This window comes from Rattus norvegicus, chromosome 12 (assembly GCF_036323735.1).
Source record: "Rattus norvegicus strain BN/NHsdMcwi chromosome 12, GRCr8, whole genome shotgun sequence".
NCBI classification, from domain to species: Eukaryota; Metazoa; Chordata; class Mammalia; order Rodentia; family Muridae; genus Rattus; species Rattus norvegicus.
The window spans coordinates 26,699,742-26,770,130 of NC_086030.1; the positions used below are offsets into that span (position 1 = coordinate 26,699,742).

General features: G+C 47.9%; 3 protein-coding genes and 1 pseudogene across 6 annotated transcripts in view; all 4 read left to right on the forward strand.

Annotated features, from left to right (window-relative positions):
* Window positions 1-37,681: 37,681 nt before the first annotated feature.
* Window positions 37,682-41,679, forward strand: Ccl24 (C-C motif chemokine ligand 24). The gene is made up of 3 exons (NM_001013045.1): window positions 37,682-37,804; window positions 38,012-38,129; window positions 40,460-41,679. Exons 1-3 carry the CDS (start codon window positions 37,732-37,734, stop codon window positions 40,626-40,628), a joined length of 360 nt encoding a protein of 119 aa, NP_001013063.1. The 5' UTR covers window positions 37,682-37,731; the 3' UTR covers window positions 40,629-41,679.
* A 4,551-nt stretch (window positions 41,680-46,230) lies between these two features.
* Window positions 46,231-51,183, forward strand: Ccl26 (C-C motif chemokine ligand 26). The gene is made up of 4 exons (NM_001109488.2): window positions 46,231-46,375; window positions 47,810-47,957; window positions 48,043-48,157; window positions 50,926-51,183. The coding sequence occupies exons 2-4, from the start codon at window positions 47,885-47,887 to the stop codon at window positions 51,020-51,022; spliced, it is 285 nt and encodes a 94-aa protein (NP_001102958.1). The 5' UTR covers window positions 46,231-46,375; window positions 47,810-47,884; the 3' UTR covers window positions 51,023-51,183.
* A 10,969-nt stretch (window positions 51,184-62,152) lies between these two features.
* Window positions 62,153-62,607, forward strand: Rps13-ps4 (ribosomal protein S13, pseudogene 4; annotated as a pseudogene).
* A 7,519-nt stretch (window positions 62,608-70,126) lies between these two features.
* Hip1 (huntingtin interacting protein 1) overlaps window positions 70,127-70,389 on the forward strand; it is a 134,500-nt gene continuing 134,237 nt past the window's right edge. For 2 of the 4 annotated variants that reach the window (XM_063271032.1, XM_063271033.1), the window contains exon 1: window positions 70,127-70,389. This exon is cut by the window's right edge and continues 44 nt beyond it. In XM_063271032.1, the coding sequence (XP_063127102.1) occupies window positions 70,314-70,389 (76 nt within the window). In that variant the 5' untranslated portion in view covers window positions 70,127-70,313. The other 2 variants (NM_001415756.1, NM_001100475.1) reach the window with 2 other exon arrangements.

Sequence of the window (70,389 nt, forward strand, 5' to 3'; positions counted from 1 at the left end):
CATTCACACTAGTGTGCATGCACACACACACTCTCACACACATGTGTGCACGAGCACACACACACACACACACACTCAAATTTGGTATTGTGTTTTTGTTTTTCAAGAGAGAGTTTCTTTATGTATCCCTCAATGTCCTGGAACTAGCTCTATAGACCAGGCTAGTCCTGAACTCCCAGAAATCCACCTGCTTCTGCCTTTCTAATGCTGGGATTAAAGTGCACCACTGCTGCCCCATGGGTCTTCTTACTGTCAAAAAACCACTTTATCAGCTGAGTTATCTCCCTAGTTCATTTTCAGACAAAATTCTTTTGTGTATCTCTGGCTGGCTAGCCTCAGACTTGTGGCAGTCCTCCTGCCTCTGCCCCCAGGGCTGCTGGGCTTACAGACGTGCCTATGGAGGTTAGAGAACAACTTGCAGGAGGCAGTGCTATCCTGGTGTGGGTCTCCAGAATGGCTTGGCGGCAAGCCCCTTTACCCAATAAGCCATCTCACCGGCCCATTGAACATAGTTTTATTATTTATATGTATAGGTGTTTTGCCTGCATATATGTCTGTGCGCCTTGTGCTTTTGGGGTCCAGAAGAGAATGTTGGATTCCTTGGAACTGAAGTTTTATATACAGTGTGAGTCCATCATGTGGGTGCTGGGAATTGAACTTGGGTCCTCTGAAAGAGGAGCCAGGGCTCCTAAACACTGAGCCACAGTTCATATTTGTGTCATGATGGCTTTAAGTTTACTTCCTGGAGAGTTGAAGTTCACCCCCCCTGCCCTCCCCCACCCTCCACCCTATCCCCATCCCTCCATGCTCCCCCATCCCCCATCCCCTAGCCCCCAACCCCCCACCCCCACCTCTTTGTATCCTAGGTTTGGTTTGAACTCACTGTGTTGCCAAAGATGGCTTTGAACTCCTGATCCTCCTGCCTCAACCTCCCAAGTGCTGGAATTGTAGGTGTGTGCCACCATGCCTGGCTTCTGAAACAACTTAAAAAACTTTTTTTTTTTTTTTGAGACAGTGTCCCACTCCGTAGCTCTTGTTGGCCTGTGAGTCACTATGTAGCCCAGACTGGCTTCAAACTCAGAGGGATCCACCTGGTTCTGCTGCCTCTTGAAATGTTTTGAAATTGTTAACCTTTTAAATTTTGTTTGACTCTCTCTCTCTCTCTCTCTCTCTCTCTCTCTCTCTCTCTGTGTGTGTGTGTGTGTGTGTGTGTGTGTGTGTGTGTGTGTACCACAGCAAGTACATGGCAGTCAAAAGGCAGCTTGAGGGAGTCACCTTTCTCCTTCCCTCACGAGGGTCCCAGGGGTCAAACTCAGGTCATCAGGCTTGACAGCAGATGTTTTTACCCACCGATTCATTTCACTGTCCCCCGAACGAATGACTTTTGACAAAAAGAGGGTTCTGTATGAATTGTCACAATTGCAGAGAGGGCCAAGCTAGCCGTCCACTCCCAACTAAATCATCAGACAGGCACATAAACAGCAAACTGTAATAAACGAAACAAAATACAGCACGGCTAGCACCACAGCTAGCTGCTGGTGGTGGCAGTGCAGACTGGTAATCCCAGCACTTGGGAAGCCGAGGCAGGAGGATCTAGAGTTCAAGGCCAGCCTGGACAGTGAGAGCCTGTCTAAAAAGAAACATGAATAAACACCCAGTCACAACAAAACCCATCCAAACAAAAGGCGTGGGAGGGGGCTGGGAATGGACTGGGTTGGCAAAGTGTTCACCTAGTCTGTAGAAAGCTCTAGGTTCCATTCCCAGCACCATATAAACTGGGCCCAGTGATGGAACTTTGTAAGCTCAGAACTCTGGAGGTAGAGACAGCGGGAGATCTCTGTAAATTCAAAGCCGCTTTGGAGTACATAGAGAGTTCCAGGCCAGCAAGGGGCTTCATAGCCAGACCCTGTCTTATTAAATTACTACATCAGTAAATCAATAAAACAAAGCCGTTTTTGGTGGTTTTATAGTGCTCTATTTGAGATGGGGAAGAGGGCGGTGGGATGTGAGTTGTACCAGAGGATCTGCGGCTGTAACTAATGACCACCAGATGTCACACTTCACATAGCCTGCGCTGGTTTCTCAGTTGATCCACTTTGACCCCTCACTGCATGTCTCTGGGTCCTCAGGGAAGTCACGGAATGACTACCAGGCCTGAGAGAATATGGAGGACAGTAGGGCTTAGATTTCTTCACTTTACTGTGGATGCCCGGGGTGCACAAGCTATCAGGACACTATGGCGCCCCCTGGTGGTCGCAGTCTCTCCAGCCCCGGCTCCTGGAGATAAATCTTGGACCGTTGCTGGGTCTTTACTGCCACCTAGCGGCTAACTCCTTGAGGCTCTCCCAGGCTAGAAGGACAAATGGTCCAGCCCTTCCCTGGCCCTCCAGGCCCGTGTCCAGGGATCTGCAGTGATCTTGGAACTGCTCAACGCTTGATTCCAGGGAAGCAGCAGAAAGCAGACAAGAGCACAAGAGAACAATGTGTGGTTATTCCTAAGAACCCCAGGAAACCGAGGTTAGGGGTCAGTTCCTGTGGCGTCAGGACCTATTGATGGTTTAGAAAGTGTGGGGGAAACAAATCCAACCAGATGTTGCTGACAGGGCTGAAATTCCATTCTTGTCTTTCCCTTCCCTGCACTTCCCCTGATGTTGCTCCTCTTTCTTTCCCTCTCCCTTTCCCTCTCCTTTTCCCTCTCCCTCTCCCTCTCCCTTTCTCTCTTTTCTCAATTTCTTTCCTTTCTCCTTTCCTTAAACTTGCTGAGGCAAATAAACTGAGGGTGACCTTGAACTCCTAGTCTTCTTGCTTCTGCGTCCCCAGTGCGTGCACCATCATGTCCAACTGAGACAGTCTTGTTTTATAGCTGGAGTTACACGCTCTGCTTGCTATGTGGGTGCAGGGATCTGAACTCTGGTCCTCATGGTTATTCAGTCTTAACCACTGAGCCATCTCCCCATGAAGACATCTTTTATGATGCAGTTAACTGAGGAGTAAGTGGTAACGTGTGTGTGTGTGTGTGTGTGTGTGTGTGTGTGTGTGTATGCACACGCTTGCATGTAGGAATTGTCAGGAGGTTGGAAGATAACTTTAGGAAACCATCAACTTGGCCTTTTCTCTCCCTCTCTCTTTCTGTCTCTGTCTGTCTCTGTCTCTGTCTCTCTGTCTCTGTCTCTCTCTGTCTCTCTCTCTGTCTCTCTCTCTTCAATAATGTCTCACTATTTATTCCTGGCTAACCTAGAACTCAAAATGTAGGCCAGGCTCACAGAGAGCCGCTGGCTCTGCTCCCAGATGCTAGGATTAAAGATGTATGCAGGCCTTGCGCTCTGAGATAAGATCTCTCACTTTGACCTGGGACAGCAGTCAGGTGACGCTGCCTGACCAGTGAACCCAGGGATTTTCCCTACACACACACCCAGTGCTGACATTATAACTGCATGTCACTATGCCAGAGCCTTTTTACGTGGGTTCTGGGGGTCAGACCCAGGTCGCCATGTGGCTTGGCAAGCACTTTACCCTCTGAGCTTTCTCTGTAGCTGACACTTTTTTTCTGAGTCACAGGAATTGCGTTTTCCTTCCTGTCCTAAGTGAGAATGTTTGTGGAGTAGCTAGGTTCATCTAAAGTTGACCAAATCTTGCCCAGAATGGAGTCTTTCAAATAGAAAATGGGGGCCTGGAAGTCACTTGCAGGACGCCCTTGCCAACAAGAGAAGACCGTGTGGGTTTCCCAAGGGCCCATGGGATATTCTCCAGGATAGACAGGACACATACCAACCGATGGGGAAGGATGAACATCCAAGTGTGGGCTCTGACCACAGTGGATTAGAAATTAATAACAAGAACCTTGGGGGAATTTGTAGGTATATGGAAATTAAAGAACAGGCTTCGTGTGTGTGTGTGTGTGTGTGTGTGTGTGTGTGTGTGTGTGTGTCCCCTCGTGTGCTCATGCATGTATTTGTACCTTTGTGTGTGGCTGGAGAGAGGGAGAGAGAGAGAGAGAGAGTTCATGCATGTATTTGTACCCTTGTGTGTGCCTGGAGGATATGAGTGTGTGTGTGTGTGTGTGTGTGTGTGTGTGTGTGTGTCCTGCTCCTCACTGTTCCCTCCATAACCAGGCCTCTCACTGAACTTGGAACTAGAATTAACCAGCAACCCAGTGAATCTCCTGCCTCTGTCCTCTCCCAGAGGTTACTGGTGCGTGTGGCTACATTCGCAGTTTTTACACCAGTGTTGGGCATTTGAACATAGGTGCACATGTGAACACACACACACACACACACACACATGCGCACGCGCGCAGATACACACACTTGGTTCCAAAATTCAGATCATTTTAAACAGAGTAAGAACTTTGTAGATTAATACACAAGCCTGAGTGTTCTTTTGAGGCCATTGCATAAGTAATGAAATCCTGAGGGTTCAGATCCAGTGAATGGATTACTCAAGAGAATTAAAAGCATATGTTTGAACAGAAAGACGGACAGAAAAATGCATAGGAATTATGTCCCCCTTCATCCACCTTTTACAACTGCTATCAGGGAACACCAGAGACGAGGGAGTTGATTTTTAAGAAGATGTGCTTCAGGGGGTTGGGGATTTAGCTCACACACAAGTGTAGAGCACTTGCCTAGGAAGCGCAAGGCCCTGGGTTTGGTCAGTCCCCAGCTCCGAAAAAAAGAACCAAAAAAAAAAAAAAAAAAAAGATGTGCTTCAGCCCACCGTTCAGAAGCTCAGAATCACCAAGGAGCGGTGTCAGAGACTTAGCTTCTGATGAGGACCCAGTGTGAGCAAGCGTTGGCACCTCTTGGGCAGTGGCTTCTTCATTCCCACACCTCCGAGCTGACAAGGTTCCCATTTCTCAGTGCACATCAATTGCCTAATCGTCGCTAGAACGCTACGCCTTAGATGATCGTGTTTTGAAATGTCATCTGCCGCTGACCCAGGTCACTGTCCTCTATGCTTTCCAGAGAAACCTCCATCGGGTGTAGCAGCCTCCACCCACAGTGTCTAGGCAGTCTTATCTAACTTCCTCTGTCCCCTGCAAGCAAGTTCCACAGTTGTGCCTTTCCTTTTGTCAGGGGTTGAGGGTGGAGTAGCATAGGAACAAAAAACTAAAGCAACGCACACACACACACACACACACACACATACACACACACACACACACACACACACACACACACACACACACACACACACACACACACGGGGTTGGGGGAAAGACACAGAGACACAGAGAGAGTGTGTAATGGTAACCAGAGTTATAGTCTAGGCTCCTTCACTTGTCCCAGTATCCCAATTGCAGGGACAAATAATGTTGAAAACTGGAGCGAGATTTACTATTCATTTATTTGTGTTTGTATGTATCACATCTGAGGATGCATGTGTGTGTGCGTACATGTGGAGAGGCCTGAGGGTCCCAAGTAACTCGCCAGCGCACGTTGGTGCAGTGCCTGCAGAGGCCACAAGAGGGCATCAGATCTCCTAGCGCTGGAGGTACGGGTGGTTGAGCCAGCCGATGTGGCAGAGTATGGAGAGCTCTTAACCACTAAGCTGTCTCTCCAGCCCCACCATCCACCATACATCTTAATTTATTTTTTACATATCTATCTATCTATCTATCTATCTATCTATCTATCTATCTATCTATCTATCTATCTATCACGACGCGTGTGTTTGTGTGTGTCTCTGTATACTGTGTTGTGCTGCTACACACACTATTATGTGGCTATGGAGACCAGAGGACAATTTCAGGAGTAACTCCTTTCCTTCCAGGGGATGGAACTTCTATTGTCAAGCTTGATGGCCGAACTATGTTCTCAGACCACTTTAAAAAAAAAAAAAAAGCAACATGTAAACTTTATTTAACAATGTTAACAGTTAAAGTCCGAAGCCTACTTATAAAAAAAGAAAAACAAACGGGGGCTGAGAATATGATTCACTATCCAGAGGGCGGGGTTTCGATTCCCACATGGTGACTCACAGCCATCTCTAACTCCAGTTCCAGGGCATCCGATACCTCTTCTGCCTCCTTAGGCATCAGGGTCCACATGATGCACGGACGTAACCATTATAAAACACACAATAAAATAAAATAAAGTTAAAAAAGAAGGAGTGTGTATAAGATATCTGAGAAGACAGGTGATTTGTCGATGAGAGCTGTTATTATTAACCATCTGCCCGCTTGTGACGCAGAGCGCGCTAGTTAGTGGGAGGAGCCAAAGCTGGGACGCTCTTTGTTCATCGGAAGACCCTGCCTCCGTAAATGTTCTAATCTCCTTTCTGTCTCTGTGATAAAAAACATTCTGAACAAAAGCAACTTTAGCTGGTGTTCTCTAAAGAAACAGAACTGGTAGAATGAAGACGCGTTTAAAGAGGGATTTATTCGAGCCGCTTACAGGATGTGGTCCAGGTACAGCAGTGACTATCCCACCGAAAGGCCATGAATCTGGTAGTGTCTCATTGCATGATATTGTCCCAATCTGGTACTGGAAGGCTGGAATCCTGAAGGTGATTCTAATCCCAATGAAAGAACGACTCACCAACAGCATGGATGACTGTGCCAGCCAGAGTGAGGGTGAACAAGCAAACGTCCTTCTTATGTGGGCTGCCACCAGGAGGTGTTCCCCAGATTTAGGGTGGCTCTTCATCTGATAATCAAATAATCTGATTAACAAAATCCCTCTCAGAAGTACGCAGCAGCCTGGGCCTTGGTTGATCTCAAAATGCAGTTTTAGTAATGCACGGTCAACTACAATGTAAAAATATTAAATGCGGAATTCTAGAAATAAAAATTTATAATTTAGCTGGGCAGTGATGTTGCCCACTTTTAATCCCAATCCTCGGGAGGCAGAGGCAGAGGCAGAGGCAGAGGCAGGCGGACCTCTTAGTTCAAGGCCAACCTGGTCTACAGAGAGAGTTCCAGGACAGCCAGGGCTACACAGAGAAACCCTGTCTGGAAAAACAAACAAACAAACAAAAACAACAAAAGAAAACAGGCTGGGAAGGCAGTAAGGAGCAAGTCAAAAAAGCAAGCCAGGAAGCAGCACTCCTCCATGGCCTCTGGTTTCCTTCCCTGCTCGAGGCCCTGCTGTGACTTTCCTCAGTGGTGGAGCATGGACTGAGGGTTACAAGGTTAAATCAACCCTTTCCTTCCCAGATGCTCTTGGTCACGGTGTTTATCCACCGAAGCCTAAGGTCGAGCCAGAGTATCCACAGTATGTATGCTATCTACCCTTTAATATTCACCTGTCTGCGACTTACAGTCTCTGTAGTAGTAACTGCTCTCATTAGCGTACAAGACACCACCGAGAGCAGGAGAGGGAGGATGCGTTCTGCCTCAGAGCTTTAGAGGTTTCAAATCGTGGTCACTTGACCTCACGGGAACATGTGGGAGAGGGGACCTGACCAGGAGCAGAAAGGAGGATTCTGGCTTTCTCCTTCTTTTTTCTTTTCTTTTCTTTTTTTCATTTTCTTTCTTTTACATTTTAATTGTCTCATAGATACATTTTACATTTAAACTAAAAGGATTTTTTTTTTGAGATAAGATCTTACTTTGTAGTCCTGTCTAGCCTGAAATTTACTATATACCAGTCTGGCCTCGAACTCAGGAATATCTGTTGGGAGTACACTGTGCGAAGGTGTGTCTCTGTCCTTCCTCACCTAAGGCCTTCTCTGATTGGCTTTAATAAAGAGCTGATGGCCTATAGCTAGGCAGGAGAGGGGAGGCGAGACTTCGGGCCAGAGGGTCCCTGGGAGAAGTATCAGGCAGGGGTGGGGATTTGCCAGCTAGACAGGGAAGAAATCATTCACACCAGGACTGAGTGGGAGGTAATTAGTCACATGGCAAACATGGGTTAGAGTAAACAGGTTAATTAATTAAGTTACATGAGCTAATTGGGAGGTAGCAAGCTACGGCCTAAACTTTCATAAAGAAATCCAAGTCTCGGGGCTGGGGATTTAGCTCGGTGGTAGAGCGCTTACCTAGGAAGCGCAAGGCCCTGGGTTCGGTCCCCAGCTGTGGAAAAAAGAACCAAAAAAAAAAAAAAAAAAAAAAAAAGAAATCCAAGTCTCCATGTCATTATTTAGGAGCTAGTAGGCGGGGACAGCCAAGTGACATTGATCCTCCTGCCTCTGCCTTCTGGGATTAAAGGCGTATGCCATCATGGCTGGAGATTTTTTTTTTCTTTTTTTCGGAGCTGGGGACTGAACCCAGGGCCTTGCGCTTGCTAGGCCAGCGCTCTACCACTGAGCTAAATCCCCAACCCCTGGAGATGTTTTTAAAACAGTTATTACACTTATTTATTTTGGGTGCATATACACATGTGTGAATGTTCATATGTGTGTGTGCGCACGCGTGCGTGCATGAATGTCTGTGTATACCATGATGCACATATGGAGGTCAGAGAACCACCTTCTGGAGTCGGTTCTCCCCTTTCACCACATGGAATTGAACTCCGTTCTTCACACGTGTCTTCACGTGCCAGCACGTGTCTTCACACTCTGGGCTGCCTCACCAGCATTTCTTTCTTTAACTCTGTCCCTACTTGCAGCTGGTAGGATGAGGCCATGGGTGCTCGTGGGGTTGAGGGAGGTCTCCCCAATTCAGTCAGTTCTCTCTGGCTTCTCTCACAGACACACCGTAGGTGAGCCTCGCCAGTCTCCCGGGTGACAGAGAAGATTCACCGTCATGCTTTCGCAATCCCTGTGTTCACGTAACCTTTATGGTACTTAATGTCACCTGAAATACCAAAGTAGTGACACTGAGCTTTATCACAATACATTGTCATAATTATGTTTCTATTTTTGCTAATAACGTGACTTATTATAACATCTCCTTCGGTGCTGAGGAAGAGAGGAAGTCAGACAGGTACTGTGCACTGTGCTAGTCAACCTGACAACCAAGGTAAATATTAAAGAATGGTCAGCTGGCTCTGGGCTCTGGTTAAGAGAACTGGCTGCTCTTTCAGGGGCTTAATTCCCAGTTCCCATACGGTGGCTCACAACCACCCGTGATGCTGGTTCCCTGGGACCGGATGCCTGATGGCTTGTGCTGGCACATGCCTGTGATGTGCATACATGCAGGCAAAACATGTAAAGTTTAAATATATATTTAAAAAGAACATTTTTTCTGGATTTATTTTTTTCTTTGAGACAGGGTTTCTCTGTGTAGCCCTGACTGTCCTGGAGCTAGCTCCATAGACCAGGCTAGCCTCCAACCTCAGAGATCGCCTGCCTCTGCCTCCTGAGTGCTTGAATTAAAGGTGTGCACCACCACCACCACTTCCTCCTCCTCCACCACCACCAGGTGAACATTTTTAGTTTTAATAAAAAGGATTCTTGGGCCGGAGGTGTAGCTCATTGGTTGAGTGTTTGTCCCCCACTGTTGCATAAATTAGGTGTGGCACAGTCCTGGAATCTCAGCACTCAGATGGTTGAGGTGGGAGGCTCTGATGTCCAAGACCATCCTTGGTTATATATCAAGTTCCAAGCTAGGCTACGGTACATGACACTCTGCCTCAATAAGAAAGAAAGAAAGAAAGAAAGAAAGAAAGAAAGAAAGAAAGAAAGAAAGAAAGAAAGGAAGAAAAAAGAAAGAAAGAAAGAGAGAGAGAGAGAGAGAAAGAGGGGTTGGGGATTTAGCTCAGTGGTAGAGTGCTTGCCTAGGAAGCGCAAGAAAGAAAGAAAGAAGGAAAGAAAGAAAGAGAGAAAGAAAGAGGGGTTGGGGATTTAGCTCAGTGATAGAGCGCTTGCCTAGCAAGCGCAAGGCCCTGGGTTCAGTCCCCAGCTCCGAAAAAAAAAAAAAAGAAAAGAAAAGAAAAAAAAAAGGAAGGAAGGAAAGAAGGAAAGGAGGAAAATGGACAAACTCATGATAATCAAATTCAAATTCCTGTTCTTAAGTTGGTCATGGTTGTCCACATACTTAATCCCAGCACTTGGGAGGCAGAAGCAGGAGGATCTCTGTGACTTTGAGGCCAGGACTACATAGCATTTCAGGACTATATAGAGAGACCCTGTCTTAAAAGGTGCTTGTTTGTTTGTTTGTTTGTTTTGTCTTTTAAATCATGTTCTCTGGGCAGACAGGAGCAGCTTTTCCTCGGCATTTCTTCTCTTCCCATGACCCGAGAGGTTCCCGTTTCTCTGCGATCAGATGAGTATTGTGGCTTGGAAAGTCATATTGGACTTGATACAGAATCCACCGTGGCTCAGTGCAATTCATGACTTCCAGAGAAACAGTCCTCAGATGCTCGTCCAACCACAACTTCTATGCAGCTGAATTTCACTTCCCCAAACTCTTCCTGTAACCGGGATTTAGAAGCTATTTCTACTGAAAATATAGATTCTTCACGCGGACCTTCAGGTGCCTGCCTGATGGGTAACGGGAACACAAGACGCAACCGTCGCATCTCACCTCCACGCCCATACCTTCCCCTTTCCTACTTCAGACTCGGGATCAGATTCCAGGGTGACTTAGGAAGAGGGAGATTTGCCTGAGTTACAGAGACATTCAAGAGCACCGGCCACTAGCGTTTGCAACGTTCACTTCAAGACCGTCAATGTGCCATGTGGAAGGCACCATCATTGCTAACACAATAAATGTGGGCCCCAGGCATTGCTCCCAAATCACCCCAGTTTATCCTGGTAACATGTTCACTTCCCTGGTCATCCAACCTGATGATTGTTCCCACTCTAGGAACCTGAACACACACGCACACACATACACTCACATACTCGCTCACAACTCACCCTCACACTCACACTTACATGCACACACTCTCACACATACACACATTCACACATACACCCTCATACCCTCACACACTCAAACACTCACACGTTCACATACTCACACAGCATACTCACACACTCACTCACACACTCACACTTATGTGCACACACTCACACACAAACACACACACATTCACACATACACGCTCACACACACTAACACTCACACACAAACACACACACATTCACACATACATGCTCACACACACTAACGCTCACACACAAACACACACACACACACACACACACACACACACACACACGCCCAGAAGTCATCTCCCTGGCATCGTCAAGGGTAGACTTGAGAAAGTGATCAGTCAGGGCTGGAAAAATGGCTCAGTCAATAAAGCGCCTGCCTCTCCAGCATGGAAACCCTAGTTTGATCCCCAGAACTGACATTAAGAAGTTGGGTATGAGTCAGACACGGTGGTGCCCACCTTTAATTCCAGCACTTGGGAGACAGGCAGGCAGATCTCTGGTCTACATAGTGAGTTCTAGGACAGCCTGAGACCCTATCCTGAAACAAACAAAACAGGGCAAGCCAATGAAAAGCTGTGTATGGGGGCGAGGGCTTGTAAGTCCAGAGCTGGGAGGCAGAGGCAGGCAAATAAATTCCTGAGGCTGATTTATCAGTCAGCCTAAACGAATTGCTGAGTTCCAGGTCAGTAAGGGACCTTGGCTGGAAGAAAGAAAGAAAGAAAGAAAGAAAGAAAGAAAGAAAGAAAGAAAGAAAGAAAGAAAGAGAGAGAGAGAAAGAGACAGAGAGAGAGAGAGAGAGAGAGAGAGAGAGAGAGAGAGAGAGAAAGGAAGGAAGGAAGGAAGGAAAAAAGAAAAGAGAGAAAGAAAGAAGAGAGGGAAAGAGAGAGGGGGAGGGAAGGAGAGAGAGAGAGAGAGAGAGAAGAGGGGGGGGGGATGCGTGGTATCTGTGGTATCTAAGCTGTGATGGCCTCTGGCTGGGTAGTGCACACCTTGAATCCCAGCACTTGGGAAGCAGAGGCAGGCAGATCTCTGTGAGTTCAAGGCCAACCTGGTCTACAGAGTGAGTTCCAGGACAGTTAAGTTACACAGAGAAACCCTGTCTGGAAAAGCAAACAAGCAAAAAAGATATGATATCATGCATGCCCGCATGCACACACACACACACACACAGACACACACACACAGACACACAGACACACAGACACACAGACACACACACACACACACACACACACACACGCACACACACACCTGAGCTGGTATGAATCTGCACACACCTGCACCTATGTAGGCACATATAAGATCAGTCATGTGTTAGTGAAGACTGCTTGGGCGGGAAAGGTGGTTCGGGAAGCGGTTATCATTCGAGTATAAGACCTTGCGTTTGAATTCCCCTGAACCTGTGCAGCCCAGGCTTGTGACCCTTGACCTCTCATGGTAAGATGGGAGGCAGACATAGAAGAATTCTCAGAAGCTGTCAGGCCAGCTGGTATAAGAGACCCTGCCTCAAACGAGGCAGAAGGGAGACCTGATACTAAAGGTGACCGTTTGACCTCCGCACATGTGCCTGTAAACTCACGGGACATACACCAAAGATGAAAAGACAGTCTGAGTGTGCTGGCTCCTTGTTTTCTAGATTTCTGCCCTTCTACATATCCTCTGCCGGGAGGGCATGGACCTGGCCCATTGGAAACCTAGGGCCGGGCACTCAGCTCCACTGGGCGATTCTACACAGTGCCACCAATCGGAGCTGCCCCCACGCCCCCCCCGGCCAGGTTCTTTGTTTGTTTGTTTTTGTTTTGTTTATTTTTTGAGATAGGGTTTCTCTGTGTAGTCCTTGTCCTAGAACTCTCTCTGTAGAACAGACTGGCCTTAAACACACAAAAATCCACCTACCTCTGTGTCTCGAGAACCTGGGATTAAAGGTGTTCACCACAATCGCCCCAGGTCCCAGTCTTCCTTCCTTCCTTCCTTCCTTCCTTCCTTCCTTCCTTCCTTCCTTCCTCCCTCCCTCCCTCCCTCCCTCCCTCCTTTCTTTCTCTCTCTCTCTTTCTTTCTTTCTTTCTTTCTTTCTTTCTTTCTTTCTTCTAATAGTAAGTAGACAAGAAAGCAAGCAGAATTGTTAAAGATGTATGTATGTATGTATGTATGTGTATATGTATGTATGTGTATGTATGTATGTGTGTATATACGTGTGTGTATGTATGTGTATGTATGTATGTGTGTATGTATGTGCATATGCGTGTGGGTATGTGTATACGTGTATGTATGTGCGCATGTGTGTGTATGTATGTATGTGTGTGTATATATATGTGTATGTATGTATGTATGTGTGTATGTGTATGTATGTATGTGTGTGTGTATATATGTGTATGTATGTATGTGTGTATGTGTATGTATGTATGTGTATATGTATGTATGTGTGTATGCATGTGTGTATGTGTATGTATATACGTGTGTGTATGTATGTGTATGTATGTGTGTATGTATGTGCATATGTGTGTATGTATGTGTGTGTATGTGTGTATGTATGTATACATGTGTGTATATATGTGCATGTATGTATGTGTGTACGTGTGTATTTATTTATTTTGTGTATGCGAGTACATTGTTGTCTTCAGACACACCAGAAGAGGGCATCAGATCCCATTACAGATGGTTGTGAGTCACCATGTGGTTGCTGGGATTTGAACTCAGGATCTTATGTCAGGGTGAGTTGGGTCTCTACACCAACTTTTCATCTATGTTGTTAACTGTTTTGTTACGTTTCTGTGTAAACATAAGAACATCTTTTGAGAGTCAATTCTTCTTCTAGTATGTCATTCCTAGAGATGGGACTCAGGCTGTCAAGCTTGGTGACAGGTACTTTTACTTGCCAACCCCCTCTCTGGGCCCTCATCACTGTTTTCTCAGTTACAGGGGGAGTTGCACTCATGTCTCCAGCTATAATGTAGAATGTCTATTTCTCTCTCTTTTTAAAGATTAAATTTAAGCTGGGTGTGGTGGCACACACCTTTGATCTCAGCTCTTGGGAGGCAGAGGAGGGTGGATCTCTGCAAACGCAAGGCCGGTCTGGGCTACAGAGTGAGTTCTAGGACAGCTAGGGCCACACAGAGAAACCCTGTCTCAAAAACAAAAAACAAAATACTCCATCCCCCAAATTAGGTGTATGTGTGTATGTGTGTGTGTTTTGTGTGTGGTGTGTGTGTGTGTGGTGTATTGTGTGTGTGTGCGGTATGTGGTGTGTGTGTGTGTGGTGTGGTGTGTGTGTGGTGTGTGTGTGTGTGGTGTGCTGTGGTGTGGTGTGTGTGTGTGTGAGTGTGTGTGGTGTGTGTATGTGGTGTGTGTGTGGTGTGTATGTGTGTGTGTGTGAGGGTGTGTGTGAGGGTGTGTGTGTGTGGTGTGTGTATGTGGTGTGTGTGTGGTGTGTGTATGTGTGTCTGTGTGTGTGTCTGTGTATGTGTATATATATGTGCATGTGTGCATGTGTGTATACCTCAGGGATCCTTCTTCAAATGCTATTTTGTTGTTTTTTAAAAATTCTCTCTCTGTCTCTGTCTCCATCTCTCTGTCTCTCTGTCTCTCTCTGTCTCTCTGTCTCTCTCTGTCTCTCTGTCTCTCTCTCTCTGTCTCTCTCTCTCTCTCTCTGTCTCTCTCTGTCTTCCTTCCTTCCTTCCTTTCAAAATGGGGATGTTTGCCAGTTTATCCATCGTGTTAGGCTATCTGGACATTGAGCCCAGGGATCTACCTACTTCTGCCTCCCAGTGCTATGACTACAAGTGCGTGCCCCCATGCTCAGGAAGAAGCTGAGAGGAGGATGGGAAGTGGTGTGAGGCTATAAACCCCAAAGCCCTCCTACTTTCCAGTGATGTTTTTGCCCCAGCAAGATTCCATCTCCTAAAGGTTCTAGAACCTTCCCAACAGGGGATCAAGTGTTGAAATACAGGGGCCTATGAGAGATGTTTCTCATTCAAAACCCTATCATGCCTGTAGAGGAATATTAATCCAGCAACATGGCTGCTCTGGCAAGAGGTCACGACCAAAGATATGACCTAGCTGGAATACAGGCATACCCTTAATACACACCTTGGATCCCTTTGGCTAGAATACAGACAGGCCTTTAGTATATACCTATAATCCCAAACAGTGACATCTAATAAAGGGGCAAAGTGATGAATCAGAGAAAGATTTGACAGAATTAGTCAGAGATAGGATATGCCCAAGTCTCATGAAGACAGACAGGAAAAGGAAGTCTATTTAAGAGCAGTGAGGGAGAGAGGGTTGAAATCTGTTCAGAGCTGAGCAGTTCAGTTCATGTAGTTCAGAGACTGTTCTTCCACGCAGAACAATTCAGTCAGAAGCTGAGAGGAGCCAATTTGAACCAGTCAGCTTATAGAGGAGTTTGGGCCAGAAACGCTGAGTTGAACCAGCCAGCCAAAGTTCAGAAAGAGCTAGGAATGGTGAGTTTATTTAGCAGTAAGTCTTGGAGGCTGAAACATTCTAGGTTCAGGTTAGCAGACAGAGGCTGGAGGCTGAAATCTTCAAGGTCTAAGTTTGCAGAAGATTAGATTTTATGGAAGTTAGAAGTGTCTAGGTTTATGTCTAGGGATAGTAAGATAGAAATGCCCTGGGCTTGGCCCAAGCCATCTATTCACACATTCATCTCTGCATTTGAAGAAATAAAAGCCACATTAATCTTTTTCCTTTTCACCATGATGTGAGCAGCAGCCTCCTCCTCCTCCTCCACCTACTCCAACAGCCCTGGTCTGCTTTATTTCAGGCTCAGCAAAACCTTCTGTAGCGTTAGCTCCAGTCCTTATCTTAGAAAAGAGACACAAGCAGGACGTCCAGTACCTCAGAGACCAGGCGTGGCGGTGCATGCCTGGGGTCCTGGTGAAAGAATAAAGATTTTAAACTATCCCCCACTGACCCTGCTGTGAGGACAAGTGCACCTCACAGCAAAGAATAACATAACATGTTTTGGGGATGTAGCCTGGCTATAGCCACCAGAAACCATCTGGCCTCGATAAGGCCTGACTGACTCAACAGTCCTGAGAAAAACGAGAATTAGGGTCAGCTTGGCTCAGATTGCACCCAGCTTGCAGGGCGGCCTAGAGTTGAACTGAGCCCAAGTTACAAACCAATGAAATTGCTTTGTGCGACTGTTGCCAACTGCCTATGTAATTTTCCCTATAAATCACTTCCCCTAATTGGGCTCGGGGTCGACTCCTCTGTCTCCTGTGTGAGATACGTGTCGTCCCCAGAGCTCTGGTTCCTCAAATACACCTCTTATTTATTACATCAAGACCGGTTTCTCGGGGCTGGGGATTTAGCTCAGTGGTAGAGCGCTTGCCCAGGAAGCGCAAGGCCCTGGGTTCGGTCCCCAGCTCCGAAAAAAAAGAACCAAAAAAAAAAAAAAAAAAAAAAAAGACCGGTTTCTCGTGAGTTCTTGGGACTTGCATTGTCTCGAGATTTGAGTGGGGGTCTACCCCACCCCGGTAGTCTTTCACTGGCACTTGGGAAGTGGAGACAGGAGGATTAGAAGTTCAGGTTTGAGGACAGTTTCATGCTCACTCTGAGCAACTCTTTCCAAATCCCATTAAAGACTTCAAATCTGTAACTGGGCGTCATGCTAGAAATATTGTCACCATGGGAATGGGTGAATACTACTACCATGAGAGCTTTCTTTATAAAGCCAGTTGGGAAACATTTATCATCACCCCAACAGCCCATTTCATCTTTCTGTCAACTAAGACCTGCCAGTAATTTTTCGCGGTGTAGTGTAAAAGTAACTCTTGTTCACCAGATGTAATTGTTGTCTCAGAGGCTTACTGCTGAATAAGCTCACCCTTTGTAGTTCTTTCTGTGCTCTGGCTGTCTGGTTTAGCTCAGCTGTTCTGACCCAAAGTCCTCTCAAAGCTGACTGATTCAAACTGGCTTCTCTCAGCTTCTGATTGAATTGCTCTGCATGGCCTCAAACTAACTCTGGCAATCTGTTCTAATCTTCTGGCTCCTTCTCATTTTCTGGCTTGTTCTGTCTTTACTTGCAACCTTTCTCTGTAAAACTTTCTGGTAAAAGTCCCCCCCCCCACTCTCTCCCTCCAGGGTGCTTCTCTCTCTCTCTCTCTCTCTCTCTCTCTCTCTCTCTCTCTCTCTTATCTTTATTAACTTGAGTATTTCTTATTTACATTTTGATTGTTATTCCCCTTCCCGGTTTCTGGGCCAACATCCCCCTAGCCCCTCCCCCTCCCTTCTATATGGGTTTCCCCTCCCCATCCTCCCCCCATTACCACCCTCCCCCCAACAATCACGTTCACTAGGTGTTCAGTCTTAGCAGGACCCAGGGCTTCCCCTTCCACTGGTGCCCTTACTAGGCTATTCATTGCTACCTATGAGGTTGGAGCCCAGGGTCAGTCCATGTATAGTTTTTGGGTAGTGGCTTAGTCCCTGGTGGGTGCTACTCTCTTAAGTTACCTCTCCCTCCTGTGCTGTTGTTGTGTGAGTTGGGCATATCCTATCTGTGACTCATTTTGTCAAATCTTTCTCTGACTCATCACTTTGTCTGCCACTCAATTAACTATCACTTTCAAACATGGCTACTTCTTTCTACAAACTAACTTTACCTTCATTGTTTGGGGTTAAAGGTATGCCCTCATGGTATAGCTAGGGGGATTAAAGGTGCGCCATTCCAGCTAGATCTCACAGACCTAGAACATCTTTGGATGTGATCCCTTGCAAGAGAGGTCATGTTGCTGGATGAAAATTCCTCAACAGTATTGTAATTGTTTTGTTTTTCCCGACAGGGTCTCACTGACCCTTGCATTGCCTTGAACTTAGTATGTAGCTACAGATGACCTTGAACTCCTGACCCTCTTGTTTCTGCTTCTAAATTGCTAGGATTATGGATACTCAAATGTTGAAGAACTTCAATGATATTCCAGTTGCTTTTGGAGCAGACAGTGTGGGGCACTGGGTGATGAAGGACCACACTTTCATCCTGTAATTTCCCAAATGCCTCTCTTTTCTCACCTCCTAGAAGCTCTATTCTCTAGGCTTTTCTGCCATGCCTGTCTCAAGGTACCCTGATTACCTGGTAGCTCTTGCTTATCCCTTCCTGAAGCTTCTTGGATCTCTCCCTGCTTCCAAAGAGTCCTTTGCACTTGGAGGCACATGGTATCCTAATTAATGTTTACTGCACCCAGGCATAGAGCCATGAACTTATCGAACAACAGTGTCTTCTTTGCTCCTCTGGGCACCCCTCATGGATAACGATAACACCAAGTCTGGCAGACCCGGGATCCGGAGCGGCCCTGTTTGACCCTGCTGTGTAGACTTTATCAAGCGTTGCGTCCAGCGCTTATGTATGTGTTTGTTTGCCCGGTGGATTTCAAGGTCTTGCTACGGTATTGTGTCTGAAATGGGTGCTTCAGGACCAGGCTTCATGGAGAGTGCTTGCAATCCTAGCATTTAGGAGGCTGAGGTGGAGTGGTGTGAGTTCCAGGCCAGGCTGGGTTATACAATGAGACCCTGTATCAAAGATAGACGGGAGAGGGAGGGAGGGGAAAGGAGAGGAACAGAGAGAACTGGAAGGACGGAGAAAGGGAACAAAAGAACGAAAGCTTTTCTGTCCGCCATCTTCAGTGCAACTGCTGCTAAGAAGCAGACTTTGTGTAATGACCCCCATGAGGAAGATCATTGTGCTCAAGGGACATTATAGAAAATGTAACGACAGAAGTCCAGGGTGAAGGAGAAATTCCTCATGAGAGTGAGGCATGGACTTTGCTTGTAAACAGTTGGAAGAAGACTACGCTTAGACTACAACATTCATAAGGAGCCCACCCTTCTTCATCTTGCACTGAGACTTCCTGCTAAGAAAAGGGAGAAGTGGCTGGGCAGTATGGGGCCCACTTTTAATCCCAGAACTTGGGAGCCAGAGGCAGGTGGCTCTCTGAGTTCAAGGTCAGCCTGGCTTACAGAGAGAGAGAGAGAGAGAGAGAGAGAGAGAGAGAGAGAGAGAGAGAGAGAGAGAGAGAGAGAGAGGGGAGAGAGATATTAAAGGAAGGGAGGAAGGGAAGGGGGGGAGGGGCCAGTAAAATGACTCAACAGGTGGACCCTGATGACCTAAGTTTGATCCTCAGGATCCCAAGGATAGGAGAAGAAAATTGATTCATTGGTTCCTCTAAGTTGTCCTCTGATCTCCACATGCTTGCCAGGGAATGTGTATGTGCAAACACGTGCGCATACATAAATGTAATTTAAAAATATAACGAATGAGGACTGGAGAGCACAGTGGTTAAGAGCACTGGCTGTTCTTCCAGAGGACCTGAGCTCAATTCCCAGCAACCACATGGTGGCTCACAACCATCTGTAACAGGATCTGACGCCCTCTTCTGGTGTGTCTACGGACAGTTATGGTATACTTACATAAAAATAAATAAAATTTTTAAAAAGAAGGAGGAGGAAGAAGAGGAGAAGGAGGAGGGGGAAAAGGAGGAGGAGGGGGAGGAGAAGAGGAGGAGGAAGAGGAGAAACAGAGGGAGATTGGAAGAAGGGAGGGGAAGCAAAGAAATGCACCCTCATGAGAAGGCTGAGTTTCTGTCCTCTGAAGCTTGAATTGCCTTCGTGGAGGCCTACCAAGTGTGGGGCCAGGGAGACAGCTCACTTTGTAAACCACTTGTCATTAGAACTCAAGTCTGGGGGTTGGGGATTTAGCTCAGTGGTAGAGCGCTTGCCTAGCAAGCACAAGGCTCTGGGTTCGGTCCCCAGCTCTGGAAAATAAAATAAAAGAACTCAAGTCTGATCCCAGATCTATGTAGGAAATCCTGGCTGCATGAACCACCATGTATACCCTTGTAATCCAAGCACTGGAGAGAAGGACACAGGTACATCCCAGCAGGTAAAGGAACTTGCAGCTGAGCCTGACGACCCAAGTTCAATCACGGAAACCCACATGGTGGAAGGTGAGACCTGACTCTCATGAGTTGTTCTTCGATCCCCTCATATGCATTGTAGCATGCATTTGAGAGAGACTGCACACACTCATGCATGTGCACATATGTACACATACTCATGCACAAAGTAAATACATAATACATGCATATGTACATACACACATACATGCATATGTACATACATACATACATACATAAATACATACATGTAGAAATTAAAACAAAACCAGGTGGATGACCCCCGAGGCTGACCTTAATTTCTGTATGCACCCCGAAACACACATACACTCCCAAACATACAAGTACACACACATGCACAGATGGACACATGCATTGCTTTGGATTGGGCTCGCCCAGTGTTGCTCCTCCTGTCTCTAGATGACTTTGCTCTCCCCAGTTGTTTTCCTTCTCTTTCTTTGAACTTGATCTCTCCATAGCTCTGTTGTTTGCTTGGACCTCCAAGGAGAGATGGAAACATGATACTGAAATGAACAAGAATCCATCGGGGCTGTAGCTGTCTCTGAATAGCCTGCCTGGGCTAGGCGGTTAAAGATATCACTAAATTTGCTTGCTATCTGGGCTTCTTGTTCATGTTCAAAGTGAACCCTTCACAATCCTCTCATAGAAAGGCCAAAGGGCAAAGCACGATAGCTGCTGCCTGGGCCTCCTCCCTGCCTCTCTCTGGGGCCACGCCCCTTCCTGGATTGGGTTTGGGGTATGCGGGGTAGAAGATCATCTCCAGAGTGCCTCAGTGTGCACCCCGTGGTGAGGGTAGCTCTCACTCCATGCAGCCATTTCTGTCTAAGTCTTCTGAGGGCCAGCCAACCTCCTGCAGGTCTTTGCAAACTCCTGAGTTTCTGCACCTTCTGGAGGAGGCCCCACCCCTTCTCCTGGACCTCTGGATCTGAGTAAGTCAAGGAGAAGGCCACTTCTGAACTTGGTGTGTAAGCTGTCACGGAGTCACCTCCAGGTAAGTGGTCCGCAGGACTTCCCCTTGTGCCCAGTACCTTTGGAGAGTGTGTGTGTGTGTGTGTGTGTGTGTGTGTGTGTGTGTGTGTATGTGTGTGCACGCGCGCGCGCGCACACGTGTGCACGAGCTGGTGTGTTTGTCTGTCTAATAGCAAGGAAAGGATGTCACACGCTGTTGTGACACCTGCCTGTCTTCCTCCACCAGACCTCCTTCCTTCAGCCCCCGTGCCTCCTACCTCAGTCTTGATTATGTCCCTAGCACCTTCCTGTGAGTTTCTCTTACTTCAAACCCCAGATGTCCTTCCCAGCTTGGGATTGAAGGCTGGGTCCAGGGACGAAAAGGGACCTGAGGATAGTGCCTAGCTGTGCTGTCTGAAGCCCGAGATCCCCATGGGGTGCCATCCTTCATGGTGAGCCTGATCCCTGCTGGTTGGTCTGGGCTTACATGTGAGTCCCTTGGCTCCTCCCACCTATGAGCTCGCACTGCCCTACTCTCTTTCTCCCTCGTTCCCTCCATTTATTCAGATGTAGGGTTAGCGCATATGTTTGTTGTTTTGTTGTATTTGTGTTTGGGGGTGGGGTGGCAGGTTCAAGAAAGGATCTCTTTGTGTAGTCCTGGTTGTCCTGAAATTCGATCTGTAGACCAGGATGGCCTCAAACTCATAGATCCACCTGCCTCTGCCGATGAAGTGCCAGGATTAAATGTGTGCACCACTTCTGCCTGGTTGTTTGTTTGCTTTGTTTTATTGGTTTTCTTTTTTGTTTTGTTTTGTTTTGTTTTTTAATCGTGGATAGACACACATATCACAGCCTGACCTCAGATTCAACATGTAGCCTAGGATGGCCCTGAACTCCCTGCCTCCATCTCCTAAGTGTTGGAGTGACAGGTGAGCACCACCACACCCAGTGTTTGCAGTGCTGGGGAGGGAATCCAGGGCTTCTCACAGGCGAGGCAAGACCTCTACCAACCCAGCTATATTTCCACTCCGGTTATTTTGTTTGTTTGTTTGTTTTGTTTTGTTTTGAGGTAGGGTGTCTCTCACTCAGGTTATTGTCAAATTCACGGAAATCCTCTTGTTTCAATATTCCCATCCCAAACTCCCACCCCCACCCCTGAGTGCTGGGATTACAGGCATGAACCACCATACTGGAATTGCTTGTTTGTTTGTTTGTTTTGTTTTGTTTTGTTTTTTCAAGATAGACTTTCCCTGTTCTAGCTGTCCCAGAACTTACTTTGTATCCAGGCTCCAACTCACAAGAGATCCTCCTGCCTCTGCCTTCATTCAAAATGCTGGGATTAAAGGCATGGGCCACCACTGGCTGGCTTCAGCTTTTTGTTTTTGAGACAGTGTTTCCCTCTGAAGCAGTGCCTAGCACCCCCAGGGCTAGGATTATAGACAGCCCTGCAGACCCTGGGTCACACTAGGAAACATCGTCTCTGAGCCTGGCTGGAGCAGCCGTTGAAGATCTCCTAACTCATTTCTCCTGTGTCGGCTGACATTCTGTGGATGGCACTGAGTCCATCTACTGGGCTGCCGTTATACAGGACATCAGTGACTTCCACAGCTGCATTCACTGTCTTCTAGGCTTAGGAGCTAGAGGACGACACTGAAGTTGGATGGTTTCTTCCAAGGGCCGAATAAAGGGCTCTGCTCCAGGCCAGGCCCCTCCGATGTAAATGACCTTTTCATTTCCACATCTTCACATCTTTCTTCTATGTCTAAATCTATCTGTATGTTCCAATTCCCTCCCCCCTTTTTAAATAAGAAAACTAGTGATTAGGTTGAGTGATATAATTCAGCAGAGAGCTTGCTTAGAATCCCCTAGTGAGGAGCTGGGGGCGTGGCTCAGTGGTAGAGCTCCTGCCTAGAATCCCCCAGTGAGGGGCTGGGGGGCGTGGCTCAGTGGTAGAGCACCTGCTTAGGATCCCCCAGTGAGGGGCTTGGGGCGTGGCTCCCAATAGCTAAAGCCCTGGGTGCCAGCATTCCAACATTTTGTGCATAGTTAGAGAAAACAGATCATTTCATTCTCAACCCATCTGTCCCTTCTTTCATTTGTCAGGACATTTAGGAACACGTTTTATTCAGTGCGTCTCTGACCTATTGCTGGTCAAATCAGTTCCGGATTTGAGCAGTGTATACTCCTAGGAACTGAATCTTGGAACTCTTGTGTCATCTTCTTATGGGTCTTTCGTTCTAGCATAAAAAGCTATTTCAGTTCTACTTTCCCCACCGGAGGGCTGAGTTGGCTATTTCTTTTTAAAATTTTTCTCTTTTGTTTTATTTTTTGAGTCAAGGCCCGGATTGACTTGGAACTCTCTGTAACTCATGGATCTGAAAATCACTGGGGGACTCTAGGCAGGGGCTCTGCCACTGAGCCACGCCCCCAGCCCCTCGCTGTGGGATTCTAGGCAGGGGCTCTGCCACTGAGCCACGCCCCCAGCCCCTCACTGTGGGATTCTAGGCAGGTGCTCTACCACTGAGCCACGCCCCCAGCCTCTCACTGGGGGATTCTAGGCAGGGGCTCTACCACTGAGCCACGCCCCCAGCCCCTCCCTGGGGGATTCTAGGCAGGTGCGCTACCACTGAGCCACGCCCCCAGCCCCTCCCTGGGGGATTCTAGGCAGGTGCTCTACCACTGAGCCACGCCCCCAGCCCCTCACTGTGGGATTCTAGGCAGGGGCTCTACCACTGAGCCACGCCCCCAGCCCCCTCACTGTGGGATTCTAGGCAGGGGCTCTACCACTGAGCCACGCCCCCAGCCCCTCACTAGGGATTCTAGGCAGGGGCTCTACCACTGAGCTAGACTTCATCTTCATTTTCTTTCATAGGGTGGGGTTTGCGATAAGATTGGCCAGAGAGAATAAGAGGGCCCTGAGGCATGAAGAAGTCCACAAAGGACTCAAAAGAAGAGGGCCAGATGGGACACTGGCATATTTGTCGTCCTAGCAATCAGTAAGCTGGAGGCAGGCGGATCATAAGCTGGACTAGGTATAGAGACTCCATCTCATAAAACAGAGAGAAAGAGAGAGGGAGCAGGAGAGAAGGAGACAGACGAAGAGAGGATGGTGACTGGAACTAGCATCCCAAGGACTCTGCCACAGTATCTTTTGCTAGACGCCTCCTCCTCCACCAAGAGCCCTGCTTGTGCTCTGGGAAGGATGAGGGGAGCTCCCCATGCTTCCCACCTTCATGGGCCATGCCAGGTTCCAACCTGATGCGACTGTTAGGTAAACGCTGGGCTACCTAACCAAGGGTGACCGACCAAGGCTTTGGCTTTGGATGTGGCCTGAATAAAGCCTTTAAGGCTCAGCTGTTTACATAAATAACTTGTTAAAAAAAAAACCAACCTTAACATTCCGTCTTTTCTATTTCCTTTACAAATGCCTACAAAGATAGAGTTCGCTGTTTTATCCCTTTACAGTAAAAGTTGAGGGATGCAGTTAAAGCTTGGTGACGGAGAACTGCCCTGGGTTTACTCCCCAGCACCATTACCACCAATGGAAAGGACTTTCTAAAAGGGTAGGTCGAGGCCAATAAGCTGGCTTGGCAGGCAGAGGCACTTGCCACCAAGCCTGAGAACCAGAATTTAGTCCTCCAGCCCCACAAGGTAGAAGGAGAGAATTGAGGAGCTGGGCTTAGTGGCGCCGGCCTTTAATCTTAGCACTCGGGAGGCAGAGGCTGGTTACCTCTGCGTGTTTGAATCTAGCCTGGACATGAATCTGAGCTCTGGGACAGCCAGGGCTACCAAGTGAGACCCTGTACAAACAAACAAACAAACAAACAACAATCAAACGGGGAAAAAAAGGAGAGGAGAGAATTGTTTTTGTTCAGTTCTTCAAGTTGTCTTCTGACCTCCATGCCTTGCATGCATTGGCTCTCCTCGCCCCCTGGCACACATACAAAATAAATAAATAAATAAATAAATAAATAAATAAATAAATAAATAATAGATAGATAGATAGATAGATAGATAGATAGATAGATAAATAAAATCTCGAAAGATAAAATAGTGTATATTGAATGGAATAGTCACAAACGGTGAACATGTTATAACCTTAGTCTAATTCCAGAATATTCTATCACCCCTAAATAGAAAAAAAAAAAAAAACACTGCCCCCAGTTCGTCCCTATGGACTTTCCTGTTCTAATTCTTGACTTGACCAAAAGGCTGAGAAGTGTGCCCTCCAATTATCTCTTTCAGAAGGAATAGTGTGGCCTTCATGCCTGACTCTTGTCACTGAGGGCGATGGTCCCCAAGGCCTACCTACTGGGTAGCATCGATCAGCACCTTGGGCCTTTTTGCAGCTCAGTAATATTCCGCTGCGTGTAAATCTTGCACAGTTTTTTCCTACTCCCTTTTCAGCAGTTACGAAACTGCAGCTGAGAATATTAATGTGCAAGTTTTCGGGGGAGTTCGCGTTTTGTTTTGTTTGCTCGGTAGCGAGTTGGAGTAAGACTGAGTCATATCGGGGCTGGGGATTTAGCTCAGTGGTAGAGCGCTTACCTAGGAAGCGCAAGGCCCTGGGTTCGGTCCCCAGCTCCGAAAAAAAGAACCAAAAAAAAAAAAAAAAAAGACTGAGTCATATCAAAACTCTATTCTTAACTTTGAGGAACTGCGAAGTGTTTCCATATTGTTATGACATTCATATTCTAGTTCCATACTCATTGCTGGTTGGCAGTGAATGGAAGTTGCCAGTTTCCGTGACACACTTGTTATTTCCATTTTTTTTTTTCCGTTTAATTGTAGTCACCAAACCAAACTCCATGTAAACTTGCCTTCGCCCAGCTCGGTAGGCTCCATACTCTCCCGCTGCTCCATAACAAAGGACCTCCTACTCTCTAGAAAGCTCCCACTAGGCAAAAGGATTCCGTGTCCCCACAAACAGCCTCCCCACCCCCCCAGCCCCTAATGATTAGAATTCCACTGTTGGATTATTCGCGGATATTTCACGTAAATGGAAGACTGGAGCTGTAGTTCAGGTGTAGAATCACTGAGGGACCAGTTGTTGAGTAGAGGGGTCAGCAAGATGGATCCGTAAGTAAAGGTGTTGGTTGATGAGCCTGACCCACACGGTGGAAGGACAGAATAGACACACGTTGTCCTCTGACCTCCTCATGCACGCCATGGAGTGTGTGCAAAGAACGCCAATGCAAACTAACTAAGTAAACTTATAAAGAACTCCAACACTAACTACATAACTAGCTAGCTAACTAGCTAACTAACTAAATAAATAAATAAATAAATAAGCATTAAAAAGAAAGAATAAAGCTGGGTGTAGTGTTGTATAACTTTAATGCTGGCACTGGGAAGCAGAGGCAGGGGTTCTCTGAGTGTAAGGCCAGCCTGGTCTACAGAGTGGATTCCAGGACAGCCATGGCTACACAGTGAGACCCTGACTTTAATAAAAACAAAAGCAAAAACCTTCAAAAAACAAAAACGAGAAAAGGTTCCAGTAGACCCTTGGGAGGTGGTGACCTATGGACCATGGGGCCTGCTTGGAGTGAGTAGGTCTCTGCGGGCCTGCCATTCAACTGGCATCTGACCTTCGGCCCCTCCTGTGTTCCTCTACTTGCTGACGAACATGAAGTGAGTTCCACTGCACGATTCCTCAGCCATGTTTAACCTCACCTCAGACCTAAAGCTCTGGGACCAAGAGACCATGGAGGGCAACTACTGAATCTGTGAGCAAAGTAACCCTTCCTTTTTTTATTTGTGTGTGTGTGTGTGTGTGTGTGTGTGTGTGTGTGTGTGTGTGTGTGTGTCCCAGAGGCCAGAAGAGGGGGTCAGAACCTCAGGAGCTGGAGTATTCTAGTTCTTTGCCAAGGTGGTAAGCACTCTTTAACTCTGAGCCGTCTTTCCAGTCGCCCTCCTGCCCCCCTATTTTTCAGAGATAGTGTCTCCCCACTGAGGCCTGGGACAGCCCAGGATTCATTCTGAAACCTAGCTGACCTCAGACTTTAATCAGTCCTCCTGCCCCGGGTGCTGACTTTACAAGCGTGAGTCACCACACCCGACTCTGTACTTGATAAAGAGAAATTTGTTTCTTACAGTTCAAGAGGCTGGGAAGCCTAAGGTCAAGGGACTACATCTCAGAAGGGCCTTCTTGCTGTACCATCCTATGGTGGAGGGCAGAAGGGAAAACAAGAGACGAGAGAGAGAGGCCAGTTCACCCTGTGTGCACGTGTGTCTGTGTGTGTACACTTACATGCACATGTATGTGGAGGCCAGAGGACTGCCTCAGCTGTCATGCCTCAGGTGCCGGCACACATCTTCTTCGTTTATTTCTGAGATAAGAGCTCGTTACCTGGAGCTCACTATGACATCTAGGCTTGCTGTCCAGCAAGCATTAGCGGTCCTCCTGCCTCCCTGCTTCTGGGGCTTCTGAGCTTACTCTGCACCACAACACCAGCCTTAATTTTTATTTATATTTTTTTAGACCTGGTCTCACTATGTGATCCTAGCAAGTCTGGGATTTATTTTTTTCTTTTTTCTTTTTTTCGGAGCTGGGGACCGAACCCAGGGCCTTGCGCTTGCTAGGCAAGTGCTCTACCACTGAGCTAAATCCCCAACCCCAAGTCTGGAATTTTTATGGAGACCAAATTAGTCTTGAACTTAGAGACCAGCCTTGCCTCTGCCTCCTGAGTGCTGGGACTAAACTAAAGATGTGTACCCCAGAGCCCAGCAAGCTGGCTTTTCTGTTTGTTTGTTTAAACATGGGTCCTTAGGAGGCAAGCATGTTATCCACCAAACCATCAGTCCTAGTCCCATTCTGTGTCTCCCACAGCAGCTCTCATCTATCCTTCAGGGCAGGGCTCAGAAAGAGCGTAATAACTCACAAAGGTCTTATCTCTCTGTGTGCCTGTCTGTCTCGGTCTCTCTCACTGTTTCTCTTCCTCTGTATCTCTTGTTTGTTTCTCCATTTCTCTCTCTGTGGCACGTGTGTGTGTGTCTGTGTCTGTCTGTCTGTCTGTCTCTGTGTGTCTGTCTCCCCCCCCCCCCGTATGTGCGTGTGTGTCTGTCTGTCTTCCCTCCTGGAGTGTGTCTGTGTCTGTCTGTCTGTCCCCCCATGGTGTGGTATGTGTCTGTCTGTCTTCCCCCATGGAGTGTGTGTGTGTGTGTGTGTGTGTGTGTGTGTGTGTGTGTGGTAGGGAGGAGAGTATGCATTCTTGTTGTTGTGTGCATGCCTAACTTTGACTTCTGTTGCTGGAACAGACATCCCAACCAAAAGCAACTTTGGAGAGAGGGTTTATCTGGTTAACAGTTCCCGGTTCCAGTCCATTACAGCAGGGAAGGCCAGACAGCAGGAACCAAAAGCTTCGGTCACATCATCCCCACCCACAGTCAGGAGCCAGAGCAATGAGCACACCCATGTTTGGTGCTGTCCCTATGTAAATATAGCCCAAGGCTCCAAACAAAAGAATAATGTCTCCCCTTCCAGGCTTGGTCTTCTCACATCAGTTAAGACAATTAAGAAAGGGGTTGGGGATTTAGCTCAGTGGTAGAGCGCTTGCCTAGGAAGCGCAAGGCCCTGGGTTCGGTCCCCAGCTCCGGAAAAAAAAAAAGAACCAAAAAAAAAAAAAAAAAAAAAAAAGACAATTAAGAAAAATCCCTCACAGTCTCTCAGTGAAACCTTTCCCAGGCAATTCTACACTGTGGCTAGTTGAGGTGACAGACCATCACAGTGCCCGTGTGGATGCTGGTGTGTGTGTGTGTGTGAGTGTGTGTGTGTGTGTGTGTGTGTGTGTGTGTGTTTGGGGGAGGGAGTGAAATGAGCCAATTCAAGTCAAATTAAGGTATAAAGGCAGGTTTGGTGGTGGAAGCAGGGTATGGGGGTTGGGGGTGGGGGTGGGGACTCTCAGGCAGTTTCACTGACCTTAAAAGAGCCAGTCAGTGAAGTTGACATGCAGACAGGGAGACGGAAAAAGCGGGGGGGGGGGGGGTGGGAAGAAAGAGAGAGAGAGAGAGAGAGAGAGAGAGAGAGAGAGAGAGAGAGAGAGTGTATCTGGATATCTTGATGAACCGACGAACCCCTGGGGGAGAGGAATTGCAGCCCCTGGGCTGGAAAGTTCAAGGCAGATGGCAGGCAGTGCTAGCCTTGGTAACAGGTAAGGACTGAGGGATGCTGGGAGAACCTGGGGGCCAGGTCTGCTTTGGTATTGAATCTGTAGCTCACCATTCTTTATAAATCTAGGCTGACTGGCTAGTGAGTATTCATGGTTCCCCTGCCTCCCTATCACGGCCCCCCAGGAGCTGGGTTCACACACCTATGCATAGCCATACCTTCCTTTTTATGTGGACACTGGCATTCATGCTTGTACTCTTAGCCATTAAGTCCAGTCCCCTGCTTTATTATATTGAAACATGTTAACACTGGAACAGGGGTTGGGGATTTAGCTCAGTGGTAGAGCGCTTGCCTAGCAAGCGCAAGGCCCTGGGTTCGGTCCCCAGCTCCCCAAAAAAAAAAAAAAAAAAAAAAAACCACTTGAACAGATTCCCCACAGCACATGGGAATAGGGTCCTGAGCAGGGCCTCTCAGATTTTGCAACTCCCTCTTCCATGTGTTTATCAAGGTATATTCCCTCTAGAGCAATGGTTCTCAACCTTCCTGATTTTGGGGCCCTTTAATACAGTTTGTCAGATACCGTGAAGGTATTTTTTTTTTTTTTGGTTCTTTTTTTCGGAGCTGGGGACCGAACCCAGGGCCTTGCGCTTCCTAGGCAAGCGCTCTACCACTGAGCTAAATCCCCAACCCCCGTGAAGGTATTTTTTTTTTTTTTTTTTAGTTCTTTTTTTCGGAGCTGGGGACCGAACCCAGGGCCTTGCGCTTCCTAGGCAAGCGCTCTACCACTGAGCTAAATCCCCAACCCCCGTGAAGGTATTTTTGTTGCTACTTTATAACCATACTGTCCATACTATTATGAGTTGTAATGTAAATATCTGTTTTCTGGTGGCCTTAGATGGCCCTGTGAAAGGGCTGTTTAACATCCAAAAGGGCTGCGCCACACAGGTTGAGAACCACTGCTCTAGAAAAGGCAGATGGGACTTTTCTTGTCCCCATCCAAGTCTAGCTGCCCTATCCCCTAAACCATCAGCAAGATTGGGAATGGGACAAGAGACGTCCTTACCACTGCTGTCCTTGACACAATGGACTGTGAGCCCCGGAAGCAGTGGCTCCAATAAACCTTTCCTCCCTTAACTTGCTTCAGCCAGGGACACTGCCCCCAACTCCTTCCCTTCATACCTGCCCGTGGATATGCTGAGTTACCAGATCACGGAGATCGGAGATCTGACCTCATTAACCCGATGTGGTTGCCTCCAATATCAAGGCCGAGTCTCACTCGTGGGAGACATTCACAGCTCATTCCACAAAGGAGCCCCACCCTTCCTTGTTGCAAGCCTCCCTTCCCTCCCATCAGTAATGATGGGGATGAATGGAAATGAGCTTCTAAGGAATCTAGTAGTTTCCTAGGCAATCAGGGCTCTCCTCCAACCCTGCTTTCCCCCCAGCCCCCACTCTAAGAGCCCACGTCCCTGCCTGAGTGTTCTGAGCCTTTTGGCTTGGAATGGGTGGCTTTACTGACTCTGGGAAGAAGAGACTCTCAGAAGAGAAAGAGGAAACACAAACTCGCCAGCAGGTGCTCAAATCATCCAGCAGAAACCAACCGGGGAAGTCCATCGAGGCAGCAGGCTGGAGTTTCTGAGCAAGAGTCCAGGGAAGAACAGAGCTTCCCATAAAGTAGAGTTTCCAAATTAGAGAACTATTAGCTGGAGCTGGAGAGATGGCTCAGCGGTTACGACTACGAACCATCTATGTAGAGGACACGCGTTCATATCTAATCCTCCTCATGGTGGCAGCTCATGGCCTGTAACTCCAACTTCTGGGGATCTAACGCTGTCTTCTGGCCTCATGCACTCACGGGAGCGCACACACATTGACACACAGTTAATTTAGAATCCAAAGATTTATGTGTGCATGCGGAGTGCCCCACAGAATCTAAAGAGGGCATTGGATCCCACCCACCCAGACCTAGAATTACAGATAGTTCTGAGCTGCCATGTGGGTGCTGGGGATTGAACCTGAGTCCTCTGTGAGAGCAGCCAGTGCTCTTAACCACTGAGCCATCTCTTAGAAACTGGTTGGGGAGGCCGAGGCAGTTGGACGGGGTTCCCCATTGAACTTTCTTTTCGTGGCTGAACTTCCAGATTCTGTCTCCCACTTCCGCACTTTCAGTGTGGTGTGAACATCCGTGGCCTCTGTTGGGAATGGGTCACCTTCCAGCTGTCCTCAAGAACACAGTGTTTTCCCTTGGAGGGATGCTGAGAGAAACATGCTTGGGTCTAAAATGGGGGAAGGGAAGCCCTGCTTCCTGAGCCGGCCTTTGAGTGAGCTCTGACAGCGCATGACAGAGTAAATAAGATGTACACGGTGCCATGCCCTGCTTTTGTAGCATTGTGGCTGTCAGTGCCAATGTCCCTGCTGTGACTGCAATGTGAATGGCCACACACACCTGTGCTTGAACATCCGTCCCCTTGCCGGTGGCTCTGATCTGGGACGCTGTGAAATCTTTGTCATGGAACCTCCCATCCCCTCAGGGGTGGTAATGGATCATTAAAAGTGGGTTCTGAGGGCTCTGCTTTAGCTCTTTGCTCCTAGAAGTGCCATGTCCCTGTCAATGTGGACTGCGCCTCTCCCGCCCCCATGCTTCCTTGCCATGAAAGCTATGACCCAAAAGAAACTCTTCTTCTCTTACATTGCTTCTGTCCAATGCTGAGAAAAATTAATACAGTTCTCTTCCTGGGACATGTCTTGAGATATGATGAATTGATTTCCTTTTCTTCTCATTTCTTCCTGTTTCTTCAGTATAGGTTCATGTACATGCTAGGCAGGGCCTCTACCACTGAGCCACGCCCCCAGCCCCTCACTGGGGGATTCTAGGCAGGGGCTCTACCACTGAGCCACGCCCCCAGCCCTCACTGAGGGATTCTAGGCAGGGGCTCTACCACTGAGCCACACCCCCAGCCCCTCACTGGGGGATTCTAGGCACCGGCTTTACCTACAAGTTATACCCCAGCCCCTTATTTAAAGACTCTAGGCAAGTGCTCTGTGATTGAAGTACTCCAATCCTCTTTTCTCATTTTATTTCAAGACAGAGTCACATTCAGTTGCCCAGGCTGGCCTTGAACTCATCATGTTGCCCTGTGTTGGCCTGGAACTTGTGGTTCTCGTGCCTCAGCCTCAGCTGGGTCTATGCTACCAGACCTGGTTCAACTCACATCTGACCTTAGAGAAATCTAGCATTATCTGTGTAAGCTGTCACCTTAAGCAGAGTGTGGCAGCACACAACTGTAACCCTAGAGTTGTCCTCTGACCTCCACACATTTTCTATGGTTCGTGAACACACACATAACAGTAGTAAACAAATTTTTAAAACTTCCAACAATACAGCTGACATTTCAAGAACTATACTAGGGAAAAAAAAAGAACAAAACAAAACAAAATAAAACAACATAAAGCAGAATAAATAAAATAAATTTAAGAATTAAGTATAGGTTTCAGTGTTAGCTGACAGAACAAGGTCTATTTTGGGTACAAGGTGATGGTGTCCATTCTTTTGTGGAGAATGGTGTTTCCCACTGAGTCATACTCAGGCCCACAGAGGTGGGGAGTCTGAGCTGGACCTGAGGCTGGGCCCGGGACCCTACAGGTCTGAGATGCTTCCTCCCATACCGTCATCTGTCATCTGCCTCCTGCCCATCCCCCTTCTAGAAGCTTCTCCGGGGCCTGGTACCTTCCTGATGCCTGCTGGCATCTATCTTCTCTTTTTTAGAACCTCCACTACTAACTGCTCTATAGCAGGGGTGAGCCTGAGCTCAAGGTCTGCCTGCCTCAGTGTCCGGGACCATGTCACACCAGGCTTCCAGCCCTCCCCTTCCCTCCTCTCCACTTCCTTCCCCTTCTCTCTTATCTTTTCCTCACTTCCTCTCTTTTCCTCTCTCCCTTCCATCCACCCACCTCCTTGGGAGGTTTAATTAAATAGCCCAGGCTGAACTGTAGCCCTCCATGTAGCCCAGGCTAGCCCTGAACTTGCCCAGGCTAGCCCTGAACTTTCTATCTTACCGTGTCAGCTTCCCAAGGCTCAATTATAAGCATGTGTCACCTGGCCCCACTCCTCCCTCTCCCTTTAAACCCTTCTCCTCTGCCTGCCACATCCCAACCCTTCAAGAGAAAGGACACAGGTTCCCATCTGGGGAACCAGGATGACTGGCCTGGCGATAATGTCTTTGTTCATCTCCCTGCATAAGATTCCCATTTCCCCTTGTAACGACGGATGCAGGAGCCATCATCAATGCATGTGCAAGCAAGCATGAGAACCCGAGTTCAAATCCCAAGCACCCACATGTATGCTGTGTGTGGGTGGTGACCCATCTACAATCCCAGCACTTGGGAAGTGAACACGGGGGTCCCTGAGGCAAGCTGGCCAGTAAGAATAACTGTTGAACCAGTTAGTTCTGGGTGCAGTGAGGAATCCTGCCACATAATAGAACATGGAGAGTGATTGAGGAAGGAACTGTCGGTGTCTGGCCTCCATAGATATACATGCATGCATGTACATGTGTGTGTGCATGTGTGAGTGTGTGCGCTTATATGTGTGGATACCAAAGCATGTGCACATGCACATGAGAACACACAGGTACAAACATAACACATTCGCACACCACACATACACGTACAGGCAAAAACAAGACAACAACCAGGGTTGGGGACCCCCAACCTACACCTCTTGATCGACTATAAATAGGGTGGGGTGGGTGGCATTTTAAGGCCTTGGAAAACCCCCTCAAGGTGTTAGTAATCGGGGATGCACCATCCACAGCAAGGCCTCCCACTGATGACCTTTTGCCAGCCTACTCAGGTTACAACATTAGGCCCTGAGCATCCCTGCCCTGCCTTGTGCTTCTCTCCCCAGACATCGCTGATTTTCCACTTCCTCTTTCTGCCGTGTGTTACTACATCAGGACCCAGAGTGACAATGGGCTTCCCCTCTAAATTGCTAAGCAGCAAAGTCTGGGGTGGACACTAGAAAATGAAATTATTTGGAGCTGTGGCTGTGGCTTTGGCTGTGGCTGTGGCTGTGACTGTGGCTAGGGCTGGAGCTGAGGCTGGTGCTGGGGCTGGAGCTGAGGCTGGTGCTGGGGCTGGAGCTGAGGCTGGTGCTGGGGCTGGAGCTGAGGCTGGGGCTGGGGCTGGGGCTGGGGCTGGGGCTGGGGCTGGGGCTGGGGCTGGGGCTGGGGCTGGGGCAGGGGCTGGGAGATAGCTTAGAAAGTAAGCACTTGCTATTCTAGCATGAAGACCAGAGTTCCACCCCTGGAACCTAGACAAAGGCAGAAAGTGAGAACCAGTCCCACAGAATCCTCCTCTGACCTCCTCACCTGCATCACAGCACACAGGTTCCCCCCTCCCCCATCACCTGCAGAATCGATCAATCTATTTTTTAAGCTGGGCTTTATAACCCCAGCGCTGGAACAGAGAGTAATCCCTGAAGTTCTTTGGCCAAGCAGTCTAGCCAAACCAGTGACCTCCAGGGTCTGTGAGAAACCCTGTCTCAAAAACCAAGGTGCCGGGCTGGAGAGATGGCTCAGTGGTTAAGAGCACCAACTGCTCTTCCAGAGGTCCTGAGTTCAATTCCCAACAACCACATGGTGGCTCACAACCATCTGTAATGGAATCCGATGCCCTCTTCTGGTGTGTCTGACAGCTACAGTGTACTCATATACAAAATAAATAAATAAATCTTAAAAAAAAAAAAAAAACAAACCCAAGGTGCCCTGAGATGGCTCAGCTGTGAAGAGTGCCTACTGCTCTCACCAGGGTCTCTAGTTCAGTTCCAAGTCTCCAAGCTCGGCAGTGCACAACTGTCTCTAACTCCATCTTCAAGCAATCTGACGCCCTCTTCTGGTCTCTGATGGTACCTGGACCTGCACACATTTAAAATAAAAATAAAATCTAAATAAATAAATGTGGAGAGAAATAAGAGAAAAAGATTCCCGACATCAGCCTTTCCAGCTTCCACACCCATAAGCACTCACTTGAATGCGTTTACATGTTCATATACACACAGGGTACCTGTAACACACACATCACATGGTATACATTGACAGAAAGGTAATGATCAGGGAGGGGGAGATGGCTCAGTGGTTAAGAACACTGACAGCTGTTCTAGAGGTCCTGAGTTCAAATCCCAGCAACCACTTGGTGGCTCACAACCATCTGATGTCTGAAGACAGCTACAGTGTACTCATAGAAATAAATAAATCTTTTTTTAAAAAAAGTAATGATTAGAATAGATTGTAGACACTCTAGTTACTGTCCTGCCCACTGGTCTCATGTAGTATATTCAACAAACTATTTTCCCTATCCCAAAAAGAAAATGAAAGTTGAAAGACAAACACACAGCCGTAACTAAATCACTAAGCAAACCTAAAACTTTTTTTTTTTTTTGGTTCTTTTTTTCCGGAGCTGGGGACCGAACCCAGGGCCTTGCGCTTCCTAGGCAAGCGCTCTACCACTGAGCTAAATCCCCAACCCCAACCTAAAACATTTTAAAGCCAAAACTGGAAAATGTCTCCGCAGGCAACAGGGCTTAGGGCTCTTCCGGAGGACCCAAGTCCAGTTCCCAGCACTCATATCAAGTGGACCTGCCTGGGACTCCACTTCCAGTTATAATTCTAGTTCCATGGGGTCTGACGCCCTCTTGTGGCCTTCTCCGGTACTTAGATACAGTGTGTGTGTGTGTGTGTGTGTGTGTGTGTGTGTGTGTGTGTGTGTGTGTTCTTTCCCTCTCACACAAATACTCTTTTTCTTTTCTCTCTCTCACACACATTCTCACTCACACTCTTTCTCTTTGTCTCTCATACACTCTCTTCTCTCACATACTTTCTCTTTTTTCTCTCATACTCTTTCTCTTTTACACACATGCACACTCATGAACACGTGCAAATGCACACACACACACACACACACATACACGGCCCCGAGCGTATGATGGGTATCTCTGTGACTTCTCTTCCTCATCGTGCCAGGTTTCTCCCTGCTGGCTGAGGCAGAGACGGGGCGAGGCAGGTTGGTGTGAAGACAAGGAAACACTGACTCTTTCGCCCTCTCATGAAAGGCAGTGACAGCGTGTGTCATCCCTGGGGGTGTGGCTCAGTTGGGAGAGTACTTGCCTAGCATGCATGAGGTCATGGGTTTGGTCCCCAGAGTGGAATAAAGCAAGGTGTGGTGGTGAACCCTGTAGTTCACGTCCTGAGGAGGGGAGGCAGGAGAATCAGGAGCTCAGGTCATCTTGGGCTGCATGAGACTCGTCTTAAAACAAAGCAAACGCAACACAACAATGACAACAACAACAACCATACCAGGGAGGACCAAGGGCAGAGAGGGGAGGACGAGCACTGAGCACCTGGATTCCTTGATATCCGTCTTGCTTTCTGGACTCGGTCTTCTGAGCTTCCGGTGCTCCTGCCCTAGCTCTGGTCATTCCAGTCACCAATCTCTGAGATCTCTGGCCCCGAGGAAATTGTCTCTGAGCTGATCAACTTCCTATTTATTCTAAAAGGGCTGGGCACAGGACTGGGGACTCGATGGGCTCAGAAATAAAACATGTATCTCTATACACCTGCCCACCATGACACGTGCTTAATAAAATTTGATGGGTGGATGAATAGTGGATGGATCTATAATGGGTAGGAGAATGGATGGATGGAGCGGAAGGTGGACAGATGGACAAGTACATGGATGAATGACACATGGACCAGTCATGGAGGTACTGGTAGTTGTCTAGAGGGTTGCTGTTTGGTTACCCACATGGAGAAAGAATTGAACTTCTGGGAACTACAGAAACCCACAGAGAAAGAGAGAAAGTAAGATCACTTTATCCTTTCAAGGTGTGAAGGGCCCTAAGGTTCAAAGTCCTTAAATGGATGCAGTCTTGGGTAATTGTTTCCCAGAGTCCTCCTCTCCCCTCCCTTCTACTGGTCCTGCTTAGATACCTACCCCTGTGTCCTCTCACCATCTCTCATCCCTATGTCTTCTGGGAACAAGCCGCCTTCTCAGACCCCTTTAGATGGGTAGATGGATAGGCAGGTAGAGTGAGGGATGGATGGATGGATGGATGGATGGATGGATGGATGGATGGACAGATGGACAGATAGATCAATGGATGAGTGGGTAAAAAGATGGATAGTGGGGTTGGGGATTTAGCTCAGTGGTAGAGCGCTTGCCTAGCAAGCGCAAGGCCCTGGGTTCGGTCCCCAGCTCCGAAAAAAAAAAAAAAAAGAAAAAAAAAAGATGGATAGACATGTAGATGTATGTATGTATGTATGTAGGTATGTATATAATTATGTATGTATGGACAGGCAGACCAATGAGTAGATGGATAGATAGAGCAATATATGGAAGGATGCATGAATGGATAGACAGGTAGATGGACAGATAGATGGGTGAACAGATAGATGTATGTGTAGATGTATGTATACATGTAGGCAGATGGATGGATGGACAGATGGACAGGTAGATCAATGGATGAATGGGTAGACAGAAGGCAGGCAGATAGAGAGGACCCCTCTCATTATGCATCTACAAAACCCAAGGCTCAGGGAATCAGGTAACTGACCCAGGATCCCACACAAGGAGCCGCAGAGCCAAGTCATCTCAAACATTTTCCCTTGGCCCTGGTCCAGGCAGGATGACAGCCCTCCCCCAGCTTTCTCCCCCCCCCCCCAGAGCCCCAGATAATCGCTGACTTAGCTGGATAAGAAATGGGTAACAACTTCCTCATTTTTTTTGGATCGCGGAATGCTCAACGATTTTCGAGGAAGTCCGTGGGGGAGAGGGCGGGAGGGACACCAGAGCTTCTAACCCCTGAGCTGTCATATAAAGGCCAGTGGGAGGGAGATTGGGGTGTCCTGAAGGGAACATCCTCATACCTCCAGGCTCTCTTTCTTGCACCCCAGCTTTGAACCCTGAGCTGTACCTGACCTCCAGGACATGGCAGGCTCCACCACCATCATTGCTAGCCTTCTACTCCTGGTAGCCTGCACGTGCTGCATCTGCCCCACAGGTGAGACTTCTGGGCCAGCTCGAGGGCTGCTGGTAGCAAAAGCTTCTAAGTCCATGGCTGGTTTGGCCCAAGGGAGGGTGAGGGAACCAAGAAACCTGGGGCTGGGGGAGGCACTAAGTGACCTGGGTCTGACAGGCTCTGTGTCTGCAGCTAAGAGCAAGCCTATGGTAGAAAGGATGCTGACGCGGCCTTTCCCTTTCCTTTTAGGCTCTGTGACCATCCCCTCATCTTGCTGCGTGACCTTTATTTCCAAGAAGATTCCAGTAAACCGAGTGATTAGCTACCAGTTGGCCAATGGCAGCATCTGTCCCAAGGCAGGGGTCATGTGAGTATCTAATGTAAAGCTCCAGGGTCCCCGAGGACGTCCAGTTCTAGGTATCTCTGAAGAAGGCACTAGACGTCTATGGACTTCAGCTTCCTCACCCAGGAAACTAGCAAAGCAGGGCAGGGAGGGAGGTCAGTTCATCTCGTGCTTGCTTAGGATACATGAAACCCCGGGTGGTTCCATCTCCAACATCACATAACAACTAGGACAGGATGGTATAGGCCAGTAATCCCAACACTCAGGAGGCTAAGAACATCCAGGAAGTACCAAATGTATGTGCACGGAGGGAAATACATGATATGCATTAGCCTAACTAGTCTTCTCAACAATTTCGTAAGAGAATACAGAAAGCTTGCTTGAAATCCCCCAGTGAGGCCTGCAGACCGTGGCTCACTGGTGCAGCACCTGCCTAGAATCCCCCAGTGAGGGGCTGGGGGCGTGGCTCACTGGTGCAGCACCTGCCTAGAATCCCCCAGTGAGGGGCTGGGGGCGTGGCTCACTGGTGCAGCACCTGCCTAGAATCCCCCAGTGAGGGGCTGGGGGCGTGGCTCACTGGTGCAGCACCTGCCTAGAATCCCCCAGTGAGGGGCTGGGGGCGTGGCTCACTGGTGCAGCACCTGCCTAGAATCCCCCAGTGAGGGGCTGGGGGCGTGGCTCACTGGTGCAGCACCTGCCTAGAATCCCCCAGTGAGGGGCTGGGGGCGTGGCTCACTGGTGCAGCACCTGCCTAGAATCCCCCAGTGAGGGGCTGGGGGCGTGGCTCAGTGGTAGAGCCCCTGCCTAGAATCCCCCAGTGAGGGGCTGGGGGCGTGGCTCAGTGGTAGAGCCCCTGCCTAGAATCCCCCAGTGAGGGGCTGGGGGCGTGGCTCAGTGGTAGAGCCTCTGCCTAGACTCCCCCAGTGAGGAGCTGGGGGCGTGGCTCAGTGGTAGAGCCCCTGCCTAGAATCCCCCAGTGAGGGGCTGGGGGCGTGGCTCAGTGGTAGAGCCCCTGCCTAGAATCCCCCAGTGAGGGGCTGGGGGCGTGGCTCAGTGGTAGAGCACCTGCCTAGAATCCCCCAGTGAGGGGCTGGGGGCGTGGCTCAGTGGTAGAGCCCCTGCCTAGAATCCCCCAGTGAGGGGCTGGGGGCGTGGCTCAGTGGTAGAGCCTCTGCCTAGACTCCCCCAGTGAGGAGCTGGGGGCGTGGCTCAGTGGTAGAGCCCCTGCCTAGAATCCCCCAGTGGGGCTGGGGGCATGGCTCAGTGGTAGAGCCCCTGCCTAGAATCCCCCAGTGAGGGGCTGGGGCGTGGCTCAGCAATAGTGTACTTTCCTAAAATGTGCAAAACCTTGGGTTTCATCCCCAGCATGGCAAAAACAATCTCACAGAGAACACAGGATTTTTTCCATTTTACTGAAGGCAGTTAAGCCTCAGTAAGACCACTGGCTCAAGGTCACATGACCAGCCAGGCCTCTAGATTCCACGTTGCTTTACAGCCACCTTTTCTCCTGGGGTAACAAGCATGACCTTGTATCTTAATCTAAGCTTCACATTGGGAATGACATATTAATATCCCCCAGCTGACATCAGAGTGTCCCTGAGAGCTGGCACCGAAGTGGGCATCCCAGGCTCCCTCTCAGGTATAGCATGCCTAGGAGCCATGTTTCCATACCTAGTGTGATCTGGTGACATTTACCTTTAAAAAAATGGGTATGTGTGTAGATGGGCTGGGCATAAGAGTGTCCGTGTCCATGTGCGTGCATGCCTGTGGAGGCCAGAGGCCAGTCTTGGGTGTCACCAAGTATGCTACGCACCTCCTTCAAAATAAGTCTTAAAAAAATACATTTTAGGTTTTGTGTGTGTACATGTATGTGTGCATGCCCACATGCATGCATGCCCCAGGACATGTGTGGGGGTTCTCCTATTCCATCCCGTGGGTCCCTGAAATAGAACTCAGGTTCTCAGGCTTGACCACCAGGCTTGAGTCCTGAAGACCAAACTTGGGTCTTCACAATTGGACGGTAGACATTTTACCAACTAAGCTGTCTTCTCGGATCTGTTTTCCTGCTACAGAGCGAGACCATTTCTCTTCCATCACAGCCAGCATTATACTTCAAAGGCAGGGCTTCCTTGTCTCTCAGGGAGGCCACAGAATGAGTGTGGCATCCCTACCCTCCACCGTCAGGTGCCCCAGTGGTAAACGCAGAATGAGCAGAGAGAAGTCTCATGTCCGGGGCTTCCTAGCGCCAAGGGCAAGCAGCTGAGACTCGCTTATGCTCACTTCCTCATGAAGGGAAGGCTAGCCTCCACACCTTGCCGGACTTCAAACTAACCCCCTGCCCTTCCTTCCTGTAGCTTCATCACTAAAAAGGGCCATAAGATCTGTACGGATCCCAAGTTGCCATGGGTTCAGAAGCACATAAAGAACCTGGATGCCAAGAGAAACCAGCCTTCTGAAGGTGCCAAGGCCCTGGGTCCCAAGTTTGTCATCCAGAAACTCCGAGGCAATAGCACCAAGGTTTAGTCACCTCTCCTCTGTCCCTGAACTTGGACATAGGTATTGACGCTTTACCAGGCTGCCTTGGCCTTGCCACACCAGCTGGGATGAGTCCTGAGTTCGTTTCCCCTTTCTCAGCATTTCTTTTAGAAAGTGTTTATTCTGTGGGAACCGGAGGGAACTCCAAGCGTGCCAGTGTTCTGGTGTTTCCTGTGCTGAGTGAGAAGGTTTCAAAAGAATGACATCTGTCCTCCTGTGTGCTCTTGTGTGTCTCAAAGGCTTCATCAGAGCCTAGGTGCATAAGACCCGAGTACCTGCAGCTGTGCCTGGCATGCAGCTGGCTTCGATGGGATTCTTGTCTTGGGGTGGGGCCTGAGGGCTGTTTGTCTGTCCACCTCTGGGTGAAGATCTGTCGGTAGTAACTTCCGAGAGTGTTGGTGGGTATTCTAGGCTGGTCCCTCCTCCAGTCCTTGGAGCAAATAAAAACTCGGCTGAAATGGAGGATTTCAACGGCAGCATTTTCAAACCCTTCAGCCTTCGTAAAGCCGGGATGCAGCTCAGTTGGTGAGGTGATTGCCTAACGCACACAGGACATTGGCTTTCAGTCACAGCACTGCAAAAACTAGGCATGATGGTGCAATCCTAGCACTCAGGAGGGACAGGCAGGAAGAGCAGGGTTCAGAAGGCAGAGGCAGGAGGATCTCTGTGAATTCAATGCCACCCTGGACTACATAGAGAGACCTCCTCTCAAACGTCCGTCTCTAAGAAGCAGTTCAAGGCTACATAGCCACATAGAAAATTTGAGGTGGGGGTTGGGGATTTAGCTCAGTGGTAGAGCGCTTGCCTAGGAAGCACAAGGCCCTGGGTTCAGTCCCCAGCTCCGGAAAAAAAGAACCAAAAAAAAAAAAAAAAAGAAGAAGAAGAAAATTTGAGGTCAGCCTGACCTAGTGTCACTCTCTTCCTTGCTGCTTCCCCAGAGCCATGTCTGCCCGTGTGCTGTCGTGCTCCTGCCTTGACGACAATGGACTGAACCTCTGAACTGTAATCCAGCCCCAATTAAATGTTTTCCTTTATAAGAGTTGATGTGGTCATGCTGTCTCTTTATAGCAACAGAGACCCTAACTAAGACAGGTTCTGAGACTAAATTTCACAGAAAAATTCCAGCATACACATGAAAAACCAGGTATGCGTGGGACTGTTTGTAGCCCATGCTGGGGTTGTGGGGCATCTCGCCTGCGTGGGAGATGACTAAGGAGCCAGCTGTGCTAGAAGAAAGGAGACCTTTGGTACACTGAGAGAAGCTCTCTCACGGGAATAGGGTAATAAGAGAGGAGCTCGGCATGTCCTCTGACTTCTGCATAAGTCCCTAAGTGTGCACTCATGTAACACACAAGCATGCACACGCACACACGAAGGTGGAGAACAATTGAGCAACTGAGAACCACACCAGATGTTGTCTAGCTTCCGCATGCTCGCACGTGAGTGTGAGTGTGTGTGTGTGTGTGTGTGTGTGTGTGTGTGTTATAAAAAATAAAGATAAAAAGAAGACTTGATAGAGCTGAAGGCAGGGTTCAATCTTCTTCTTTTTTTTTTTTCTTTTTTTCCGGAGCTGGGGACCGAACCCAGGGCCTTGCGCTTCCTAGGCAAGCGCTCTGCCACTGAGCTAAATCCCCAACCCCAGGGTTCAATCTTCTAGGAATGGACTGAGGCCTATCCCTCCGAGTCAGCTCTCATTCCGACGCAGGCCATTGATCTCTGTCAGGGAAGACTGACTTTTCCCTAGTTTATAAGAAACACAAAAGTCCTGAGAAAATGAACAGGAATGCGGTTCTAAAAAAGAGAAGTACAAATGGTCAGAAAACACATGAACAAAAAAAAAAAAAAAAAAAAAAAAGTCCGCTATCCTTACTTAACCACCAGGGAACTGAAAATCAAAACACTGAGATTCCACCTCACCCCCTCTCCAGAACAATTCTCACTAGGAAAACAACGCGGGCAGGAGAGATGGCTCAGTGGTTAGGAGAACAGGCCGCTCTTCCAAAGGTCCTGAGTTCAATTCCCGGTACCACGCGGCAGCTCGCAACCGTCTGTAACTTCACCTCCAAGGGACCCGACATCCTCATGGAGACACGCACATGTGCAGGCAAAACAACTTACAGAAAAAAAAAAAAAAATTAAAAGGAAGCAGGCTGAACAAGGCACAGTGAGCAAGCCAGTAAGTGGCACCCTCCGTGGCCTCTGCATCAGCTCCTGCCTCCAGTGTAAGGGTCCGTGATTCGCCGAAGAATGATACCCCTAGGCTCAAATAGTATTATTCTGCAGAAGTCCAGCTGGGGTCTCCCATTCCCAGCATAGAGAGACAACCAAATGTGCTTGCGGGCCTAATTTCAAGCACATTACGGCATTCCGTCTTACCCCATCTCGAGGGGCATTCCATTACCAGCGTGGGGGCTGGAAACTGTAGCAGAGGAAGTGGTTGAGGAAGTCTAGAAGCTGCTGTTGCCCCATGGCCCTTGTCTTAGGTCCGGTGAGCCAGCTTCTGAGGACTGGATTTGCCTGGTCTTGCCCAGTTCTTGGAAACAGAGATTTAGACCCAGTCTCCGTAACTGCCCGTTTGAAGCCTGTCATGGAAGAGGGCCTGGCCTTCTCACAGGTTCCTGCCCTTTTTTGAGTTCCTGTCTCGACTCTTCAGTGGTGAACAGTGATATGGAAGTGTAAGACATTTGAACCCTTTCCCCCGCCCCCACTTGCTTTCGGTTATGGAGAGGCGAACACTTTACCAGGTGAGCCGCATCCCCAGCCCTAACTCCTAAGTAATTTCAAGTCCACTAGAACACACCTCTCTACTCAGGATGCCGTGGGAATTGTCCGGCTGCCATATTTCCAGAGAATCTTGTCTCAATAGGAATGATCTAATGCGAGCAGGTGCGTGTCTCCTAGGCAACTGACAGCTTGTTTTCACACTGTGATGCTGTCGTCTCTGGACTCACGTTTTCCCCTTTGGGCTTTTGATAGTTAGGTTTCGTGGCCTTCGACTGTGTCTCTCCTTGTCTACTCAACTACGACTTATCCATTGCTTTGGTATCCTCCCTTAACTACGGAGCCATTTTGGTTGGAGCTTGAGGAAAACTGCTTTGAGGTTTGTTCTCCCAGTAGAAGGGGATAAGATTCTGAGATCCTTCAGAATGAGACAGAGGACAGAGGACACTTTCAGCCTTAGCCCTGACCTTGGGTGGATCAGCTCCCTTCTCTTTTGATCTCCATTTTCTTAGCCCCAGAGGATACCATGGAACAAGTTCAGGAGCAAAGAGGACTCAGGTTCAAGCCCATGCACGCACATGGCTGACACAACTGTAACTTCATTCTGGGGGATCTGGTGACCCCTTTGTGGCTTCTAAGGGCACCGTATGCATCCGGTGAACAGATATGCATGCAGGCAAAACACCCATACACAGAAGATAATAAAACAATGTCAAAAATAGCAATCTCCCTCATGGAAGGGAAGAGTTATAAGGACCTTGAAACAAAACCTGTCTTTAACATTTTAGAATTATTTTTCTTTTGTGTATATGTCTGTAGGCACATGCATGTGTACGTCAGAACCCACAGAGGCCAGAAGAGGACTTCAGACCTCCAGAACCGGGAGGTATAGGCCATTGTAAGCTACTCCATGTGGTTGCTGGGAGCCAAAAGGGTCCTTCCATAAGAGCACCAAGCACTCTTAACTGCTGAGCCATCTCTCCAGCCCCCAAAGTCTGTCTTTAGCTAGACTCAGCGACATGTGTCTATAATCCTAACATGTATGAGGCCAAAGTCTAATCTGGGTTACATAGTGAAACCATATTGAAAAAAAGTTAAGTGTATGAACTGAGCAGCCCTTACCTCTGATCTATGCTTAAAACTACGATTCCACCCCACCCTACCCCCTGCCCTGCCCATGTATTTGAATGTAGGGTACCTGGTTGCTGGTGCTTGGGACAATTTGTGAAGTTTGTGAGGCCTTTGGGAGGTAGGGCTTAACTGGAGAGAGACGGTCAATACAGGGTGGACCTCCAGCTCATAGTGGGAGACCACTTCCCCCGTTTTTGCTTTTTGATATACACAAGACATGGTTATGTTGGCCTTTCTGCTCAGATGGGAAGGTGTTCTGGGACTCGGAAGCCCGGGAACCACACAGCTCTGAGGTGGGACAGTGTCCTAAAGGAAGGGCATCCTGAGACACAGAGACCCAGGAACCACACCGCTCTAAGAGGAAGCCTCTTCTGCAGAGGCATTGCAGCTCCCAGAGGAGGGTATCCTCAGCTGAGCTAAGAAGCTGAGGAACCTCGGTTCCCCCTTCTCTTCGCTTCCTCCCTTCTTTTCTTTATTGCTTCTTGTCTTCTTCTGATAGTCACACCAGGCAACAAATTTCATGAAAGAGATTTGTTAGAGTGTCCACGGAGAGAAGGAATAAAGCCAGGAGTGGCTGCCCGTGCGCCCGGAGGGGGCAGCCAGCAGCTGGGAACCGGACAGAGTGCAGTGGGGTTCTTGTGGGCGGAGCTTTCTAGATGGAGACTTCCAGCGTGAAGATTGATGGGATCTCAGGTCCTGAGCTTGGGAGAACTCAGGGATTGGTGGGCTCTCCTGTTGGTAAGTTTCTGTGGGAAATTCAGGGATTGGTGCCTTTTGGTCAGATTTTTCACCTAATTAGCATAATCTGGGGAAGCTCCTGTTGAGGGGCATTAGTTGAATTTTGTGACAGTTACAGAGGCTGGACGGTCAGGGAGGTCTGGGGGAGGGACCTTGCTCTGCTGGATCTGGGGTGTGTGTGTGTGTGTGTGTGTGTGTGTGTGTGTCCACATTCCAACCTTGAGGGCTTACAAAATTTACAAAGTATACAAAGTTCGCAAAGGGAGTTCAAGGCAGGGGAGACTTCCTTGCCCCTTAGGAGGCCTGAATAACTAACAGGTTATGACCAGAGGACTCAAATCCAGTTTCTAGATCTACCTCAGGAGGCTTACAACTTCCTGTAATTCTCTCTCCAGGGGATCTGACTCCCACTTCTGGCCTCCACAAACAACCATGCACATGTGCACGTACACACACACGTAATTAAAAATAAAAGTGGGGTTGGGGATTTAGCTTAGTGGTAGAGCGCTTGCCTAGCAAGCACAAGGCCCTGGGTTCGGTCTTCAGCTCCAGAGGAAAAAATAAAAGTAAAAATAAGGGGTTGGGGATTTAGCTCAGTGGTAGAGGGCTTGCCTAGCAAGCGCAAGGCCCTGGGTTCGGTCCCCAGCTCTGAAAAAAAGAACCAAAAAATAAATAAATAAATAAATAAATGAAAAGGCCAGGTGTGGTAGGGCACGCCTTTAATCCCAGCACTCAGGAGGCAGAGACAGGTGGATCTCTGTGAGTTTGAGACCAGCAAGGTCTACATAGTAAGTTCTAGGCTAGCAAAGGCTACATAGTGAAACCGTATCTAAAAACTAAAGTGACCCTTTAAAGTTCTTGTTTCCAAATGTAGGTACACTGAGGGGTTCGTGCTTCATTACGTGAATTTGAGGGGAAGAAAACAGCACACTTCAGTCTGTAACAGGAGAGCCCTAGGGAAGAGAACCCGGACAAATGAGTTAGTCTATTCCAGTCCTGTGACCATAACAACAGAAGAATTTCAGACAGGTATCCATGGTAGCAGAAGTTCAATGGCTAGCCAGACTTTGAGGAGCACCTCAGATGGAGGAGGGTTCTTGAGCGTCCACACAAAAGTAGTCAGATCACAACCAGCAACGTGGATGGTACGGAGCAGGGACCTGAACCACCACAGGGGAGGGGGGCAGCTGAGAGCAGAGCAGGGCCCAGAAGGGCTGAAATGAAGGATATACTCAGAACTGGGGCTGGGGCTCGAGGCTCTGGGTTGGATCTCCTGCGCCGAGATAGGAAAATGGCAGAAAGTCTTGGGCAGAGCATTGTGAGCATCCTGAGAAGGTCGGTAGATCGCAGCAGACGCCTGTTTATGGACACAGCTCTTACTTGGAGGGATCCCAATGTTTCATAAAAGAAGTATAATGGTGACTAACTGTAGAGGGAAGACAGTCGTAGACAGAACCATAGGAGAACTGTGGAACCTTGGCACACGTGTAGCCCTAGTTCTTGAGAGGTGGAAGCAGGGAGATCGAATTTTAAAAGTCAATGAGATCCTAGCTCAAAAATTCAAAGGCTGTACTGGAGAGGGCTCAGTGGGCAAAGGCACGTGCCCCCGAGGCAGATGACCCGAGTTCAATTCCCAGGGCTCACACAGCGGGAAGAAAGAACAGACTCTGTGAGTTATCCTCTGGGCCACACACGCACTCCATATGCATGCTCACACAGCTGACACCCCACCCCCGACAACCAACACAATAAGTGAATTATTTTTCAAATCAAATGCAGGGATATGGTTTAGTGGTAGAATGCTTGTCTAGAATTCCTCAGTGATGGACTGGGGTCGGGGTAGAGCACTTGTCTAGCCCAGTAGGGGCTGGTTAGTATAGCTCAATGGTAGAGCACAAATCGAGCCTCAGTGCATAGCCCTCCCTCCCTTCCTTACTCCCTCCCTCCCTCTCTCTCTCTGTCTGTCTCCTTCCTGACTGGATGCAATGACATCAGCCACCTCATACTTTTGCTGCTGTAGATTTCTTATCATGGACTGTGCCCTCAAACCATGAGCCGAGATAGTCCCTCTCTGTAAGTTCCCTGTGTCAGCTCTTCCTTTACGACAACCAGGAAAGTAACACAGACGCCACCTATAAAATATAGGACCTGAGCCAGGTGACGGTGGCACATACCTTTAATCCCAACACTTGGGAAGCTCATCATGTCCTCCTCTGACCTCTGCACATTCATGTCATCATGGATGCACCCACAGACTCACATGCATGCACCCACAGACTCACATGCATGCACCCACAGACTCACATGCATGTGCCCACAGACTCACGTGCATGCACCCACAGACTCACGTGTATGTGCCCACAGACTCACATGCATGCACCCACGACTCAAATGCATGCACCCCAGACTCACATGCATGCGCCCACAGACTCACGTGCATGCGCCCACAGACTCATGTGTATGAGCCCACAGGCTCACGTGCATGTGCCCACACACTCACGTGCATGCACCCACACACGGGCAAATATGCACACAGCTACTTTGTTTTCAACCATAAATTTCTCTGTAATGTTCTTCAGGTATCACACAGACTCAGAGAAGACAAACCAGGAGGAGCTGAGGAGCCATCTATAAAGGGCCCGGGTGAATGGACCATGAAGACCTTCTCTTTAGGTCCCATTGTTCTCCTGGCCGTCTTCCTCAGTGTCCAGCTTGGTGTTGCCACGTGTATGTAGCTGGTCCTCCTCCCCTCCCCATGAAGCTCCTGTCTCTGACAGGACCATCCCAAGGCCCTTCCTCTGCTTGTTTTTAGGTGAGAGTGAAATGCCCATGCCCTGCTGTTCCTATTTCAGCCACTACGTGATCCCGTGGCACTGGCTGTACAGCTACCAGATCACCGACAGCTCCTGCCCCAATGAGGGCGTCATGTGAGTGTTTCTCGGTCCTGCTACCCCACCCACGTCATTGAGCACGGACTGGGACAATGCCCTCAGTGACGAACTGGTCCTCGAGATAGGAATCTGGGAAGAGGGTGCCTGTTATACTTCTGGTCTCTGGGACAAAATACCTTGATGAAAGCAACATACAGGAGGAAATCCAGATTGTAGTCTGTTCTAGTTTGCTTCCTGTTACTATGGTAAATACTATGACCAAAAGCAACTTGGGGAGGAGAAGGTTTATTTTGGGTCGTACTCCATCACGGAGGGGGAAATCAGATCTCAAGCCAAGAGTGGAAGAAGAGAACATTAAAGAGTGCTGTTTGCAAAGGAGGCTGCTTACTGGGCTTGCTCCTGTGGTTCATGGTCTCTGCTAGCTTTCTTATATAGTTCAGTCCTAGGGATGGTGCCACCTATAGTAGGCTGGGCTCTCCCACATCAATCATCCATAAAGACAAGTCTTCACAAACACAGCCACAGGTCAATCTTATTGAGGTAATTCTTTGAGGTTCTTTTTTTTTTTTTTCTTTTTTTTTTTTTTGGAGCTGGGGACCGAACCCAGGGCCTTGCGCTTGCTAGGCAAGCGCTCTACCGCTGAGCTAAATCCCCAACCCCTGAGGTTCTTTTTAGATGACTCCAGTCTAGGTCTATGTGGACAGCTAAGACAAAGACACAATCTATCATTGCTGGGGGAGGTCAAGGTAGCAAGATCTTGAAGCAGCTAGTCATATTATATTCATAATCAAGAGCACAGAATGATGAACTGATTCATTGCAATACAGCTCAGCCTGATTTCTCTACTCTTAGATAGTTCAGAGTCCCCTGCCTAAAGAATGATGCCGCCCATAGTGGACAAGTCTCTTCCACTTCAATTAATATACTCACAATAGCCCCCACAGACATGCCCATAGGCCAACCGAATCTAGTTAATCTTCTATCAAGACTTCCTTCCTAGATTATTTTAGATGTTTACATTTACAATTAAAAGTAACCACCACACTAGGTTAGAGCCCAGCCTCTGCACAAGTACATGTGCTTTGAGACAGAGTCTGACTTCCACACCATATAGTAGGCCCTACTTTAAGAGCTGGGTATAAAATCAAGACACAGCCAAGTGATGGTGGCACACATCTGTGATCCCAGCACTCGGGAGGCAGATGCAGGCAAATCTCTGAGTTCGAGGCCAGTCTATTAACCTAGTTCCATGACAGCCATTGGTACTGATGATAATGATGATGACGATGATGATGATACCAAGAGCTGAATATTTTGGTATGAACTTGTAGCCTCTGTGGTCAGCAGGCTAAGGTGGAGGATCATGAGTGTGAGGTGTGATATGGCTACATGGTAAGACCTTGTTTATAAAAAGGAGGGGCCTGGTGGAATTGTGAATTTGGTGAGATGGTTCAGTAGATAAAAGGACCTTGTACCAAGCCTAATCACTCGAGTTTGATCTCTTGATTCCACGTGGTGAAGAGAGGAAGCTGATTCCCTGCAAACTTTTCTGTCCCTCCCTCTACAATAAAGAAATAACACATAATTTAAATGTATAAAAAGAGAACTATGTGACATATTACTGTGGGTTCTTTCTGTCCTCTAAAATTTATTGTGCAGAACTGTTGTGTAATTCAGTGGTAAAGCATTTATTAAGCAATATGAAGTCCTGGGTTATGCTCCCAGCATACACACATGTAAAAGATTAAATGGCTTGGGCAACAGTTCTCTAATATATAAATATACTGAAGTCTATTAACCAAGTACTCATTTTACAGTTTATTTTTCTATTCGCATTATTAGGAATTGAACCTAGAGCTTTCTATAGGTTAGACAAATGTACTACCACTGAGCCACGCCCCCAGCCCTCACTGGGGGATTCTAGGCAGGGGCTCTACCACCGAGCCACACCCCCAGCCCCTCACTGGGGGATTCTAGGCAGGGGCTCTACCACTGAGCCACACCCCCAGCCCCTCACTAGGGGATTCTAGGCAGGGGCTCTACCACTGAGCCACGCCCCCAGCCCCTCACTGGGGGATTCTAGGCAGGGGCTCTACCACTGAGCCACACCCCCAGCCCCTCACTAGGGGATTCTAGGCAGGGGCTCTACCACTGAGCCACACCCCCAGCCCCTCACTGGGGATTCTAGGCAGGGGCTCTACCACTGAGCCACGCCCCCAGCCCCTCACTGGGGGATTCTAGGCAGGGGCTCTACCACTGAGCCACGCCCCCAGCCCCTCACTGGGGATTCTAGGCAGGGGCTCTACCACTGAGCCACGCCCCCAGCCCCTCACTGGGGGATTGTAGGCAGGGGCTCTACCACTGAGCCACGCCCCCAGCCCCTCACTGGGGGATTCTAGGCAGGGGCTCTACCACTGAGCCATGTCCCCAGCCCCTCACTGGGGGATTCTAGGCTCTACTGCTGAGCCATAGTATCACCATCCCTAATCATGTCAAATATGTGCTCCACAGAATGGGTGAATTATGTCTCAATAAAGCTATTATATTGAAACAAAAGCCTCGCAATACAGATTGCTGCCTGGCAACTAGACCCTTCTGAGGCATGATTCCTGGGGAATGTGGGTCTGAGGGTGTGTGGATTCTGGGGGAGATGGAAAGGAGAAGCAGGCTTAGCGGGGGATGTGACAGGAAAGGGTTGTGGCATTTGCGTTGGATAGGTGACAACCCAAGTCTACCCACCCTCCTCTTTCATGAGCTTCCTACGCCATGGATGTCAAAATTCACTTTGTATCTCTTTTCTACAGATTCACCACAAAAACTGGTAAGCAATACTGTGTCCAGCCAGGGGACAAGTGGGTGCAGAGATACATTTCCTTGTTGAACGCCAAGAAGCATTGGTGACCCCGCTGAATTTTCGGCCCGAGGACCATTCAATGCAGCTCTCGGCTCCTTTGCGCTCATGGAATCTGGTGCATTGCTTTAAAGACTTCGCAGCCCTGCTGGAAGGAGAGCGTGGTTTTCATTGCAGATTTTTAAATAAAGATTTGATTTCAATAGGTCTAGCTCCGTGGTCAAAGGCGTTGCCGCCGAGAGGACCCCCGGGAGCCACATGGTATAACCCGACTCTTGGCTACTTTATTCGGTTGTTATATCTACCACCCTTCTCCACCACAATCCGTTCCAACTCCCCAATACCAGGTAGATGAGAAAGATTAGAGGGAAAGGTGGACACAGACCTCTTTAGACTACTTCCTGCTAGTTAGGAGTGTTGAGTACCCAAGGCGGGGGCGGGACCAATTTTCATTGTCAGGATATCTCTAACCAGCAATGCAGCCAACCAATTAGCAAACGGCAAAAGCAGCGGGAGGAGCCAGCGGGAGCAGGAGCAGCGGCAGCAGCACAGCCCCTGTCATGTGTGTTCTGGCATTTATACACTCTCAAGAGTCCCCAGTATGGGGTTGGGGATTTAGCTCAGTGGTAGAGCTCTTGCCTAGGAAGCGCAAGGCCCTGGGTTCGGTCCCCAGCTCCGAAAAACAAACAAACAAACAAAAGAACCAAAAAAAAAAAAAAAAAAAAGAGAAGAGTCCCCACCCCAGTATTCCAGACATGAACGATCTTCAGCTGTCAGAACCACGCCCCTGCCAGAGCGCCAGACCAATCACAGTCAGCTGCTGTGGAGAGTCTGAAGCGCCCCGTTTCCCACACCTGGGATTAAAACAAAAACATCTTCACATAACATAACTGGTGTTTTACAGGAACCAAAATTCTCTATACAACATGATGGAACGGGAACCAGCCTGAAAGTTGCCCTCTGACCTCCATGTGTTCCCCGGAAGACAGAGACAGGAAGATCTCTCTGAGTTTGAGGGCAGTCTGGTTTATATAGTGAGTTCTGGGCCTGCCAAGACTACAAAATGATGCCCTATTTCAAAATAATAATAATAATAATAATAATAATAATAATAATATAATATAAAAATTGATGATGATAATGATAATAAATAATAATAATAATAAAACAATATGATGATTTAAAGACTGAAATGGGAAGATACATTTTTGTCCTCCAGATGTGCACACCCAGGTACACATACAACATACACATAGATCTCTCAATCAAATCCAGAGTTTATCAATATGGTTTACTCTGGGATCCCCTACATCTTCTGTGCCTGGAATCCTATGCAGGCCACCCAGCAGAACACCAAGCGTGTGAGCACTGTAATAGCCTCAGTCCCTCGAACCCATGAGCATTAGCCATCTTTCTGTTTGTGTTTTCTTCCGTTTCCTTTGAATCCTAGCTGAATGAATCGTGGCTATTCTCACTAGGCCATAAGAAAGTGCTCACTGGCCAAGGATCGTAGGTCTCGCCTGAGGTACTTGAGCTTCTCTGGAAACAGGTACTGTTCCCACTTTGGAATTGATCCAGAAGAAAGCAGTTGGAGGTAGGGAGGCTAGACAGGCTGGGAAAAGAAATAATAAATGTGTGTGGATGAGCAAGCTATGAGAGCATCAGGAGTTCAAGGTTACATCACCCCCCTAGACCCAGTGTCAAACACCCAAACCCAAACCAAGCCAAAAAAAAAAAAAAAAAAAAAAAAAGCATGGCTGAGAAGATGGCTCTCCTGGTAGATTGCTTGGCCAGCATGCAGGAAGCCCTGTCATATCCCCAAATTGAATACCGTGGACATGGTGACTGGTGTACCTAGGGAGGTAGAGGTAGGAGGATCAAGAGTTCAAGGCCTGGCTGGAGAGATGGCTCAGTGGTTAAGAGCACTGACTGCTCTTCCAGAGGTCCTGAGTTTGAACCCCAGCAACCACATGGTGGCTCACAACCATCTGTAATGGGATCCGATGCCCTCTTCTGATGTGTCTGAAGACAGCGACACTGTACTTATATATAAATATAAATAAATCTTTAAAAAAAAAAGTTCAAGGCCATGGGACCTGGAGAGATGGCTTAGGGATTAAGAGAACTTGCTTTTAGAGAGGCCCTCTCAGCGCCCACATGGTGGCTCACAATCATCTAACTCTAGTTCCAGGGGATCTGATCTCTGCAGGCATCAGGCATGCGAATGGCAAACATACATAGATCATACAAGCAAAACGATCGTATAAATAATTAAACTGATATAGGAAAATGTTCATACAGAGTCTGAGGCTGTCCCAAGCTGCATGATGTCCTAAGTGGACAACTGGATTGCTATAGAAACTTTTAATCCCAATCTCGGATTTCTACCCCTACTTTGACCATTTAATTTATACATAAAGACACATATAACCTTTATATTTACAATAAGTCTTAAACAGCTCAAGAGCTATGCCACTAGCATCTACTTTCCTATCGATGACCCCCAAGTTATTACTATGTTTCATCTGGGCTACTCTTTTTTGTTTTTTGTTTTTTTTAAGATTTATTTGTTTTATTTATATAAGTACACTGTAGCTGTCTCCAGACACTAGAAGAGGGTGCCAGATCCCATTAGAGATGGTGTGAGTCACCATGTAGTTGCTGGGATTTGAACTCAGGTCCTCTGGAAGAGCAGTCAGTGCTCTTAACCCCTGAGCCACCTCTCCAGCCTCCATCATCCAGGATGCTCTTAATTCCAATTGGCCAATCCTCAGGGCCATGTTTCCTTAACTCCTAACCTGTGATAGCTTCTCTCTCCTCCTTCGCCTTCTCCTCGGGGTTCTCCTCCGACCCCAAGCCTGGGATTCTCAAACCCGCCTATGTCTCTTCTGCTCAGCTATTAGTCATCAGCCTCTTTATTTACCAATCAGAAACAATTTGGGGGAAAGGTCACATAGTGTCCCGTGTGGCCTCCAAGTCTTGGGGACCCACACTTAGCATTACAATACACAGCAAGACCAAACCTCGACACCGAATAGATAAGAGGACCCTGAACTGTGGCTCATCAGTTCAAAACACTCATTGCTCTTCCGGGGAACCTGAGTTCAGGTTCCAGCACCCACATCAGGAGGCTCACAGCTCCCCATAACTGCTACTTTTACCAACACCCTCTTCTGGCCTCTGCAGGCCCCTGCACTCACATGCACACAGGCACATAAATGAAAACAAAACTTAAAAAATTTACAGAACATACCCAGAGAGCATTTATACCGACTAGAAGCTTCCTCTCTGTTGGGCTGGCTTCGTAGCACTGGAATGCTCTGCGTGCGTAGCCTGCTGGGAAGGAAACATTATCCCAGCTTACCGAGGTTTGAGCCTCCTGAGAAATAATGCAGGGTAGGATACACCCATGGGTGCAATCGTGGCATAAATGTTGTGGAGGTAACCAATCACTGCTTAGCTTTAAAGCCTACTGCACTGTGCGAAACACATCCCTGGTACTGTTGACCTGGTTGAGCTCACAGGCCCCAGAGGTAAAGCTACTCTCGTTCTGCTAAATGGACAGAATCTCAAACCACCTTCTAAATCTCTCTCTCATACTAGAGACATTTCTTTGTGCAACGGAAGGCGGTTAATGCCAAAACTCACAACTGGTCAAAGCCCAGAGTACAAAGTCCAGGCATCAGAGGAGTAAGTGACCGGCCATAAACGGGGCCTCTATATCACACCCCTCCCCCCTTCCCAAAGGTCGGGGACCATTGTGGAAGAGCCCGAGAAGAGAGATTGTAGAGCCCGAGCCAGGGAGGAGCATGTCCTAGGTCTGGCACTCCTCTCCAGGCACTTCTGGGCTCATAGCACAGCGGCTGTGGTAGCCCGCACAAGATCACTTAAGCATAAAATGGGGAGAGGTACAGAAGCCCCTACCCAGCACTGAGGAGAAAATGGGCGGTTGATGGTTTATTGATTATAGTCAGTGTAAGGTCTCACAGAAACCTGGGTCAAAGTCTCGCTCTTCTGTGTGGCTCCTTCCAAAAGCTTCTCATCCTGCTCCCTATTCTGAACCTTTCCCTCCCAGGGGCTGGGCTTCCTTCTCTCCCCCAACCTTCTCTCCCCCTCCCGGAGCTGGGGACCGAACCTAGGGCCTTGCGCTCGCTAGGCAAGCGCTCTACCACTGAGCTAAATCCCCAACCTCACTTCTCTCCCCCAACCTTCTCTTTCCTATAGAAACTCAGCCACTGCTGCTACATAGTCTCTTGGCCTCTTGGTTCCTGTTTGGTTCCACTCCTGGATCTCTCTCGATCTGCTCCCCGCCCCCCACCCCTCATCTCTCCACCTCTCTCTCTCCTCTCACAACCCTCAACTCGTCCTGATGCCTCTGGTTGGTTTCTCCCTCACATCTACAATAAACACTCTCAAACATACCTCGGAGCAGTGCGTATCGTATATGGAAATGCCGTAAAAAGCTACTTTTGCTGGTATGTCCATCACCCCATGTTACAGGATGAATCTGAAATGTTCCCCCTGTGGACTTTGTGATCAGCAGCCCCAGACCCACAATGATGGAGTCTTGCCCAGAACTTTAAGATAAAAAACCCTTCCTTCCTTCCTTCCTTCCTTACAGGGGTTTTTACAGCTATTTTTGTTAAAGTCAGGAGAAAAGTAAGAAAGAAGTTTCTCAACAAAATGGCCGAAGCTGGGAAATGAGGTACCCAATTGGATAGATGAACCCAGGCCTCAGTAGACACAGCATGCCCAGAATACCAGAGAGAGAATTAGTCCGAGTTCTAAGAGCCAAGAATTGGTGTTGGGCAGAGTGCCGTATACTTAAAAACCCAGCACGTGGGCAGTAGAGGCAGGAAGATCAAAAGTTCAAGGTCATCGTAGTGAATTTGAGACCAGCCTGGCTGTCTGAGACCCCTTCCCACCCCAAACCCAAATATGGGCTGAATCTGACTAGTCTCCTGGAGAAACTGATCAATCTACCTTTCTGTCCCCCACCCCCGCCCCTGGCTCCATTTGGTAATGGCACCGTCTCCTCCATTAGGAATCCATTAGTTCAGCTAAGGCTGGGATGAGGCGTCCATTAAGGCTCCCCTGGGTGTAGCCAGGCGTCTATCCAGTGCATTAGAGTGGAGACAGGGCTGGCCGGGAGGCCCTTTGGGCTGGCGCAGCAGCTGCTTTCCCAGGATGAGGTGTGTTGCTGCCTCATCGATTTCAACCAGCAAAGTCTGGCGAACCCAGGGGGCTTGACTGAGGGAGTCTGTACATCTGCGCGGCCCGATTCTACTGTCTGTGCGCTGTGAAACGCTTTTGTCCATGGATGAGTAGCTTCCCATGTCTTTGGTTTGGGGATTTATTTATTTTTTAAATGTTTGACTCTGTAGCCCCGACTGACATATAATTCACCATAGAGGCTAGGCTAGACTCCAACATGCTAAAATCCTCCTGCCGCTAGCTCCCCAGTCCTGAGATTGTAGGTATATGCCACCATACCTAGTTCATGTGGTCCTGGGGGTGAAACCTTTCATATATGTGAGGCAATCATGTACCAACTAATGCTCCAGCCCTGGGGTTTGTGTGTGTGTGTGTGTGTGTGTGTGTGTGTGTGTGTGTATGTGTGTGCACACACATGCATGCATGCACATGCAAACATGCCTGCACACGCAGACACGTACACACACAGAGACAAGTCCATGTACACACACACACACACCAAAAAAAACAAAAAACAAAACAAAAAACAAAAACAAAAACAAAAACAAACAAAAAAACAAAAACCATACCTGGTCCTGCACAAGACCGGACTTGTCAATAGTCATGGATGGGAGAGAACTTATGGGGGATCCTTTCCCTCCATGCTAACCTATTGGCTACTCATGAATTCTGGGGCACGCATGGGTGTGTGTGTGTGTGTGTGTGTGTGTGTGTGTGTGTAAATGAGACGGAAGAGCCTCCCTGAGTGAGCAGGTAGCACTATTTCATGGCCTGGGATCCCAGGAATGAACAAAAGGGAGAAAGGAGCTAGAGGTGGTGGTGCGCACCTTGAATCCCAGCGCCCACAGAGCGGAGGCAGGCAGATCTCCATGACAAGTTCCAGGCCAGCCAGGGCACACATTGAGAGCCTGTCTGTCTCCAAATGGGGGAGAGGGCTAGGGATGGTGTCTCACATCTCACTTGGGAAGTAGAGGTAGAAGGAAGGGAGTTCAAGATCATTCTTGGCTAGCCAGTTTGAGGCCAAAAGTAGAGAGGACATCTTGTGTGTTATATGAAGGCATCACCTGTCAATTAAAAATCCTATGGCTTAAATAGGAAATAGAAGGCGGGACATCCAGGAGGAGAAAGGATTCTGGTAGGGAGCCAGGCGGAGATTCGCCCCGGAGATGGACACACGGTACCTAAGTGCAGATAGCCAGCCAAGTGGCAGAATGTAGATTAAAATAAATGGGATGATTTAAGTTAGGTTCTAATAAGAGAAAAGCTGATCTATATGGCCAAGGTATTTGTAAATATAGTTTAAGTCTGAGTCTTATTTCTGGGAGCTGGGAGAAAGGACAGGCCTAACTTAACAGCCACTAGAACCCAAGCTTACAGCTTAAGAATGGCCAGGGGAAAGTCGAGGAAAAGTCAGGCTAGCTGGAAGAGGCCTGGCCAATTTAAAAAAGAACAAAAGCGGGGCTGGGGATTTAGCTCAGTGGTAGAAGCGCAAGGCCCTGGGTTCGGTCCCCAGCTCCGAAAAAAAAGAACCAAAAAAAAAAAAAAAAAAAAAAGAACAAAAGCCAACTGAAATCAAAGCTCTCTAAAACAGCACAAGACTAGCAGGAAAGGAGGTTTCCAAGTCAAGGAGCAGGAACCAGTAGACAGATAATAGGAAAGGTGGCTTTTTAAAGAAGACCCCACCTAATTTAAGAACAAAACCCAGAAGTTGGGGCTTCTCCCAAGGGGAAGGAACCAGCTCCAGGTTACACACAGGTGGATGGCAAAACCCACAGAGACTTGGAGAGACCGCAGTGGTGGGATAAGCCCCTTTAGGTTCTTCTATGTATAGCAAGGCAGGTTGACCCAGTCCTGTCCTATGGGAATCAATGCTCTGTGCTCCCGACCAGCGGAAGGGCAGCCCTAAGTTGGCTTTTGCAGCCGGAATCTGGGTGGAAAACACAAACATCTCACCCTGTAAACAAAGGGTAGAGGGGACAGCCAGGTGCAGCACAGGGTCTGAGCGAAAACACAGCAGACATGGGAGACAGGCAGATAGATCTCTGTGAATTCTAGACAAGCCTGTTCTGTACAATAAAGTCAGAGTGGGGCCCTCCGCTGATAGACACATCTGCTTGCAAACAACAGTCTAAAGTTAAAAATGACACATTTTTTCCTTAAAAATATTATATAGGTTTTTGCTTAATAACAGATAGAAATATCCTTAGTATTTTAAAAATAAATGCATATGAACCTGAAATTTATATAAAGAGAAAGGGGAATACAGGTATATTTATTCACATAATGTATGTTTATAATTTTAAGTTGAAAAATAATGCTTTTTCTGTTGCCAAAAAGCATTTTGCCTTAGGAAAGATATATTCTGCTGGCCAATGTAAAGAATCCAGAGACCACCGAACAAGAGGTTAAAGAATAATACTCTTACGCTTGTTAACTGTCTTACACATTAATTATCGTCTTAGCAATACAGAATACAGATGCTTTTTGTCAGAGGAGATAAATCAATCAAATAAACACACATGTCATAGAGACAATTGATATTGTTTTCAGTTTAAAAAGACAAGGGATTAATGCCAATGGAGGTCTAAACGTGACAGGCTGTCATAGCATCAAGCTGGATACACTAACAGACTATGGTCTAATCTAGAATGACAGAGAATGGGGGACTTTCTACCTCCAGTGAGGTGGGGTGACAATGCTCTTCTGAACAACTAGTCTCTTTAAACATGGGCTCTCCCTAGCCCAGGACTTAAAAGCTTAAGGCAAAAACCTCCAAGCGGCTGTCACTTGGGGTTACTTATGCTCCTGCATTAAATGGAAGAGAATTTAAATGAAGTTGAATACAGAAGGATATTAAATTAAGAGGAAAAAGGGTTCATAGATACTAAATAAATAAATCTGTGCTTTTGCTTTTAATACATGGGAGACAAAGGCAGGGATAGATGGGTTCGTTGTAAGTTGGAGGCCAGCCTAATCTACAGAGCAAATCCAAGTCAGCCCAGGCTACCCAGAGAAACCTTGTCTCAATAAACAATAATAATTGTTTTAAATGATCAAAATAAAGACGATCATATATTCAATGGTTCTGATGGTGCTGAACACCCTCCGTGAGGGAGGCCAAAATGGAGCAGACCTAGATAAAAACAAAAAGGGGAGGGGGCTGCTAAATTGGATCGGTCTATACTTTTAATGACTTCGAACTGAGGGGCCAAAGGCATGCTATGCTGGCATGCTAAACTGGAAACCAAAGGCTCTGGGTTTGTATTAACAGGGAAGATGAAAAGGCTTTGGACTCCCTCCAAAGTAATAAGGATCAAATTTAACAGAGGAAGACCTCTGAAGATCTTGACTGCAGAAAAAAAGGAGAAAATCAAAAGGACCAAATGACCTGTGTACTGGCTGGTTTTTTTGTTTTGTTTTGTTTTTTTTTTTTTTTTTTTTTTTTTGGTTCTTTTTTTTGGAGCTGGGGACCAAACCCAGGGCCTTGCGCTTCCTAGGTAAGCGCTCTACCACTGAGCTAAATCCCCAGCCCCATACTGGCTGGTTTTGTGTGCCAACCTGACACAAGCTGAAGTTATCACAGAGAAAGGAGCCTCAGTTGTGGAAATGCCTCCATGAGACCCAGCTGTAAGGAATTTTCTCAACTAGTGATCAAGAGGGGAGGGCACAGCCCATGGTGGGTGGTGCCGTCCCTGGGCTGGTGGTCCTAGGTTCTATAAGAGAGCAAGCTGAGCAAGCCAGGGGAAGCAAGCCAGTAAGTGACATCCCTCCATGACCTCTGCATCAGCTCCTGCTTCCTGACCTGCTTGAGTTCCTGTCCTGACTTCCTTTGGTGATGAACAGCAATGTGGAAGTGTAAGCTGAATAAACCCTTTCCTCCCCAACCTGTTTCTTGGTCATGATGTTTGTGCAGGAATAGAAACCCTGACTAAGACAACCGGCTAATGCAGAATGCTAAACCCTCTATTGAAACAACTCTGAGGCTGACAGGGTCATATAAACGTCTCCAGAAGAACTTCAGCTAACATGACCAATAAATCTCGTTAGCTACAGAATTCTCATACTTATGATTACATACCATCCTTTCAGATGAATGAAGACTTATCCTGCAGTTGGATTATCTGATCAAACTTCTAAAGAAAGACAGTTGTCTCTCACCTGCTCAAAGAGCAGGAAATCGTCCTTAATTGATCTGTGTACTTGTATATTCCGTACAGATGTCTTCATATATTGTTATATATTGCTTCAAATGTTTGCACATTGCAGAGTAAAATGCCAAGGAAATAACCCTGACATGATCGACCCTTGAAGATGCTGAGATGTTCTGTTCAGCTCCCTGCTTGATCCTCCCTCAATTGCACGAAGCTGTTTCCTCTAAAGGCTTGCTTCCAGAACAGCTTCCGGAAGGGCTGCTGCTCCTAGACGACCTTCGTTCATCCAGCCTTTCAGACCGTTCCAGTCAGGGCTTCAAGTTAAGCCCTGAACTTTCTCAGCACGTGCAGACTGGACAGTAAATGATCCCACTTAGCTTCTTAAGACCAGACGTTTTTCTCATTTTCCTGTCCCCCCCCCCCAGAGGAATTCTTCACCCCAGTTCAGCAGGAGGCAATTACAAGAAGACCATTGTTTCAGTCTCTCTCTCTCTCTTTTTTTTTTTTTTTTTTTTTGGTTCTTTTTTTCGGAGCTGGGGATCGAACCCAGGGCCTTGCACTTCCTAGGCAAGTGCTCTACCACTGAGCTAAATCCCCAACCCCTGTTCCAGTCTCTTAAGTTGGGGTGGATGGTTTGGGTCATTTTAGGAGTTAGAGATGTGTTGATGTTGGGTCATTTTAGGAGTTAGAGATGTGTTGCGATTTCAGGGGATGTTTTGCAAATGGTTATAGTCTTGGGCAGGGAAGAAAGGAAACAGGGAGTAAGCTTAGACTTAGGGGTCAGCTAAGTCATCTAGGGATTGCGATCCTTCCTCTTCTCTATTCTTTGTATCTAAGCAAGGGTAAGGGGGTTGAAAAGAAAAGGGAGGAATATAGAAATATTATAGGACATTAGACAAATAGGGAAGATTATTTAATTTACTCTTAAACAAAAAAACCCTATTTAATAGCTATAATCTTACATTGGCAAAGATGTTTATATTTTGATACAAAATTGAGGTTATATTTTGTTACAGATTTTTTTTATATATTTGGTACAGATTTTTGTGTATTGACACAAATTTAAGGTTATTCGTGATACGCATAATGTATATATGTTTTTAGTGTTTGTTTGAGGTATTGTACTTATATAATTCTTAAAGAGAGAAAACCCTAGCCATGTGGTCAAGGCATTTGTAAATTTATTTTGAGTCTGAGTCTTATTTCTGGGAGCATGGGGCTGGGAGGAAGAACTACAACAGCCAGCCTAGGTTACGTGAGACTCTACCTCAAAATATACAAATACATGAGTAAGAAGAGAAAGATAGGGGTTGGGGATTTAGCTCAGTGGTAGAGCACTTGCCTAGCAAGCGCAAGGCCCTGGGTTCGGTCCCCAGCTCCGAAAAAAAGAAAAAAACAAACAAACAAACAAACAAAAAAAAAAACCAAACCTACTGCCTCGGGGTTCCAGGACATACAGAAGCTAAGATAACCATCCTATGGACTGAGCAACTATGGGATTCTTAGACTTTCCACCGGGAGACAGCCATTGTTGGACAAGCTGGATCACAGTCTGGAAGCCACTCTAATAAATCCTGTGTGTATTATGATATGTGTGTGTGTGTGTGTGTGTGTGTGTGTGTGTGTGTGTGTGTGTGTGTCTGTAATTTGAGGTTTAGTATTGCAATGCTAGATTCTGTATCCCAAGGTCAAATTGCCTCAAATCGAGGAAATTCTCATGTATACCAGCTTTTGTTGGGTAAACCTTGGCCTCAAGTTATTTGCGATTGGTTAATAAAGATGCCTACATCTCTTTGCTTCCAGACCTCCGCCATCATGGGTTGCATGCGCGCTCCCGGGAAGGGCGGGTCCCAGTCAGCTCTGCCCTACCGCCATAGCGTGCCCACGTGGCTGAAGTCGATGTCTGACGACGTGAAGGAACAAATTTACAAGTTGGCCAAGAAAGGCCTGACTCCTTCCCAGATAGGTGAGATCCTGAGGGACTCGCACGGTGTGGCACAGGTCTGTTTTGTGACCGGAAATAAAATCTTGAGAATCCTTAAGTCAAAGGCCTTGCCCCTGATCTCCCTGAGGATCTCTACCATTTGATTCAGAAAGCAGTTGCTGTCCGAATGCACCTTAAAAGGAACAGAAAAGATAAGGATGCTAAATTCCTCCTGAGTCTAATAGGGAGCAGAATTCACCTGCTGGCTCGATACTGTAAGACTAAGTGGGTGCTCCCACCCAACTGGAAACTGGAGTCGTCCACAGCCTCTGCTCTCGGGGCATAGATGCTATTGTGTACACAAGCAGTAAAATCACTGAGTAAAATAAATAAATAAATAAATAAATAAATAAATAAATAAATAAGCAAGCCTACAGCCTGGGCTGGGCAGAGTAGGTGGGGCTTTGGTTCCCAGGGTTGGAGTCTGAGACAGAGAGATCAAGATGGGGGAGAGAGGAAGAAGCAAGCAGCATGGAGGAGGTGGACTGTGAGCTCATGGCCATGAGGGTGAGCCATTTGGAGAAGGAGCGGCCCAGGAGGAATATGGCAAGTGATACCTCCGGGTTCTTGACAGGGAAGTAGACAAAATAGCACAGAGTGTTGATAACGGCCCAGCTCCAGTTGACAGGAGCCAGATATAGGTGTCTCCTGAGAGGCTGTGCCAGAGCCCCTGCTGATACATAGCCCCTACAGCTAACCATTGGATTGAACAAGGGTCCCCAGTGGAGGAGTTAGAGAAAGGACTGAAGGAGCAGAAGGGGTTTGCAGCCCCATAGGAAGAACAACAATATCAACCAACCAGACCCCACCAGAGCTCCCAGGGACTAAACCACCAACTAATGAGTACACATGGAGGGACCCACGGCTCCAGCCACTTATGTGGCAGAGGATGGCATTGTCCACCATCAATAGGAGGAAAAGCCCTGAGAAGGCTCCTTTCCCCAATGTAGGGTAATGTCAGGGTGTTGAGGTTGGAGTGGGGGCATTTTCATAGGGGGAGGGAGTATGGGAGAGGGGGGAAAGGGGATAACATTTGAAATGTAAATACATAAAATTTCCAAGAAAAATAAAATTATTTAAAATAAATAAATATAAATGTTTTGTGTCTTTTATTTGGGAACTAAACAGTTCGAGGTGGGGTAGAAACACCCAAATATTATTTAGCACACACACTTCCTCACGTTGCTTTTGTTAGTTACAGCAAGAGAACAGTTACAAATCTAGAAAGCAATCCAGGGCAGATGAGGTCATAAGGAGGGACTCCCCACTGTGGTATTAGCGTCTTCCTAAGAAGAGAAAAGAGGTTTGAACTAGCATGCTCCCTGCTTCTCAGTGTGGTGCCGCTGGCCGCTGGCCGTGTTGTAACAGATCAAGAAGGGCTGGAGAGATGGCTCAGTGGTTAAGAGCACTGACTGCTCTTCCAGAGGTCCTGAGTTCAATTCCCAGCAACCACATGGTGGCTCACAACCATCTGTAATGGGATTTGGCACCCTCTTCTGGTGTGTCTGAAGACAGCTACAACGTACTCATATACACAAATAAATAATTCTTTAAAAAAAAAAACAGATCAAGAAGACCCTCTTCAGGGATAGCACTCTATAGCAGACTTCGCAGCCTCTAAACTTACGAGACATAAATTTTGCTTTATCTATTCCACAGCCTCTGGTACTCTATGAAAATACAGTAAGATAGATCCATGATAACATCATTTCCTTCAATCTACTTGGTGACCGAAGTGGTAATGGGCTAAATACCTGTTTCGCAAATGAGAAAGTAGAGGGTCATGGATGTTATATACACAGACATGATTCTAACACTGCACCCCAGGTTAGTCCATTCCAAAGTCTGTGCTGCCCCTACTTGTACAGCCCCACTCCTCTGAGGAACGTATGGCCAGCTGCCCAGTGCACTCTGGGAAAGCTTCAGACCTGACATCTTCCGTGTCTGTACCAAAGCCTGAAGCTCCTTTAAGAAAAGACAAAACCTGGGGTTGGGGATTTAGCTCAGTGGTAGAGCGCTTGTCTAGGAAGCGCAAGGCCCTGGGTTCGGTCCCCAGCTCCGAAAAAAAAGAACCAAAAAAAAAAAAGAAAAGAAAAGAAAAGAAAAGACAAAACCAATCAAGCATGGTGATGCATATCCATGAAGCTGAGGCAGGAGGACTGAGAGTTCAAAAGCAACTTGGACAACCGAGAAGCCAGCAGCACATCTTTCTAATCCATGGGCCGTGGTGACACCAGACGTAGCTCTTTACTGCCACCTACTGGCCACTTTTATAAGAACTGTTAAGAATTTGTGTGTTGTTAATTTTGCCTGCAATCCCAGTTATTTAGGAGGCTGAGGCAGGAGGATACTGAGTTTGAGGCCAGTTTGGACTAGGCACCTAATGCCAGGCCAACCTGGGATAAATAGAAAGACCTTGCCAAAAACCATGGAAAGAAAGAAGGAGAGATGAGAAGGAAGGAAGGGAAATTTAGAACATTTATTTGAGATATGGCCTTACTCTTTTGCCTAGCCTGGCCTGGAACTTTTGATCCTCTTGACTCTACTTTCTGGCCACTGGAATATAGGCACGTGCCATCATGTCTAACTAATTCTCTATCGCAGGGACTAGTGTCATAATATGACTAGCTTCTTCACAACAGCCACTCAGACAACATGATCTACCACTGAGCCACGCCCCCAGCCCCTCACTGGGGGATTCTGGGCAGGGGCTCTACCACTGAGCCACGCCCCCAGCCCCTCACTGGGGGATTCTGGGCAGAAGCTCTACCACTGAGCCACGCCCCCAGCCCCTCACTGGGGGATTCTAGGCAGGGGCTCTACCACTGAGCCACGCCCCAGCCCCTCACTGGGGGATTCTGGGCAGGGGCTCTACCACTGAGCCACGCCCCAGGCCCTCACTGGGGGATTCTGGGCAGGGGCTCTACCACTGAGCCACGCCCCCAGGCCCTCACTGAGGGATTCTGAGCAGTTCTCCAACTCTGAGCTACATTCCTACACATCATTTTATGTTTTTTATTGACAGAGTCACTAAGTTGCCCAGGATGGCTTTGAACTTACTTTCTAGCCCAGCTTCTCTCTCTCTCTCTCTCTCTCTCTCTCTCTTTTTTTTTTTTTTTTTTTTTTTTTTTTTGGAGCTGGGTATCGAACCCAGGGCCTTGCGCTTGCTAGACAAGAGCTCTACCACTGAGCTAAATCTCCAACCCCTCAGCTTCTCAACTATACCACCTCCTATCTCATCTGTATGGGTACCTGGTGTGGTATATCTGGACCACAAAGACTATTTTCTGGATATAGTCTGTCTCTGTCTCTGTCTCTGTCTCTGTCTCTCTCTCTCTCTCTCTCTCTCTCTCTCTCCATCTTCCTTTCTTTTTTTTCTAATTGCATTACTGGCCAGAAGAGTGGCTCACACCTTTAATCCTAGCACTAGGGAGCCCGAGGCACTTGGATCTCTGTGAATTCGAGGCCAGTCTCATTTACAGAGAGTTTCAGGACAGCCAGAGTCTACACAGAGAAACCTATCTTGAACACTCCTCCCCACAAGCTACTGTTAAGGTACAGAGGATGTTCCAAAAAAATGCCCAAGATGCGCAGGTGCAGAGGATGGGGGCTTTCTAAACAACCCACAGAGTTAGTCTCTCTAGGAACAGCAAATGCTTGTGGGTTTAGCACAGTTTTTCATTCACTGGAATGCTGAATGTGCTTTGTTATGACACAGCCTGTCTCAGTCCTGTGTTGGGAGCTGAGGAAGACGCTGTACGTTAGCCAATGTTGTCTTAAGATTATTACTAATTCTGTGAGGTTCATTTCATGATGATTTCTGCTTAAGCTATTTCACCTCTCGTTTCGAAATCCTTCCCTTTTATGGAAAAAACGGGGCATTGTGGGAATGCTCGTAAGGAAGCCCCTTTTCTTTTAAATGACAAGTCCAGGTGATGAAGGCTGAAAATTTTTATTTTTTGCTTTGTTTTTTGATGAACATTTGTCTTTCAGAATAGGACTGCATAATATGTTTAAATGGGAAAAACCCATCGTGATTTTGTACAATTAACAAAGCTACTGCGAGAAAAAAATATAAAACTTTTCTTGGTTTAAAAAGGAAGAAGAAGGGCCTGGAGAGATGGCTCAGTGGTTAAGAGCACTGACTGCTCTTCCAGAGGTTCTGAGTTCAATTCCCAGCAACCACATGGTAGCTCACAACCATCTGTGATGGGATCTGATGCCCTCTTCTGGTGTGTCTGAAGAGAGTGACATTTTACTCATATAAATAAAAATTAATTTAAAAAAAAGAAAGAAAGAAAAAGGTAGAAGAAGAAGGGAAAAAAAAAGACCCAGGGCCATTTAACTTCTGTTCCCCCCCACCCCCAGCTTGCTGGCTCCTCCCCTTCTACTACATGTCTGTTTTTCTTTTTTTTTTTTCAATTTTTTAAAAAAAGATTTATTTTATTTTATGTATGAGTACTGTGTTGCTGTCTCAGACATACCAGAAGAGGGAATCAGATCCATCACAGATGGTTGTGAGCCACCATGTGGTTGCTGGGAATTGAACTCAGGACCTCTGGAAGAGCAGTCAGTGCTCTTAACCGCTGAGCCATCTCTCCAGCCCCCAATGCCTGTCTTTCTTTGGTCTCTGTTTCTCCTGCTCTCCAGATGACCCTGGTTCAGTTGCTTTGGGCTGCAAGAACCTGGGTATCCCAACCAGGGCTCTGCAGACCCAACTGAGACCTGTAGATATCCTCAAACCAGGTCTATCTATGCTAAATAGATCTGAACTATTTGGGACACAGTTTGCCCATTACGTGCTTACACAGGTACCCTGGGAGCCAGAAAGGGATATCCGGTCCCTTGGAGTTGGAGTTAATGATGGTTATAAACTGTTTGACACCAGCACTGGGAACTTAACTCTGAACAGCAACTGAATTCTCTCCAAACTTGCAGTGTGTGTGTGTGTGTGTGTGTGTGTGTGTGTGTGTGTGTGTGTGTTTACCCATGTGGCGGTTAGAGGACTACTTGCAAGAATCAGTTTTCTTGTTTCCATGAGGATCCCAGGAATCGAACTCACATTGCCAAGTTGGGTGGCAGGTGCCTGTTAGCTGCCGAGCCATCTCACTGCCCTTGTCTTATTATTTTGGGCTGGTCTCGTGTAGCTGAGGCTGCTCCAGAACTTGCTATGTAGCCAAGGAGGACCCTGAACGTTTGAGCCTCCTGCCCCTGTCTTCTGAGTACCGGGATGACAGGCACACACCAGCAAACTGTGCCCGGTTTAGGCAGTGCTGAGGATGGGATCCAGGGCTTCCTGGATGCTTAGAGAAGCACATTGACAAGTGGACTGTATCCCCACCCCCAGCCCTGGGTCCTTCTTTTTTGACCTGTTCTATCTCACAGGAAAACTAGCTGTCTTGAATCTTTCCCTGCTCGGTGCCTCCGAACCACAAATTCCTCCTTCCCACTCTGGTTTACTCTAATAAGAACTGGGCTGATCCCTTAATCCTTGTTTAAAAGGCTGGTGTTTATTGATGCCATAAAATCTGAACAAGGAGGCCTAAATCTGTCCTTAGCTGAGCCCAGAGCATAAGACCAGTGTGGAACTCAGAATGGCCACACCAAGGTCAGAGTGTGAGAGGCACTGTCTGTCCCACTGGTGTTCTTCGTTGAAATCATTCCCTTGGGTACCGGGGTGGTAGATCATTGACAAAGTACTTCTCTTACAAGCACAAGGATTTTGAGTTGATTCCTTGAATCCACATCAGACACACAAGAACATGCATGATACATACACGCACACCACCACCACCACCACCACCAAATAGACCTGGTAAGTTTTGGTTTTTTTTTTAATATTTATTTATTTATTTTATGTATAAGTACACCATAACTGTCTTCAGACACACCAGAAGAGGGCATCAGATCTCATTACAGACGGTTGTGAGCCACCATGTGGTTGCTGGGATTTGAACTCGGGAAGAGCAGTCAGTGCTCTTAACCGCTGAGCCATCTCTCCAGCCCCCACCTGGTGGGTTTTGCTTGTAATCCAAGAAGCAGAGGTGGGGGGGGATCCCTAAGGCTTGTTAGAGTATTTAGTGAGCTCAAGGCCAGAAAGAAACCCTATCTCAAAAAAAAAAAAAAAAAAAAAAAAAACCCACAATGTAAAGGGTTGGAGAGATAACACGGAGGTTAAGAGTGCTGGCTGGGGTTGGGGATTTAGCTCAGTGGTAGAGCGCTTGCCTAGCAACCGCAAGGCCCTGGGTTCGGTCCCCAGCTCCGAAAAAAAAAAAAAAGTGCTGGCTGTCCTTCCAGAGGTCCTGAGTTCAATTCTTGGCAACCACATGGTGGCTCACAAGCGTTTATAATGGGATCCGATGCCCTCTTCTGGTGTGCAGGCATACATGCAGGCAAAACACTGTATACACAATAAAGAAATGTTAAACACACACACACACACACACACACACACACACACACACACACACACACACACACAGAGTACTGGCTGTCCCGGAACTCAGTCTATAGACCAGGCTGGCCTTGAACTCAGGGATCCATCTGCCTCTGCCTCCTGAGTGTTGTGACTAAAGCTGTGGGCCGCCACCACCTGTCTTGGAACACTGTCTTTAAAGCGTCCCACTGGTGTGATCGCTCAGGTAAGTTGCTACTAAGCCTACGACCCACGTCAGCTCTCTGGGATCCACATGGTAGGGAACAGAATCTTGTTTGCTTTCTGACCTCCACAGGTGCACTGCCGCGTGAGCACAGTCCCACACATACACACAGGTACATAATTCACACACATTAACAAAAGCCAAGCATCGTGGTCCACGGAGATTCGAGGGACTCGGCTATATAATGAGTTTGATGCTGTCATTCATTAATCAAAACATTGCCTAGTACAAGTGAGACGTGTACTGGGTTCTTGAACAGATAGATGAATAGCATCATCAATTTTTTTAAATTCTTAACGGTGCCACTGGTTCTGTTAGTAGAGAACGTGTAACATTTTCTTTGCTGAGGAGCACACGTCCCAGTCTGTAGATGCTCCCAGAACAGGATGGGAGGAGTGGACCCTGCTATAGATAAACAAGGAGCATCTGTTGGGGTTTCTACCAAGGTAAGGGAAAGCTCTGGGGAGATACCCGCAGTCAAAGTCCAGTACTTGGGGACCCGGGTCGGCGATCCTCCAGAACTGGCAGATAGGAATGCACGGGGAGGAGACTTCGAGAGCCACTAAGGCCGCCATCGCCGGACCACACTGATGCGGAGTTCCCCGGCAAGCCTGGTGAAAGCGGTGCAGCCATGCTTCCCTTGATCTGCCTTTCCGTCCCCCTCGGGAACTCGTGGCGCCGGCTGGACGGCAGCTCTTCGAGCTCAGCAACCCGCAGCAGAGAAGGGCCCAGGAGGTGGCGCTTCGAGATAGGGTGGAGTCTCAAGGGCTGGTCTGTAGCAGCCAGGCCCTGCCCCATTAAGATGACGGACAAGCCTTCAGAGCAATCATGGTGCTCTTTTGGTCCTGTAGGGTGGGAACAAAGGAGGAGTGACGGATGTAGGGTGGAGCAGCAAAAAAATGGTGAGGGCAGCTCACGAAGCCAGCCCTGCTGTGTTGACAGATAACTCTTCAGACCAATGACAGTGCATTTCTAGGCCTGGAAGGCGGTGTATCGATCATGGGGCGGAGCCTCGGGGAGGGAGCAAGAGCCCACCAGGTCCTGCCCACAGAAGTTAACGGACAAACCTTCAGACCAGTCATAGCATGCCGACCGCTCTGAGGCGGGCCAGCCGGTGAAGTGAGCGGAGCGCCTCCGAAGTGGGAAAAGGGATGTGGGGAAAAGCCTCTTGGAGAGATGGGGTGGGTCCTGAGGGAGATGGACAGCGCTGTCAACCAATGGAAGACGTAATCTGTCCCCGTTAGCGCCGGATCCCCGCGGGTAGGGAGGGGCGGGAGGCGCCGCGGGGATCCCGGGGCGGCCGAGGGCCCCTGACTCTGTTCACCCAGACAACATGGACCGGATGGCCAGCTCCATGAAGCAGGTACCCAACCCGCTGCCCAAAGTGTTGAGCCGGCGCGGGGTTGGTG

What these genes read in the sequence shown, in the direction of transcription:
- Ccl24 (NM_001013045.1), top strand. Translation starts at nt 37,732, where the DNA reads ATGGCAGGCTCCACCACCATCATTGCTAGCCTTCTACTCCTGGTAGCC. An exon ending in GTGCTGCATCTGCCCCACAG is followed by an intron (nt 37,805 to 38,011) that starts GTGAGACTTCTG and finishes CTTTCCTTTTAG; the next exon opens with GCTCTGTGACCATCCCCTCA. An exon ending in TGTCCCAAGGCAGGGGTCAT is followed by an intron (nt 38,130 to 40,459) that starts GTGAGTATCTAA and finishes TCCTTCCTGTAG; the next exon opens with CTTCATCACTAAAAAGGGCC.
- Ccl26 (NM_001109488.2), top strand. Translation starts at nt 47,885, where the DNA reads ATGAAGACCTTCTCTTTAGGTCCCATTGTTCTCCTGGCCGTCTTCCTC. An exon ending in CCAGCTTGGTGTTGCCACGT is followed by an intron (nt 47,958 to 48,042) that starts GTATGTAGCTGG and finishes GCTTGTTTTTAG; the next exon opens with GTGAGAGTGAAATGCCCATG. An exon ending in TGCCCCAATGAGGGCGTCAT is followed by an intron (nt 48,158 to 50,925) that starts GTGAGTGTTTCT and finishes TCTTTTCTACAG; the next exon opens with ATTCACCACAAAAACTGGTA.